Raw genomic sequence first — 72,089 nt, forward strand, 5'->3', positions numbered from 1 at the left:
GATGCCGCCTCCTGCAGAGCTGCAGCTGAAACATCCAACGTGTCCCGACTGTCCCTGAATAAAGAGTCAAAGTAAAAAACGTCTGAAGTGTCTCGTTTCTCTAAACCAGGTCCAGGCTGCAGGATTATCTGAATCCTCGTCTCTTTTTTTGCTATCATTTATGTTTTGCAAGAGATGCAAACAGCAGGGTTGTGTTTAATGTCAGATCTTTTACTGCATCACAACGTTTTACCAGAAACATTCCGATCATCCCAAATATTCACAATCCTTTCATTCAGTTAGATTAAATGTGTTTCTGTTGGGTCCGAAAGTCTCCAAAACATCCAGAATTCATCCGTTTTAAAGTTCGTTTAGTCCAGTCTTCGTGTTTTTACATCTAGATGCTCCTCTGCTGCGTTCGTTTGGAAACAGCATCCGACGAGTTCTCCAGCAGAGAAGCAGCTCCATGAAACAGAAAAACTGATGCTGTTCGTCTTAATGACGGGATCGCCGTGCATTCACGTTGTCTCGCAATTCCTATGGAGGAGAAACAATCTGCCAGCAGCTACAGATGTCGTACAAAAGAAACACCGTCGTCAGCAGCAGCCAGTTGACATGAACACGTACTGACACAAAGTTTTACTGACGCGCCGCAACAACCTCATCATCAATACGAAGTCCTGATGTTTATATGAGAACCAACGACAGGCTACAGGAGGCCCTGCAGTCAGTTTACATGTCGACTGCAAATTACAACTTCCCAGCTCAGAATTCTGAGTTCCGAGGAAAACTGGAACGCATGATCAGATAGCTAGCGGTGTTCTCTGTGGCGATCAGACTAGAAATCCCGAAACCTGCAGGCCAGATGCGGCCATGTTTGCAGCTTCGCGCGTTCAGTGGCGCCAGCTGCTCGTCGTAGAAAAAGCGGAATTCAATAAAACGTTTTTCCATAAACGGATTAATAAAAAGGTTTTGGAATTTCTGGGATCGTCTGAATGTTCATCACGCTGGTCTGGAGAGTCCAGCTGCGGTCATCGAAGGCCACAATCCTGCAGGTTTTCCACGTTTCCCTGTTCCAACACACCCGACTAATCAGTCGTTGTGCAGAACTTCAAAGGCTGTTGGATCCTTTAATGGAAGCCAGATGTGTTGGAGCAGGGATACATGGAAAACCTGTTGGACAGCGGCCCTCCAGGACCGACACCCCTGGACCAGAATTTCATTCATTTTGGTCTTAAAAGTTCTTAAATTTACCTTACTGAAACCTGCCGAACCCCAAGTTCTCCTCACAACGGGAACGTGGTTCCCGCTGGGGTTTCCTCCCCCAGCAGAACCCGCTGGTTCCCTCCCCCAGCAGAACCCCCCCCCATCAGAACTCTGCAAACAGCCGAAGTAAAACATGAATTCTTGTTCAGATCAGTTTAATAAAAGTTTTTCCTGAATTCATCAGGAAGTGGGAACGTTTTCCTAAACCTAAAGGAAGGAAAGATGCTGACGGCGACTTTCTGGGTTTAACAACAGAAAAACATCCTGAACAGAAACATCTGCAGAATCCAGAACTCCAAGCTGCTCCTTTTCCTTCATAAGGACCGAAGGGTTCCGGTTTCCTCCGTCCGGCTCTCCAGCAGGGAAATATCCAGGAAAGGTCTGAGGCAGGCGGTGGTGTGCGCGGCGGTGTGCACGGCGGCGTGCACAGCGGCCTACGCCAGACTCCGCTGCCGCGGCTTGATCCTCAGGTACAGCTGGGAGCAGAAGGAGGAAAGTTTCTCATTAAAATACTTTCACATCTCAGTAAAACCAGTTCAAACTGCAGCTGGAAGCCGCCGAATGTTTCACGGCAACACGACGCAGTAAAAACGTATAAAACGGATAAACCAGAAAACCTGGTCCGGTACCAGAAGACCCGGTCCGGAACCAGAGGGCCTGACAGGACCTTTAGAGGATGAAGTCGACCCTTTACGTCAAATTTGCATAAAACTGCTGTTTTTCTGTGATGTCATCAGGAATATTAATGATTCTGAGTTCTGGTTCCGTAAATCCAGAATAACTTTTAAAGAATGATGAACGTCTGTGATGAGAGCGTGGCGAGCTCACCCCGAGCAGGTTGCGGGGGATGTATCCCTCATGGTCGCCGCACCGCGCCCACCACCACTCGCTCTCCACCTCGTCCTCCCGTCGCAGCACTGTCATGCAGTCGCCCTCGCTGAAGCCGAGCTCGTCCTCGTTCTGAGGCGTGTAGTCCCACAGGGCGTACACCACGCCGCGGTTCATCACGCCCATCTTCTCCTGAACACCTGCAGAGGACACAAAGCTTCAACACCTGGATGCTTTGCTCAACAGCGCCTCAACCGCGGCTGAGAAACACTTTCAGTCTGGAGGACACGAGATCCTGCTTCACGGCACTTCGTCACACGTCGGCGACTGGATGTCAGCAAGCTGAGCGATGTGAAGGCGCACTGATAGTATTCATCAGACGGAGAGGCAAATGAAGATGCGAGGCAAGAAAAGACAGACTTTTACTAAATGTAGAGATCTCGGAGAAGAGACGGGAGGAAGATGATAATGGATTAAATCCCATTAAGAATCGGGGACAAACATCCTCACAGAACTCTGAATCTAGAAAGTGATTAATAAGGAAACCTCCCATTCTGTCTGATTCCGCCGACGGCCACATGGAATCCGGAGGGAGATCTGATCGGCTGTGGAAAGAAGGATAAGGTCGGACTGAAACTGTCTCACCATACAGGAACTGCGAGCACTGGGCGTAGCCGTCCTCCATCTCCTCACACTTGTCGGCAGCCGTCTGCATGTCGCTGTAGGTGGTGGCGAACACGGCCGCCCCCGACTCCACCAGGAACTTGCAGACCTGGACGTTGTTGCAGGACGCGGCGCAGTGAAGAGGCGTCCTGCGGACGGACACGGTGAGACTCTAACTCCAGGTTGACGGGGCTAAACTTTGGTTTGGACTCACCAGCCGTCACTGTCGGCAGCGTTGACGTTGACCCCAAACTGAACCAGAAACTTCACAATCTCAGTGTGTCCGGCACACACGGCGTTGTGCAGCGCCGTGATGCCCTCGTCATTCGGCATACTGGGGTCTTCTACCTGCAAGACAAACGTGACCCGACATACTTATTGGAAATCCAGAATTTCAGAGGATGGAGGGCGGAGCTTAAAGGATGGGACACTTGTTCCGCAGGTTTATTTGTTTTTACTGGTAACTGGACTAAGTTAGTAACTAGGTTTAGTTTTAATGTTTACTGGATGTTGGTTCAGCGGAGAAATATAACTTTAAGGTCATTTCTGCTCATTTACGTACGTAACTGTGGTTGTCTAATTCAAACGTTGTAATGTGTCTCTGTCCTCATACTTCCATGCGTCTTTGCGTTGGCATGGTTACATCCGTTCCTCCACTAGGGGGTGTGCCGACTTCAGAGCAGAACTTGCGCGTTCCGACACCGGTTGATAACGGTAACGCACTGCTGTAAAGTTGTTTACAACCGTTTAAAAACACCAGAAGAAAACCACATGAATGTTCTTCAGGTGTTTTTTTTTTTCTTTGGTTTCTCTTCTTCCCTTTTGGTTTGTTCTTTTCACTGGCTTTGTGTCAGCTATCCAACTCAACCCTGCCCCCGGTGGTTTCCCGTGGTATTGCTTCATTTTATGCAATAAGTGACAAAAAGCTGAGCTCCTTGAAAATGGACCATATTATGCATGTAACTCGTTCTACTTCGTCCAGTTCATAGACGTGTACAAAAAAAAATGGCCGGGGCCTCCGTTACGTCACCCGCAGGTTTTCTGAAGAGCTGAATTGAAGCTTGGTGGGCGGTTCCTACCATCACCATCTTGGCAGCTTCATGTGTGTCGTCTCGCCCAGAAAATACACAAATAGGCAAAGAGGTGGAGCTGAGAGGGGAGCTGAGGGGGTGGATGATTGACATCTAGCAAACTCCGACCTGCCTATAATTAGGCTAACAAAAGCTAACCAGCTAATAGAGGAAAGGGAGCTAAAGCTAAGTCAAACAAAAAACTCCTCCTTCTTAAAGCGGGAGATCGGGTACCTGTCAATCAAAAGGACACGCCCCTAAATATGCCGAACTTTGAGATTAAATTACTTTTAAACGGGCGAGTTAGTAAAAAATTCACTCCCCCCACAGTTGTCATGAAGATAAATCTGACTTATTAAACCTAAAATGGATTTTTGAACCAGGCTGTAAACATGTTTATTCCTGCTGTAAAGATGTTTATTCCTGCTGTAAAGATGTTTATTCCTGCTGTAAACATGTTTATTTCTGCTGTGAACATGTTTATTCCTGCTGTAAACATGTTTATTCCTGCTGTAAACATGTTTATTTCTGCTGTAAACATGTTTATTTCTGCTATAAACGTGTTTATTCCTGCTGTAAACATGTTTATTTCTGCTGTAAACATGTTTATTCCTGCTGTGAACATGTTTATTTCTGCTACAAACGTGTTTATTCCTGCTGTAAACATGTTTATTTCTGCTATAAATGTGTTTATTCCTGCTGTAAACATGTTTATTTCTGCTGTAAACGTGTTTATTCCTGCTGTGAACATGTTTATTCCTGCTATAAACGTGTTTATTCCTGCTGTAAACATGTTTATTCCTGCTGTGAACATGTTTATTTCTGCTATAAACGTGTTTATTCCTGCTGTAAACATGTTTATTTCTGCTATAAACGTGTTTATTCCTGCTGTAAACATGTTTATTTCTGCTGTAAACATGTTTATTCCTGCTGTGAACATGTTTATTTCTGCTACAAACTTGTTTATTTCTGCTGTAAACGTGTTTATTTATGCTGCAAACATGTTTATTCCTTTTTTTTTGTCTTGTCCAGCATTTAAGCAAGCAAACTGATGTTCTGAATGCTGTGTTCTGCTGAGCAAATTTATTTTGCCAAGAGGAGCTTTTATAGATGTAATGATCCCCTTGTATATCTTGATTCTTATTTTATTTTTCTATTTGCTTTGGGTAATAGCTTGTATTACAGAGATAATGCTGCTGGACCTGACCTGCTGTAAACATGTTTATTCCTGCTGTAAACATGTTTATTTCTGCTGTAAACATGTTTCTTTCTGCTGTAAACATGTTTATTTTTGCTGTAAACGTGTTTATTTCTGCTGTAAACATGTTTATTTCTGCTGTAAACATGTTTATTTCTGCTGTAAAGTTGGTCTCTAACCTGGGAGTCTATAAGGATCGGCTGTTTTGGCGCCCCTAGTGGAAGAAGGGCCAGAGGTTGCTGACTGGTCCAGCTTAAATGGACCTTTAGCATGACTGTTAACAGCAGAATCTAGTTTTACGTGACGCTGGTTTTTAACTGCGACAACATGAATTAAAACCAGAGAATTTAGCAGCAGGTTAGCAAGCTAACACACGTGACTCACGTCGTAGATGACTCTCTGGACGAGGTCGTACTCGCCCTCCAGAGACGAGTCGAGCAGCAGAGCCAGGGGGTTGAACTTGATTCGCAGGTTGTGGTCGGTTCGCTCTGAGCCGGCTATACGGAGGATGGATCGCTTTCCCTGAAGAGACACGAGACCAACGATGTCACAACGAAGAGACTTGCAGGAAAAAGGACATTTTTAGTTTGGTACTAACGGGGGGCAGCATGTCTTGTCCTGTGATTTCAGGAGGCTGCAGGTTGGCGGTGTCCTCCCCCTGCTCGGCCTCACAGCTGGGATAAGGTGGGGGGGGGTACGGCGGGAAGTCCTCTGGGAAGCTGTCTTGGCAATTGAAGGTGGATGAATATTCCTCCTCCTCCTCTTCCTTGTCCTCCTGTGGGGGGGGCAGTGAGCAGTCGGAGATGGGTACGTGGGGGGGTAAAGGGGGAGGGGCAACGGTGACCTCCAGAGTTTCAGGTGGGTGTTGGTTAAAGTCCGGAGCGCTATTGTCCTCATCTGCACCAGCAGTCCCGTCGTCAGGAACTGCGGACTGGACCTGTGTCCCTGCTGGACTGGTGGTCTCCATGGGGATGGTTTCCATGGCAGCAAGAGTGGTCCTCTGGTAGAGCAGCTTCTGGATGTTGGGGCCGGCTGGGCCCTCGGGTTCTGTGATAGAGCTGCGTTTTTTCAGGGGGCGGGGGGCATGTTGCAGCCGGCGGCGAAGGGCTTCCAGGTCGGCATCGCTGGGGTTCCTGTGGGGGTTGGACAGGAAGGGCAGGAGCTTGGTGGGGCTTAGTGGTCGAGGGGTGGAACGCTCAGTCGTGTCTCCTGAAGCTCCTTCACCCAAACTTTGAAGGTTGTCGCCCTCGGTCCCGTCGGGCCCAGAAGAACCCAAGTTCGAAGAGGTGTTTTCTGAGCTGAAACACTGCGGCCCCCCGCTGACTTGGATGATCGGTTTCCCATAAACTGGAAAGGAAGACGGGCGAGTTACCAGCAGTTTAAACGTAACTAACAATACAGACCTCTTCTGGACCAGAACCATGTACCGGGTCAGTGTGAGGCCTACAGTCAACACTTCCCAACTTGTTCCTAGGATTACTTTACAGTTTCTGAGAGAACCATGTCAGGAGCTGCATCTGTATCGGTGCATCACCTCGGGTATGGCTCCGGGGCAGCGTCCCCTGTCCTGGTTGGTAACCCTTCCCAGGCGCAGACTGCTGAGTGTACATGGAGTAGATTGATGAAGCGGCCAGAGTTTGAGGCTTTTGCAGCACAGGAGGCAGGCCGTCTGTGAGGTCGGGGGTGTAGGGTCGCACAGCAGCAGCTGGAGGACTTTCCTGTTTATTGGGCAGAGGTAAGGTGTTGCTGTGGCTGGAGAGAAGACCTGGACCTCGACGGTGACCTCCAACTGGCCGGACTTTGCCAGGGAATGTCCCAGTGCTGTAAAGGGGCTTCGAGAACGTTGGTGGGCCAAATGAGGTGAAAGGTTTAGTCTTGCTGGGAACTGGAGGTGGCACCAACATGTTGGACAGACCTTTAACCGAGGCCTGTGGACCATGGAGCAGACACAGTAAGGAAGATGATTAATCACCGGACTTCATAATCAGCTCCACCTACAAGCCCATCGTTCAGCAGCAACCAATCAGACAGACATTTAAAACCTGGTCATGAAGATGCTCTGAACACGCTTTGGGGACAAGACTGGTTTGTCTTTTCTGAACATAAAACACAAGGACAGAAAAAAAACTTTCAGGGATGGAACACAGGGACATATTAAAGACGAAGTGATGTCTCCACCTCTAATCTGTTCGTCTCCAGAGACCTCTTCTAACTCCACCTCTAACCTGTCTGTCTCCTGAGACCTCTTCTAACTCCACCTCTAACCTGTCTGTCTCCTGAGACCTCTTCTAACTCCACCTCTAACCTGTCTGTCTCCTGAGACCTCTTCTAACTCCACCTCTAGCCCGTCTGTCTCCAGAGACCTGTTCTAACTCCACCTCTAACCTGTCTGTCTCCAGAGACCTGTTCTAACTCCACCTCTAGCCCGTCTGTCTCCAGAGACCTCTTCTAACTCCACCTCTAGCCCGTCTGTCTCCAGAGACCTCTTCTAACTCCACCTCTAGCCCGTCTGTCTCCAGAGACCTCTTCTAACTCCACCTCTAGCCCGTCTGTCTCCTGAGACCTCTTCTAACTCCACCTCTAACCTGTCTGTCTCCTGAGACCTCTTCTAACTCCACCTCTAACCTGTCTGTCTCCTGAGACCTCTTCTAACTCCACCTCTAACCTGTCTGTCTCCTGAGACCTCTTCTAACTCCACCTCTAGCCCGTCTGTCTCCAGAGACCTCTTCTAACTCCACCTCTAGCCTGTCTGTCTCCAGAGACCTGTTCTAACTCCACCTCTAACCTGTCTCCAGAGACCTCTTCTAACTCCACCTCTAACCTGTCTGTCTCCAGACACCTCTTCTAACTCCACCTCTAGCCCGTCTGTCTCCAGAGACCTGTTCTAACTCCACCTCTAACCTGTCTCCTGAGACCTCTTCTAACTCCACCTCTAGCCTGTCTGTCTCCAGAGACCTGTTCTAACTCCACCTCTAACCTGTCTCCTGAGACCTCTTCTAACTCCACCTCTAGCCTGTCTGTCTCCAGAGACCTCTTCTAACTCCACCTCTAGCCTGTCTGTCTCCAGAGACCTGTTCTAACTCCACCTCTAGCCTGTCTGTCTCCAGAGACCTCTTCTAACTCCACCTCTAGCCCGTCTGTCTCCAGAGACCTGTTCTAACTCCACCTCTAGCCCGTCTGTCTCCAGAGACCTGTTCTAACTCCACCTCTAGCCTGTCTGTCTCCAGAGACCTCTTCTAACTCCACCTCTAGCCTGTCTGTCTCCAGAGACCTCTTCTAACTCCACCTCTAGCCCGTCTGTCTCCCAGAGACCTCTTCTAACTCCACCTCTAGCCCGTCTGTCTCCCAGAGACCTCTTCTAACTCCACCTCTAGCCCGTCTGTCTCCAGAGACCTGTTCTAACTCCACCTCTAGCCTGTCTGTCTCCAGAGACCTCTTCTAACTCCACCTCTAGCCCGTCTGTCTCCAGAGACCTCTTCTAACTCCACCTCTAGCCCGTCTGTCTCCAGAGACCTGTTCTAACTCCACCTCTAGCCCGTCTGTCTCCAGAGACCTCTTCTAACTCCACCTCTAGCCCGTCTGTCTCCTGAGACCTCTTCTAACTCCACCTCTAGCCCGTCTGTCTCCAGAGACCTGTTCTAACTCCACCTCTAGCCTGTCTGTCTCCAGAGACCTCTTCTAACTCCACCTCTAGCCCGTCTGTCTCCAGAGACCTCTTCTAACTCCACCTCTAGCCCGTCTGTCTCGAGAGACCTCTTCTAACTCCACCTCTAGCCCGTCTGTCTCCAGAGACCTCTTCTAACTCCACCTCTAGCCCGTCTGTCTCCAGAGACCTCTTCTAACTCCACCTCTAGCCCGTCTGTCTCCAGAGACCTCTTCTAACTCCACCTCTAGCCCGTCTGTCTCCAGAGACCTCTTCTAACGCCACCTCTAGCCCGTCTGTCTCCAGAGACCTCTTCTAACTCCACCTCTAGCCCGTCTGTCTCCAGAGACCTCTTCTAACTCCACCTCTAGCCCGTCTGTCTCCAGAGACCTCTTCTAACTCCACCTCTAGCCCGTCTGTCTCCAGAGACCTCTTCTAACTCCACCTCTAGCCCGTCTGTCTCCAGAGACCTCTTCTAACTCCACCTCTAGCCCGTCTGTCTCCAGAGACCTCTTCTAACTCCACCTCTAGCCCGTCTGTCTCCAGAGACCTCTTCTAACTCCACCTCTAGCCCGTCTGTCTCCAGAGACCTGTTCTAACTCCACTTCTAACCTGTCTGTCTCCTGAGACCTCTTCTAACTCCACCTCTAACCTGTCTGTCTCCTGAGACCTCTTCTAACTCCACCTCTAACCTGTCTGTCTCCTGAGACCTCTTCTAACTCCACCTCTAGCCTGTCTGTCTCCAGAGACCTCTTCTAACTCCACCTCTAGCCTGTCTGTCTCCAGAGACCTCTTCTAACTCCACCTCTAGCCCGTCTGTCTCCTGAGACCTCTTCTAACTCCACCTCTAGCCTGTCTGTCTCCAGAGACCTCTTCTAACTCCACCTCTAGCCCGTCTGTCTCCAGAGACCTGTTCTAACTCCACCTCTAGCCCGTCTGTCTCCAGAGACCTCTTCTAACTCCACCTCTAGCCCGTCTGTCTCCCAGAGACCTCTTCTAACTCCACCTCTAGCCCGTCTGTCTCCCAGAGACCTCTTCTAACTCCACCTCTAGCCCGTCTGTCTCTAGAGACCTGTTCTAACTCCACCTCTAGCCTGTCTGTCTCCAGAGACCTGTTCTAACTCCACCTCTAGCCCGTCTGTCTCCAGAGACCTCTTCTAACTCCACCTCTAGCCCGTCTGTCTCCAGAGACCTCTTCTAACTCCACCTCTAGCCCGTCTGTCTCCAGAGACCTCTTCTAACTCCACCTCTAGCCCGTCTGTCTCCAGAGACCTCTTCTAACTCCACCTCTAGCCCGTCGATCTCCAGAGACCTCTTCTAACTCCACCTCTAGCCCGTCTGTCTCCAGAGACCTCTTCTAACTCCACCTCTAGCCCATCTGTCTCCAGAGACCTGTTCTAACTCCACCTCTAGCCCGTCTGTCTCCAGAGACCTCTTCTAACTCCACCTCTAGCCCGTCTGTCTCCAGAGACCTCTTCTAACTCCACCTCTAGCCCGTCTGTCTCCAGAGACCTGTTCTAACTCCACCTCTAGCCCGTCTGTCTCCAGAGACCTCTTCTAACTCCACCTCTAGCCCGTCTGTCTCCAGAGACCTCTTCTAACTCCACCTCTAGCCCGTCTGTCTCCAGAGACCTGTTCTAACTCCACTTCTAACCTGTCTGTCTCCTGAGACCTCTTCTAACTCCACCTCTAACCTGTCTGTCTACTGAGACCTCTTCTAACTCCACCTCTAACCTGTCTGTCTCCTGAGACCTCTTCTAACTCCACCTCTAACCCGTCTGTCTCCTGAGACCTCTTCTAACTCCACCTCTAACCTGTCTGTCTCCTGAGACCTCTTCTAACTCCACCTCTAACCTGTCTGTCTCCAGAGACCTCTTCTAACTCCACCTCTAGCCCGTCTGTCTCCAGAGACCTCTTCTAACTCCACCTCTAACCTGTCTGTCTCCAGAGACCTCTTCTAACTCCACCTCTAACCTGTCTGTCTCCTGAGACCTCTTCTAACTCCACCTCTAGACCGTCTGTCTCCAGAGACCTCTTCTAACTCCACCTCTAACCTGTCTGTCTCCAGAGACCTCTTCTAACTCCACCTCTAGCCCGTCTGTCTCCAGAGACCTCTTCTAACTCCACCTCTAACCTGTCTGTCTCCTGAGACCTCTTCTAACTCCACCTCTAACCTGTCTGTCTCCAGAGACCTCTTCTATCTCCACCTCTAACCTGTCTGTCTCCTGAGACCTGCTACATCTCCATCTTTCGTCTGTCCAGAGGCTCCTTCTGGTCCAATCGAAGACCTCCAGAACAAATCTTCTAACATCACAGCATTTATTATTTTGGTTTTAACATCCGGAAGACAGTCAAAGTGTTTTTGTACCTGATTGTCTCTGAACAGGTTGTCTGTGGTGTGACTGGATCGTGAAGGGATGGGGGGCGGGATGTCAGACTCAGAGAGCCCCTTCTGGTCTGTAAAGGCCTCCCCACCTACAAGAACATAAACATTCATTCATCTGCAGGAGCTTTTCTTAACATCCACTGAGGGAAATTCTATCGACCAGCCTTCTCTTCTTCTTCTCTGTTTTTATGAGTAAACATGGCCGATAAGAGCAGGACTTTCCATCTGTCTGAACAGATCTTCAACGTACATATAGGCGATTATGTGATCGTGTTTAATTCTGGTCAGTCGCGATGATTTGCTCGGAGGTTATTTTCTCGATAGAACATGGCCAAAGTGTGCCATCAATCAAAATCGATGTTTTCCTGCCAAACCTTTTTTTTTTTTAAAGTTTCTGGACAAGTTAAAGTTAAGCAGCCACATGACCAAACGTGGACCTGAAGGCACCGTGATGTCAGACACAACATGGACAACATCTTCCGAAGATGACGCCATTATTTACCAGAAACGTTCCTCGATGTCGGATGCGTGGCATGATTTGGAAATATCCTAAGAGATGTGACGTAAACTACGCTGCTACCATTAGGGTAGCTGCTAGCAGTCAGCTGTGTCTTCTTCGCGCCACACAAGCAGCATTCAGAGGAGCAAAAGTTTCGCTTACGTTCAGATTACTCCGAGACTTTCACAGGAGGCTCCGCGGTTCACGTGCACACATATATTTCTGTGATGGCTGTCTACAGCCACACATGGGTGATATGAACATGCATCACACATACACTTAGATTTATTTTGTTTAACCAGAATTTACAGACCAATATTTTTGTTCGACATTAGTTTCATGTAGCGTCACAACTAATAGCGCGCATTTTAGTTTATGTTGTGATGGTATGATTTTTCATTTTCTTCTCCCTGTGAGTTCCAGCAGCTCCAGTTGCTTGGCTGTGAACCGGCAGGCGGCCACGGGGGGAGCCAGCTAAACTGGACCAGACCAGGGGCGAAATGGGAGGGGGAATTTAGGGTTTCCTTTGGTTCATTTAGTTCGGGTTTTGTGCGTCATCCCCTCTGTCTGGTTTTGTTTGGGCTGATCAGCCACTATTTAAGTTTCCCCTTGTGTGTCATTTGTTAGGTCAGTTGGTTTCATTGTGTTGCTTGAGTTACTTCTGTTACAAATTCTTCGATTATAGTTTTGTTAAGTTGACCTCTTTTATAGGCCTGATTTATTCATTTATGTTAAACGAACTTTCTTATTTTGGGTCATAATTTTTTAACTTCAAACCTGTGCTTCACTGCTCGGCCCATCACAATTATATATTATCATATGTATGCACTCAGCAGAACCAGGAAAATCTCACATAGTCACAGAAAAATTGTGCAAATAACATTTATAATTCCAGAAAAAACCCTTTATCCTTTTCATTTATAAAGCGTGACGCTGATCGTCGTACAGATTCATTAAATCTGACAGTTCTGGTAAATAATGACGACCTGAGCTGCGGCTGCTGAGGCTGAACATCCGAGGGAGGGTGGAGGCGTGGCCGCTTCCCACGCCAGACCCAGGAGACGGGCTGCTCCAGTCGGACATTTTGCTCCAACCTTCATAGATGAAAGAAACGGCCGTTATTCCTCGCAGAGACGTGACGGCAGGACACACAGGCAGCTTCTCGCTGCTTACCTGAGGCAGGTTTGGCAGGTCTTGGCGGGGGCTTCAGGGACGAGTCCGGCATGGGCAAGGTGGCGGTGCCATCGGGGTAGGCCGGCTTCACCTGCTTCTCCTGGCGAGGCGGCACCGGAGGCCCCGGCGAGCTTGATGAAGAGGATGAGAGGATGTACGGCCCCACCGCCGCCACCCTGGAGTTCACGCCGTGCTGGGGGGCCACGCCTTCCGAAGCCAGCTGGAAGAGAAAGGTTTTGTTTTCATGGAGCTGCTCAGAGCAAGACGAGTTGAAAGCGGCTTCTGCTCACTGGCAGGTTCTCCTTCAGCTGCAGGGCGGCCTTCTTCTTCCACAGCCGCTGCCGGAGCTCGGCTAGCCGCCGGTCCATGGTGGCCACCTCCAGGTTCCTCTTGTTCAGGCTGTCTCTCTGCTGCTGCAACCTGGCGCTCTGGTCCTGGTTCAGCTTGTTCCTCAGCTGAGGAGGAAGAGGAGGAGGAAGATGCACGTTAAAGCCGGAATCCTGAGGGGTTAAAGGTCGTTTCCCTGAAATCTGACGAGAAAAAAGATCTTTCTGCAGAAGGAAACCGTTCAGCAGCTTTCAGGGAACAAAGATGAAGATGGTTCAGGTGAAGACGGGAGGAACAAAGTCTCCTGATGAGCAGCCGCAGATGGTCCAGATGGATGCAGGTCTGGACGGTCCAGATGGATGCAGGTCTGGACGGTCCAGATGGATGCAGGTCTGGACGGTCCAGATGGATGCAGGTCTGGACGGTCCAGATGGATGCAGGTCTGGACGGTCCAGATGGATGCAGGTCTGGACGGTCCAGATGGATGCAGGTCTGGACGGTCCAGATGGATGCAGGTCTGGACGGTCCAGATGGATGCAGGTCTGGACGGTCCAGATGGATGCAGGTCTGGACGGTCCAGATGGATGCAGGTCTGGATGGTCCAGATGGATGCAGTGGTCTCCTGGTCTCTTCAACGAGATCCAGACCATAACTGTCGTCGAGGCTCAGCGATGAGAGAGATGGTCTCCATGTTAACATGATTTTTTTGCTTTTAGAAAATTCCTGTCCTGTAACGAATCCGGATGCTTCTAGCAGCAAACGTCTCACCTGCAGCTCTCTGTAGAGGCGGTCCAGCTCGGCTGCAGAGGAGGCGCTGTGGTGGTGAGGAGGAGGAGGAGGTGATTCCAGCCGGTTGCTCCTCAGCGTCTCCAGCTGGTCGCTCAGCTCCTCCACCCTGGCTGCTGCTACGGCCAGATCCCTCTGCTTCTGGTAGAACAGGCTGGTCATCTGCTCTATCTCCTCCACTGACACACAAACACCATTTCCCATCAGTCATCACATCTCACAGCTCTGAATAACTATTGCTACATGAGAAGCGACATGAGAAGCTAAACGAGAAGGTAGATGAGAAGCTACATGAGAAACTACGTGAGAAGCGACATGAGAAGCTATGTGAAAAGCTACGTGAGAAGCGACATGAGAAGCGACATGAGAAGCTATGTGAGAAGCGACATGAGAAGCTATGTGAAAAGCTACGTGAGAAGCGGCATGAGAAGCTATGTGAGAAGCGACATGAGAAGCGATGTGAGAAGCTACGTGAGAAGCGACATGAGAAGCTTTGTGACAAGCTACGTGAGAAGCGACATGAGAAGCTACGTGAGAAGCTATGTGAGAAGCGACATGAGAAGCTACGTGAGAAGCTAGGTGAGACGCGACATGAGAAACTACGTGAGAAGCTATGTGAGAAGCGACATGAGAAGCTACGTGAGAAGCTAGGTGAGACGCGACATGAGAAACTACGTGAGAAGCGACATCAGAAGCTACGTGAGAAGCGACATGGGAAACTACGTGAGAAGTGACGTGAGAAGCTTCGTGAGAGCTATGTGAGAAGCGACATGAGAATCTACGTGAGAAGTGACATGAGAAGCGATGTGAGAAGCGACGTGAGAAGCTACGTGAGAAGCTACGTGAGAAGCGACATGAGAAGCTATGTGAGAAGCGACATTAGAAGCTACGTGAGAAGCTACGTGAGACGCGACATGAGAAACTACGTGAGAAGCGACATCAGAAGCTACGTGAGAAGCGACATGGGAAACTACGTGAGAAGTGACGTGAGAAGCTTCGTGAGAAGCTATGTGAGAAGCGACATGAGAAGCTACGTGAGAAGTGACATGAGAAGCGATGTGAGAAGCTATGTGAGAAGCGACATGAGAAGCTATGTGAGAAGCGACATGAGAAGCTATGTGAGAAGCTACGTGAGAAGCTATGTGAGAAGCTACGTGAGAAGCTACGTGAGAAGTGACATGAGAAGCGATGTGAGAAGCTACGTGAGAAGCGACATGAGAAGCTATGTCAGAAGCGACATGAGAAGCTACGTGAGAAGCGACGTGAGAAGCTACGTGAGAAGCGACATGAGAAACTAAGTGAGAAGCGACATGAGAAGCTTTGTGACAAGCTACGTGAGAAGCTATGTGAAAAGCTACGTGAGAAGCGGCCTGAGAAGCTACGTGAGAAGCTACGTGAGAAGCTACGTGAGAAGCGACATGAGAAGCTATGTGAGAAGCTACGTGAGAAGTGACATGAGAAGCGATGTGAGAAGCTACGTGAGAAGCGACATGAGAAGCTATGTGAGAAGCGACATGAGAAGCTATGTGAGAAGCTACGTGAGAAGCTATGTGAGAAGCTACGTGAGTAGCGACATGAGAAGCTATGTCAAAAGCGACATGAGAAGCTACGTGAGAAGCGACGTCAGAAGCTGCGTGAGAAGCGACATGAGAAGCTACGTGAGAAACTAAGTGAGAAGCGACATGAGAAGCGACGTGAGAAGCGACATGAGAAGCTACGTGAGAAGCGACATCAGAAGCTACGTGAGAAGCGACATCAGAAGGTACGTGAGAAGCTATGTGAGAAGCGACATGAGAAACTATGTGATAAGTGACGTGACAAGCTACGTGAGAAGCTATGTGAGAAGCTACGTGAGAAGCTACGTGAGAAGCGACGTGAGAAGCGACATGAGAAGCGATGTGAGAAGCTACGTGAGAAGCTATGTGAGAAGTGACATGAGAAACTACGTGAGAAGCGACGTGAGAAGCGACGTGAGAAGCGACGTGAGAAGCGACGTGAGAAGCGACGTGAGAAGCGATGTGAGAAGCGACATGAGAAGCGACATGAGAAGCTTTGTGACAAGCTACGTGAGAAGCGATATGAGAAGCTACGTGAGAAGCGACATCAGAAGCTACGTGAGAAGCGACATCAGAAGCTACGTGAGAAGCGACATGGGAAACTACGTGAGAAGTGACGTGAGAAGCTTCGTGAGAGCTATGTGAGAAGCGACATGAGAAGCTACGTGAGAAGTGACATGAGAAGCGATGTGAGAAGCGATGTCAGAAGCTACGTGAGAAGCTATGTGAGATGCGACATTAGAAGCTACGTGAGAAGCTAGGTGAGACGCGACATGAGAAACTACGTGAGAAGCGACATCAGAAGCTACGTGAGAAGCGACATGGGAAACTACGTGAGAAGTGACGTGAGAAGCTACGTGAGAAGCTATGTGAGAAGCGACATGAGAAGCTACGTGAGAAGCTACGTGAGAAGCGACATGAGAAGCGACATGAGAAGCGACATGAGAAGCGATGTGAGAAGCTACGTGAGAAGCTACGTGAGAAGCGACATGAGAAGCTACGTGAGAAGCGACATGAGAAGCTACGTGAGAAGCTATGTGAGAAGCGACATTAGAAGCTACGTGAGAAGCTAGGTGAGACGCGACATAAGAAACTACGTGAGAAGCGACATCAGAAGCTACGTGAGAAGCGACATCAGAAGCTACGTGAGAAGCGACATCAGAAGCTACGTGAGAAGCGACATGGGAAACTACGTGAGAAGTGACGTGAGAAGCTTCGTGAGAGCTATGTGAGAAGCGACATGAGAAGCTACGTGAGAAGTGACATGAGAAGCGATGTGAGAAGCGATGTCAGAAGCTACGTGAGAAGCTATGTGAGATGCGACATTAGAAGCTACGTGAGAAGCTAGGTGAGACGCGACATGAGAAACTACGTGAGAAGCGACATCAGAAGCTACGTGAGAAGCGACATGGGAAACTACGTGAGAAGTGACGTGAGAAGCTACGTGAGAAGCTATGTGAGAAGCGACATGAGAAGCTACGTGAGAAGCTACGTGAAAAGCGACATGAGAAGCGACATGAGAAGCGACGTGAGAAGCGACATGAGAAGCTACGTGAGAAGCGACATGAGAAGCGACATGAGAAGCGATGTGAGAAGCTACGTGAGAAGCGACATGAGAAGCTACGTGAGAAGCTACGTGAGAAGCGACATGAGAGGCTACGTGAGAAACTAAGTGAGAAGCGACATGAGAAGCGATGTGAGAAGCTACGTGAGAAGCGACATGAGAAGCTATGTGAGAAGCGACGTGAGAAGCGACGTGAGAAGCGACATGAGAAGCGACTTGAGAAGCGATGTGAGAAGCGACATGAGAAGCTACGTGAGAAGCGACGTGAGAAGAGACATGAGAAGCTACGTGAGAAGCTACGTGAGAAGCGACATGAGAAGCGACATGAGAAGCGACGTGAGAAGCGACATGAGAAGCTACGTGAGAAGCGACATGAGAAGCGACATGAGAAGCGATGTGAGAAGCTACGTGAGAAGTGACATGAGAAGCTACGTGAGAAGCTACGTGAGAAGCGACATGAGAGGCTACGTGAGAAACTAAGTGAGAAGCGACATGAGAAGCGATGTGAGAAGCTACGTGAGAAGCGACATGAGAAGCTACGTGAGAAGCTACGTGAGAAGCTACGTGAGAAGCGACATGAGAAGCTACGTGAGAAGCTAAGTGACAAGCTATGTGAGAAGCTATGTGAGAAGCGACATGAGAAGCTACGTGAGAAGCGACATGAGAAGCGATGTGAGAAGCTATGTGAGAAGCGACATGAGAAGCTATGTGAGAAGCGACATGAGAAGCTATGTGAGAAGCTACGTGAGAAGCTATGTGAGAAGCTACGTGAGAAGTGACATGAGAAGCGATGTGAGAAGCTACGTGAGAAGCGACATGAGAAGCTATGTGAGAAGCGACATGAGAAGCTACGTGAGAAGCGACGTCAGAAGCTGCGTGAGAAGCGACATGAGAAGCTACGTGAGAAACTAAGTGAGAAGCGACATGAGAAGCGACGTGAGAAGCGACATGAGAAGCTACGTGAGAAGCGACATCAGAAGCTACGTGACAAGCTATGTGAAAAGCGACATTAGAAGCTACGTGAGAAGCTAGGTGAGACGCGACATGAGAAACTACGTGAGAAGCGACATCAGAAGCTACGTGAGAAGCGACATGGGAAACTACGTGAGAAGTGACGTGAGAAGCTTCGTGAGAAGCTATGTGAGAAGCGACATGAGAAGCTACGTGAGAAGCGACATGAGAAGCTACGTGAGAAGCGACATGAAAAGCTACGTGTGAAGCGACATGAGAAGCTATGTGAGAAGCGATTTGAGAAGCGACATGAGAAGCGATGTGAGAAGCGACATGAGAAGCTAGGTGAGAAGCTACGTGAGAAGCGACATGAGAGGCTACGTGAGAAACTAAGTGAGAAGCGACATGAGAAGCGATGTGAGAAGCTACGTGAGAAGCGACATGAGAAGCTACGTGAGAAGCGACGTGAGAAGCTACGTGAGAAGCGACATGAGAAGCTACGTGAGAAGCTAAGTGACAAGCTATGTGAGAAGCTACATGAGAAGCTACGTGAGAAGCTATGTGAGAAGCGATGTGAGAAGCTACGTGAGAAGCGATGTGAGAAGCGACATGAGAAGCTACGTGAGAAGCGACATGAGAAGCGATGTGAGAAGCTATGTGAGAAGCGACATGAGAAGCTATGTGAGAAGCTACGTGAGAAGCTACGTGAGAAGTGACATGAGAAGCTACGTGAGAAGCTATATGAGAAGCGATGTGAGAAGCTATGTGAGAAGCTATGTGAGAAGCGACATGAGAAGCTACGTGAGAAGCGACATGAGAAGCGATGTGAGAAGCTATGTGAGAAGCGACATGAGAAGCTATGTGAGAAGCGACATGAGAAGCTATGTGAGAAGCTACGTGAGAAGCTATGTGAGAAGCTACGTGAGAAGTGACATGAGAAGCGATGTGAGAAGCTACGTGAGAAGCGACATGAGAAGCTATGTGAGAAGCGACATGAGAAGCTATGTGAGAAGCTACGTGAGAAGCTATGTGAGAAGCTACGTGAGTAGCGACATGAGAAGCTATGTCAAAAGCGACATGAGAAGCTACGTGAGAAGCGACGTCAGAAGCTGCGTGAGAAGCGACATGAGAAGCTACGTGAGAAACTAAGTGAGAAGCGACATGAGAAGCGACGTGAGAAGCGACATGAGAAGCTACGTGAGAAGCGACATCAGAAGCTACGTGACAAGCTATGTGAAAAGCGACATTAGAAGCTACGTGAGAAGCTAGGTGAGACGCGACATGAGAAACTACGTGAGAAGCGACATCAGAAGCTACGTGAGAAGCGACATGGGAAACTACGTGAGAAGTGACGTGAGAAGCTTCGTGAGAAGCTATGTGAGAAGCGACATGAGAAGCTACGTGAGAAGCGACATGAGAAGCTACGTGAGAAGCGACATGAAAAGCTACGTGTGAAGCGACATGAGAAGCTATGTGAGAAGCGATTTGAGAAGCGACATGAGAAGCGATGTGAGAAGCGACATGAGAAGCTAGGTGAGAAGCTACGTCAGAAGCGACATGAGAAGCTACGTGAGAAGCGACGTGAGAAACTACGTGAGAAGCGACATGAGAAGCGACATCAGAAGCTACGTGAGAAGTGACGTGAGAAGCTACGTGAGAAGCTACGTGAGAAGCTATGTGAGAAGCGACATGAGAAGCTACGTAAGAAGCTACGTGAGAAGCGACGTGAGAAGCTACGTGAGAAGCGACATGAGAAGCGATGTGAGAAGCGACGTGAGAAGCTACGTGAGAAGTGACATGAGAAGCGATGTGAGAAGCTACGTGAGAAGCGACATGAGAAGCTATGTGAGAAGCGACATGAGAAGCTATTTGAGAAGCTACGTGAGAAGCTATGTGAGAAGCTACGTGAGTAGCGACATGAGAAGCTATGTCAAAAGCGACATGAGAAGCTACGTGAGAAGCGACGTCAGAAGCTGCGTGAGAAGCGACATGAAAAGCTACGTGAGAAACTAAGTGAGAAGCGACATGAGAAGCGACGTGAGAAGCGACATGAGAAGCTACGTGAGAAGCGACATTGGAAGCTACGTGAGAAGCTATGTGAGAAGCGACATTAGAAGCTACGTGAGAAGCTAGGTGAGACGCGACATGAGAAACTACGTGAGAAGCGACATCAGAAGCTACGTGAGAAGCGACATGGGAAACTACGTGAGAAGTGACGTGAGAAGCTTCGTGAGAAGCTATGTGAGAAGCGACATGAGAAGCTACGTGAGAAGTGACATGAGAAGCGATGTGAGAAGCTATGTGAGAAGCGACATGAGAAGCTATGTGAGAAGCGACATGAGAAGCTATGTGAGAAGCTACGTGAGAAGCTATGTGAGAAGCTACGTGAGAAGCTACGTGAGAAGTGACATGAGAAGCGATGTGAGAAGCTACGTGAGAAGCGACATGAGAAGCTATGTCAGAAGCGACATGAGAAGCTACGTGAGAAGCGACGTGAGAAGCTACGTGAGAAGCGACATGAGAAACTAAGTGAGAAGCGACATGAGAAGCTTTGTGACAAGCTACGTGAGAAGCTATGTGAAAAGCTACGTGAGAAGCGGCCTGAGAAGCTACGTGAGAAGCTACGTGAGAAGCTACGTGAGAAGCGACATGAGAAGCTATGTGAGAAGCTACGTGAGAAGTGACATGAGAAGCGATGTGAGAAGCTACGTGAGAAGCGACATGAGAAGCTATGTGAGAAGCGACATGAGAAGCTATGTGAGAAGCTACGTGAGAAGCTATGTGAGAAGCTACGTGAGTAGCGACATGAGAAGCTATGTCAAAAGCGACATGAGAAGCTACGTGAGAAGCGACGTCAGAAGCTGCGTGAGAAGCGACATGAGAAGCTACGTGAGAAACTAAGTGAGAAGCGACATGAGAAGCGACGTGAGAAGCTACGTGAGAAGCGACATCAGAAGCTACGTGAGAAGCGACATCAGAAGGTACGTGAGAAGCTATGTGAGAAGCGACATGAGAAACTATGTGATAAGTGACGTGACAAGCTACGTGAGAAGCTATGTGAGAAGCGACATGAGAAGCTACGTGAGAAGCGACGTGAGAAGCGACATGAGAAGCGATGTGAGAAGCTACGTGAGAAGCTATGTGAGAAGTGACATGAGAAACTACGTGAGAAGCGACGTGAGAAGCGACGTGAGAAGCGACGTGAGAAGCGATGTGAGAAGCGACATGAGAAGCTTTGTGACAAGCTACGTGAGAAGCGATATGAGAAGCTACGTGAGAAGCTACGTGAGAAGCGACATCAGAAGCTACGTGAGAAGCGACATCAGAAGCTACGTGAGAAGCGACATGGGAAACTACGTGAGAAGTGACGTGAGAAGCTTCGTGAGAGCTATGTGAGAAGCGACATGAGAAGCTACGTGAGAAGTGACATGAGAAGCGATGTGAGAAGCGATGTCAGAAGCTACGTGAGAAGCTATGTGAGATGCGACATTAGAAGCTACGTGAGAAGCTAGGTGAGACGCGACATGAGAAACTACGTGAGAAGCGACATCAGAAGCTACGTGAGAAGCGACATGGGAAACTACGTGAGAAGTGACGTGAGAAGCTACGTGAGAAGCTATGTGAGAAGCGACATGAGAAGCTACGTGAGAAGCTACGTGAGAAGCGACATGAGAAGCGACATGAGAAGCGACATGAGAAGCGATGTGAGAAGCTACGTGAGAAGCTACGTGAGAAGCGACATGAGAAGCTACGTGAGAAGCGACATGAGAAGCTACGTGAGAAGCTATGTGAGAAGCGACATTAGAAGCTACGTGAGAAGCTAGGTGAGACGCGACATAAGAAACTACGTGAGAAGCGACATCAGAAGCTACGTGAGAAGCGACATCAGAAGCTACGTGAGAAGCGACATGGGAAACTACGTGAGAAGTGACGTGAGAAGCTTCGTGAGAGCTATGTGAGAAGCGACATGAGAAGCTACGTGAGAAGTGACATGAGAAGCGATGTGAGAAGCGATGTCAGAAGCTACGTGAGAAGCTATGTGAGATGCGACATTAGAAGCTACGTGAGAAGCTAGGTGAGACGCGACATGAGAAACTACGTGAGAAGCGACATCAGAAGCTACGTGAGAAGCGACATGGGAAACTACGTGAGAAGTGACGTGAGAAGCTACGTGAGAAGCTATGTGAGAAGCGACATGAGAAGCTACGTGAGAAGCTACGTGAGAAGCGACATGAGAAGCGACATGAGAAGCGACGTGAGAAGCGACATGAGAAGCTACGTGAGAAGCGACATGAGAAGCGACATGAGAAGCGATGTGAGAAGCTACGTGAGAAGCGACATGAGAAGCTACGTGAGAAGCTACGTGAGAAGCGACATGAGAGGCTACGTGAGAAACTAAGTGAGAAGCGACATGAGAAGCGATGTGAGAAGCTACGTGAGAAGCGACATGAGAAGCTATGTGAGAAGCGACGTGAGAAGCGACGTGAGAAGCGACATGAGAAGCGACTTGAGAAGCGATGTGAGAAGCGACATGAGAAGCTACGTGAGAAGCGACGTGAGAAGAGACATGAGAAGCTACGTGAGAAGCTACGTGAGAAGCGACATGAGAAGCGACATGAGAAGCGACGTGAGAAGCGACGTGAGAAGCGACATGAGAAGCTACGTGAGAAGCGACATGAGAAGCGACATGAGAAGCGATGTGAGAAGCTACGTGAGAAGTGACATGAGAAGCTACGTGAGAAGCTACGTGAGAAGCGACATGAGAGGCTACGTGAGAAACTAAGGGAGAAGCGACATGAGAAGCGATGTGAGAAGCTACGTGAGAAGCGACATGAGAAGCTACGTGAGAAGCTACGTGAGAAGCGACGTCAGAAGCTGCGTGAGAAGCGACATGAGAAGCTACGTGAGAAACTAAGTGAGAAGCGACATGAGAAGCGACGTGAGAAGCGACATGAGAAGCTACGTGAGAAGCGACATCAGAAGCTACGTGAGAAGCGACATCAGAAGGTACGTGAGAAGCTATGTGAGAAGCGACATGAGAAACTATGTGATAAGTGACGTGACAAGCTACGTGAGAAGCTATGTGAGAAGCGACATGAGAAGCTACGTGAGAAGCGACGTGAGAAGCGACATGAGAAGCGATGTGAGAAGCTATGTGAGAAGTGACATGAGAAACTACGTGAGAAGCGACGTGAGAAGCGACGTGAGAAGCGACGTGAGAAGCGATGTGAGAAGCGACATGAGAAGCTTTGTGACAAGCTACGTGAGAAGCGATATGAGAAGCTACGTGAGAAGCTATGTGAAAAGCTACGTGAGAAGCGGCCTGAGAAGCTACGTGAGAAGCTACGTGAGAAGCGACATGAGAAGCTATGTGAGAAGCTACGTGAGAGCTATGTGAGAAGCGACATGAGAAGCTACGTGAGAAGTGACATGAGAAGCGATGTGAGAAGCGATGTCAGAAGCTACGTGAGAAGCTATGTGAGATGCGACATTAGAAGCTACGTGAGAAGCTAGGTGAGACGCGACATGAGAAACTACGTGAGAAGCGACATCAGAAGCTACGTGAGAAGCGACATGGGAAACTACGTGAGAAGTGACGTGAGAAGCTACGTGAGAAGCTATGTGAGAAGCGACATGAGAAGCTACGTGAGAAGCTACGTGAGAAGCGACATGAGAAGCGACATGAGAAGCGACATGAGAAGCGATGTGAGAAGCTACGTGAGAAGCTACGTGAGAAGCGACATGAGAAGCTACGTGAGAAGCGACATGAGAAGCTACGTGAGAAGCTATGTGAGAAGCGACATTAGAAGCTACGTGAGAAGCTAGGTGAGACGCGACATAAGAAACTACGTGAGAAGCGACATCAGAAGCTACGTGAGAAGCGACATCAGAAGCTACGTGAGAAGCGACATGGGAAACTACGTGAGAAGTGACGTGAGAAGCTTCGTGAGAGCTATGTGAGAAGCGACATGAGAAGCTACGTGAGAAGTGACATGAGAAGCGATGTGAGAAGCGATGTCAGAAGCTACGTGAGAAGCTATGTGAGATGCGACATTAGAAGCTACGTGAGAAGCTAGGTGAGACGCGACATGAGAAACTACGTGAGAAGCGACATCAGAAGCTACGTGAGAAGCGACATGGGAAACTACGTGAGAAGTGACGTGAGAAGCTACGTGAGAAGCTATGTGAGAAGCGACATGAGAAGCTACGTGAGAAGCTACGTGAGAAGCGACATGAGAAGCGACATGAGAAGCGACGTGAGAAGCGACATGAGAAGCTACGTGAGAAGCGACATGAGAAGCGACATGAGAAGCGATGTGAGAAGCTACGTGAGAAGCGACATGAGAAGCTACGTGAGAAGCTACGTGAGAAGCGACATGAGAGGCTACGTGAGAAACTAAGTGAGAAGCGACATGAGAAGCGATGTGAGAAGCTACGTGAGAAGCGACATGAGAAGCTATGTGAGAAGCGACGTGAGAAGCGACGTGAGAAGCGACATGAGAAGCGACTTGAGAAGCGATGTGAGAAGCGACATGAGAAGCTACGTGAGAAGCGACGTGAGAAGAGACATGAGAAGCTACGTGAGAAGCTACGTGAGAAGCGACATGAGAAGCGACATGAGAAGCGACGTGAGAAGCGACATGAGAAGCTACGTGAGAAGCGACATGAGAAGCGACATGAGAAGCGATGTGAGAAGCTACGTGAGAAGTGACATGAGAAGCTACGTGAGAAGCTACGTGAGAAGCGACATGAGAGGCTACGTGAGAAACTAAGTGAGAAGCGACATGAGAAGCGATGTGAGAAGCTACGTGAGAAGTGACATGAGAAGCTACGTGAGAAGCTACGTGAGAAGCTACGTGAGAAGCTACGTGAGAAGCGACATGAGAAGCTACGTGAGAAGCTAAGTGACAAGCTATGTGAGAAGCTACATGAGAAGCTACGTGAGAAGCTATGTGAGAAGCGATGTGAGAAGCTACGTGAGAAGCGATGTGAGAAGCGACACGAGAAGCTACGTGAGAAGCGACATGAGAAGCGATGTGAGAAGCTATGTGAGAAGCGACATGAGAAGCTATGTGAGAAGCTACGTGAGAAGCTACGTGAGAAGTGACATGAGAAGCTACGTGAGAAGCTATATGAGAAGCGATGTGAGAAGCTATGTGAGAAGCTATGTGAGAAGCGACATGAGAAGCTACGTGAGAAGCGACATGAGAAGCGATGTGAGAAGCTATGTGAGAAGCGACATGAGAAGCTATGTGAGAAGCGACATGAGAAGTGACATGAGAAGCGATGTGAGAAGCTACGTGAGAAGCGACATGAGAAGCTATGTGAGAAGCGACATGAGAAGCTATGTGAGAAGCTACGTGAGAAGCTATGTGAGAAGCTACGTGAGTAGCGACATGAGAAGCTATGTCAAAAGCGACATGAGAAGCTACGTGAGAAGCGACGTCAGAAGCTGCGTGAGAAGCGACATGAGAAGCTACGTGAGAAACTAAGTGAGAAGCGACATGAGAAGCGACGTGAGAAGCGACATGAGAAGCTACGTGAGAAGCGACATCAGAAGCTACGTGAGAAGCGACATCAGAAGCTACGTGAGAAGCTATGTGAGAAGCGACATGAGAAACTATGTGATAAGTGACGTGACAAGCTACGTGAGAAGCTATGTGAGAAGCGACATGAGAAGCTACGTGAGAAGCGACGTGAGAAGCGACATGAGAAGCGATGTGAGAAGCTACGTGAGAAGCTATGTGAGAAGTGACATGAGAAACTACGTGAGAAGTGACATGAGAAGCGATGTGAGAAGCGATGTCAGAAGCTACGTGAGAAGCTATGTGAGATGCGACATTAGAAGCTACGTGAGAAGCTAGGTGAGACGCGACATGAGAAACTACGTGAGAAGCGACATCAGAAGCTACGTGAGAAGCGACATGGGAAACTACGTGAGAAGTGACGTGAGAAGCTACGTGAGAAGCTATGTGAGAAGCGACATGAGAAGCTACGTGAGAAGCTACGTGAGAAGCGACATGAGAAGCGACATGAGAAGCGACATGAGAAGCGATGTGAGAAGCTACGTGAGAAGCGACATGAGAAGCTACGTGAGAAGCGACATGAGAAGCTACGTGAGAAGCTATGTGAGAAGCGACATTAGAAGCTACGTGAGAAGCTAGGTGAGACGCGACATAAGAAACTACGTGAGAAGCGACATCAGAAGCTACGTGAGAAGCGACATCAGAAGCTACGTGAGAAGCGACATGGGAAACTACGTGAGAAGTGACGTGAGAAGCTTCGTGAGAGCTATGTGAGAAGCGACATGAGAAGCTACGTGAGAAGTGACATGAGAAGCGATGTGAGAAGCGATGTCAGAAGCTACGTGAGAAGCTATGTGAGATGCGACATTAGAAGCTACGTGAGAAGCTAGGTGAGACGCGACATGAGAAACTACGTGAGAAGCGACATCAGAAGCTACGTGAGAAGCGACATGGGAAACTACGTGAGAAGTGACGTGAGAAGCTACGTGAGAAGCTATGTGAGAAGCGACATGAGAAGCTACGTGAGAAGCTACGTGAGAAGCGACATGAGAAGCGACATGAGAAGCGACGTGAGAAGCGACATGAGAAGCTACGTGAGAAGCGACATGAGAAGCGACATGAGAAGCGATGTGAGAAGCTACGTGAGAAGCGACATGAGAAGCTACGTGAGAAGCTACGTGAGAAGCGACATGAGAGGCTACGTGAGAAACTAAGTGAGAAGCGACATGAGAAGCGATGTGAGAAGCTACGTGAGAAGCGACATGAGAAGCTATGTGAGAAGCGACGTGAGAAGCGACGTGAGAAGCGACATGAGAAGCGACTTGAGAAGCGATGTGAGAAGCGACATGAGAAGCTACGTGAGAAGCGACGTGAGAAGAGACATGAGAAGCTACGTGAGAAGCTACGTGAGAAGCGACATGAGAAGCGACATGAGAAGCGACGTGAGAAGCGACATGAGAAGCTACGTGAGAAGCGACATGAGAAGCGACATGAGAAGCGATGTGAGAAGCTACGTGAGAAGTGACATGAGAAGCTACGTAAGAAGCTACGTGAGAAGCGACATGAGAGGCTACGTGAGAAACTAAGTGAGAAGCGACATGAGAAGCGATGTGAGAAGCTACGTGAGAAGCGACATGAGAAGCTATGTGAGAAGCGACGTGAGAAGCGACGTGAGAAGCGACATGAGAAGCGACATGAGAAGCGACTTGAGAAGCGATGTGAGAAGCGACATGAGAAGCTACGTGAGAAGCGACGTGAGAAGCGACATGAGAAGCTACGTGAGAAGCTACGTGAGAAGCGACATGAGAAGCTACGTGAGAAGCTACGTGACAAGCTATGTGAGAAGCTACATGAGAAGCTACGTGAGAAGCTATGTGAGAAGCGATGTGAGAAGCTACGTGAGAAGCGATGTGAGAAGCGACATGAGAAGCTACGTGAGAAGCGACATGAGAAGCGATGTGAGAAGCTATGTGAGAAGCGACATGAGAAGCTATGTGAGAAGCTACGTGAGAAGCTACGTGAGAAGTGACATGAGAAGCTACGTGAGAAGCTATGTGAGAAGCGATGTGAGAAGCTATATGAGAAGCGATGTGAGAAGCTATGTGAGAAGCTATGTGAGAAGCGACATGAGAAGCTACGTGAGAAGCGACATGAGAAGCGATGTGAGAAGCTATGTGAGAAGCGACATGAGAAGCTATGTGAGAAGCGACATGAGAAGCTATGTGAGAAGCTACGTGAGAAGCTATGTGAGAAGCTACGTGAGAAGCTACGTGAGAAGTGACATGAGAAGCGATGTGAGAAGCTACGTGAGAAGCGACATGAGAAGCTATGTCAGAAGCGACATGAGAAGCTACGTGAGAAGCGACGTGAGAAGCTACGTGAGAAGCGACATGAGAAACTAAGTGAGAAGCGACATGAGAAGCTTTGTGAAAAGCTACGTGAGAAGCGGCCTGAGAAGCTACGTGAGAAGCTACGTGAGAAGCTACGTGAGAAGCGACATGAGAAGCTATGTGAGAAGCTACGTGAGAAGCTACGTGAGAAGTGACATGAGAAGCGATGTGAGAAGCTACGTGAGAAGCGACATGAGAAGCTATGTGAGAAGCGAAATGAGAAGCTATGTGAGAAGCTACGTGAGAAGCTATGTGAGAAGCTACGTGAGTAGCGACATGAGAAGCTATGTCAAAAGCGACATGAGAAGCTACGTGAGAAGCGACGTCAGAAGCTGCGTGAGAAGCGACATGAGAAGCTACGTGAGAAACTAAGTGAGAAGCGACATGAGAAGCGACGTGAGAAGCGACATGAGAAGCTACGTGAGAAGCGACATCAGAAGCTACGTGAGAAGCGACACCAGAAGCTACGTGAGAAGCTATGTGAGAAGCGACATGAGAAACTATGTGATAAGTGACGTGACAAGCTACGTGAGAAGCTATGTGAGAAGCGACATGAGAAGCTACGTGAGAAGCGACGTGAGAAGCGACATGAGAAGCGATGTGAGAAGCTACGTGAGAAGCTATGTGAGAAGTGACATGAGAAACTACGTGAGAAGCGACGTGAGAAGCGACGTGAGAAGCGATGTGAGAAGCGACATGAGAAGCGACATGAGAAGCTTTGTGACAAGCTACGTGAGAAGCGACATGAGAAGCTACGTGAGAAGCTATGTGAGAAGCGACATTAGAAGCTACGTGAGAAGCTAGGTGAGACGCGACATGAGAAACTACGTGAGAAGCGACATCAGAAGCTACGTGAGAAGCGACATCAGAAGCTACGTGAGAAGCGACATCAGAAGCTACGTGAGAAGCGACATGGGAAACTACGTGAGAAGTGACGTGAGAAGCTTCGTGAGAGCTATGTGAGAAGCGACATGAGAAGCTACGTGAGAAGTGACATGAGAAGCGACGTGAGAAGCGATGTCAGAAGCTACGTGAGAAGCTATGTGAGATGCGACATTAGAAGCTACGTGAGAAGCTAGGTGAGACGCGACATGAGAAACTACGTGAGAAGCGACATCAGAAGCTACGTGAGAAGCGACATGGGAAACTACGTGAGAAGTGACGTGAGAAGCTACGTGAGAAGCTATGTGAGAAGCGACATGAGAAGCTACGTGAGAAGCTACGTGAGAAGCGACATGAGAAGCGACATGAGAAGCGACATGAGAAGCGATGTGAGAAGCTACGTGAGAAGCGACATGAGAAGCTACGTGAGAAGCTACGTGAGAAGCGACATGAGAAGCTACGTGAGAAGCTATGTGAGAAGTGACATTAGAAGCTACGTGAGAAGCTAGGTGAGACGCGACATAAGAAACTACGTGAGAAGCGACATCAGAAGCTACGTGAGAAGCGACATCAGAAGCTACGTGAGAAGCGACATGGGAAACTACGTGAGAAGTGACGTGAGAAGCTTCGTGAGAGCTACGTGAGAAGTGACATGAGAAGCGATGTGAGAAGCGATGTCAGAAGCTACGTGAGAAGCTATGTGAGATGCGACATTAGAAGCTACGTGAGAAGCTAGGTGAGACGCGACATGAGAAACTACGTGAGAAGCGACATCAGAAGCTACGTGAGAAGCGACATGGGAAACTACGTGAGAAGTGACGTGAGAAGCTACGTGAGAAGCTATGTGAGAAGCGACATGAGAAGCTACGTGAGAAGCTACGTGAGAAGCGACATGAGAAGCGACATGAGAAGCGACATGAGAAGCGACGTGAGAAGCGACATGAGAAGCTACGTGAGAAGCGACATGAGAAGCGACATGAGAAGCGATGTGAGAAGCTACGTGAGAAGCGACATGAGAAGCTACGTGAGAAGCGACATGAGAGGCTACGTGAGAAACTAAGTGAGAAGCGACATGAGAAGCGATGTGAGAAGCTACGTGAGAAGCGACATGAGAACCTATGTGAGAAGCGACGTGAGAAGCGACGTGAGAAGCGACATGAGAAGCGACTTGAGAAGCGATGTGAGAAGCGACATGAGAAGCTACGTGAGAAGCGACGTGAGAAGCGACATGAGAAGCTACGTGAGAAGCTACGGGAGAAGTGACATGAGAAGCGATGTGAGAAGCTACGTGAGAAGCGACATGAGAAGCTACGTGAGAAGCTACGTGAGGAGCGACATGAGAAGCTACGTGAGAAGCTACTTGACAAGCTATGTGAGAAGCTACATGAGAAGCTACGTGAGAAGCTATGTGAGAAGCGATGTGAGAAGCTACGTGAGAAGCGATGTGAGAAGCGACATGAGAAGCGATGTGAGAAGCTACGTGAGAAGCGACATGAGAAGCGATGTGAGAAGCTATGTGAGAAGCGACATGAGAAGCTATGTGAGAAGCTACGTGAGAAGTGACATGAGAAGCTACGTGAGAAGCTATGTGAGAAGCGATGTGAGAAGCTATATGAGAAGCGATGTGAGAAGCTATGTGAGAAGCGACATGAGAAGCGATGTGAGAAGCTATGTGAGAAGCTACGTGAGAAGCTACGTGAGAGGCGACATGAGAAGCGACGTGAGAAGCGATGTGAGAAGCGACATGAGAAGCTATGTGAGAAGCGACATGAGAAGCTATGTGAGAAGCGACATGAGAAGCTATGTGAGAAGCGAGATGAGAAGCTATGTGAGAAGCGACATGAGAAGCTACGTGAGAAGCGACATGAGAAGCTACGTGAGAAGCGACATGAGAAGCTACGTGAGAAGCTACGTGAGAAGCGACATGAGAAGCTACGTGAGAAGCGACGTGAGAAACTACGTGAGAAGCGACATGAGAAGCGACATCAGAAGCTACGTGAGAAGTGACGTGAGAAGCTACGTGAGAAGCTACGTGAGAAGCTATGTGAGAAGCGACATGAGAAGCTATGTGAGAAGCTACGTGAGAAGCTATGTGAGAAGCTACGTGAGTAGCGACATGAGAAGCTATGTCAAAAGCGACATGAGAAGCTACGTGAGAAGCGACGTCAGAAGCTGCGTGAGAAGCGACGTCAGAAGCTGCGTGAGAAGCGACATGAGAAGCTACGTGAGAAACTAAGTGAGAAGCGACATGAGAAGCTATGTGAGAAGCTACATGAGAAGCTACGTGAGAAGCGGCCTGAGAAGCTACGTGAGAAGCTACGTGAGAAGCGACATGAGAAGCTATGTGAGAAGCTACGTGAGAAGCTACGTGAGAAGTGACATGAGAAGCGATGTGAGAAGCTACGTGAGAAGCGACATGAGAAGCTATGTGAGAAGCGACATGAGAAGCTATGTGAGAAGCTACGTGAGAAGCTATGTGAGAAGCTACGTGAGTAGCGACATGAGAAGGTATGTCAAAAGCGACATGAGAAGCTACGTGAGAAGCGACGTCAGAAGCTGCGTGAGAAGCGACATGAGAAGCTACGTGAGAAACTAAGTGAGAAGCGACATGAGAAGCGACGTGAGAAGCGACATGAGAAGCTACGTGAGAAGCGACATCAGAAGCTACGTGAGAAGCGACATCAGAAGCTACGTGAGAAGCTATGTGAGAAGCGACATGAGAAACTATGTGATAAGTGACGTGACAAGCTACGTGAGAAGCTATGTGAGAAGCGACATGAGAAGCTACGTGAGAAGCGACGTGAGAAGCGACATGAGAAGCGATGTGAGAAGCTACGTGAGAAGCGGCCTGAGAAGCTACGTGAGAAGCTACGTGAGAAGCGACATGAGAAGCTATGTGAGAAGCTACGTGAGAAGCTACGTGAGAAGTGACATGAGAAGCGATGTGAGAAGCTACGTGAGAAGCGACATGAGAAGCTATGTGAGAAGCGACATGAGAAGCTATGTGAGAAGCTACGTGAGAAGCTATGTGAGAAGCTACGTGAGTAGCGACATGAGAAGGTATGTCAAAAGCGACATGAGAAGCTACGTGAGAAGCGACGTCAGAAGCTGCGTGAGAAGCGACATGAGAAGCTACGTGAGAAACTAAGTGAGAAGCGACATGAGAAGCGACGTGAGAAGCGACATGAGAAGCTACGTGAGAAGCGACATCAGAAGCTACGTGAGAAGCGACATCAGAAGCTACGTGAGAAGCTATGTGAGAAGCGACATGAGAAACTATGTGATAAGTGACGTGACAAGCTACGTGAGAAGCTATGTGAGAAGCGACATGAGAAGCTACGTGAGAAGCGACGTGAGAAGCGACATGAGAAGCGATGTGAGAAGCTACGTGAGAAGCTATGTGAGAAGTGACATGAGAAACTACGTGAGAAGCGACGTGAGAAGCGACGTGAGAAGCGACGTGAGAAGCGATGTGAGAAGCGACATGAGAAGCGACATGAGAAGCTTTGTGACAAGCTACGTGAGAAGCGACATGAGAAGCTACGTGAGAAGCTATGTGAGAAGCGACATTAGAAGCTACGTGAGAAGCTAGGTGAGACGCGACATGAGAAACTACGTGAGAAGCGACATCAGAAGCTACGTGAGAAGCGACATCAGAAGCTACGTGAGAAGCGACATGGGAAACTACGTGAGAAGTGACGTGAGAAGCTTCGTGAGAGCTATGTGAGAAGCGACATGAGAAGCTACGTGAGAAGTGACATGAGAAGCGATGTGAGAAGCGATGTCAGAAGCTACGTGAGAAGCTATGTGAGATGCGACATTAGAAGCTACGTGAGAAGCTAGGTGAGACGCGACATGAGAAACTACGTGAGAAGCGACATCAGAAGCTACGTGAGAAGCGACATGGGAAACTACGTGAGAAGTGACGTGAGAAGCTACGTGAGAAGCTATGTGAGAAGCGACATGAGAAGCTACGTGAGAAGCTACGTGAGAAGCGACATGAGAAGCGACATGAGAAGCGACATGAGAAGCGATGTGAGAAGCTACGTGAGAAGCGACATGAGAAGCTACGTGAGAAGCTACGTGAGAAGCGACATGAGAAGCTACGTGAGAAGCTATGTGAGAAGCGACATTAGAAGCTACGTGAGAAGCTAGGTGAGACGCGACATAAGAAACTACGTGAGAAGCGACATCAGAAGCTACGTGAGAAGCGACATCAGAAGCTACGTGAGAAGCGACATGGGAAACTACGTGAGAAGTGACGTGAGAAGCTTCGTGAGAGCTACGTGAGAAGTGACATGAGAAGCGATGTGAGAAGCGATGTCAGAAGCTACGTGAGAAGCTATGTGAGATGCGACATTAGAAGCTACGTGAGAAGCTAGGTGAGACGCGACATGAGAAACTACGTGAGAAGCGACATCAGAAGCTACGTGAGAAGCGACATGGGAAACTACGTGAGAAGTGACGTGAGAAGCTACGTGAGAAGCTATGTGAGAAGCGACGTGAGAAGCTACGTGAGAAGCGACATGAGAAGCGACATGAGAAGCGACATGAGAAGCGACGTGAGAAGCGACATGAGAAGCTACGTGAGAAGCGACATGAGAAGCGACATGAGAAGCGATGTGAGAAGCTACGTGAGAAGCGACATGAGAAGCTACGTGAGAAGCGACATGAGAGGCTACGTGAGAAACTAAGTGAGAAGCGACATGAGAAGCGATGTGAGAAGCTACGTGAGAAGCGACATGAGAAGCTATGTGAGAAGCGACGTGAGAAGCGACGTGAGAAGCGACTTGAGAAGCGATGTGAGAAGCGACACGAGAAGCTACGTGAGAAGCGACGTGAGAAGCGACATGAGAAGCTACGTGAGAAGCTACGTGAGAAGCTACGGGAGAAGTGACATGAGAAGCGATGTGAGAAGCTACGTGAGAAGCGACATGAGAAGCTACGTGAGAAGCTACGTGAGGAGCGACATGAGAAGCTACGTGAGAAGCTACTTGACAAGCTATGTGAGAAGCTACATGAGAAGCTACGTGAGAAGCTATGTGAGAAGCGATGTGAGAAGCTACGTGAGAAGCGATGTGAGAAGCGACATGAGAAGCGATGTGAGAAGCTACGTGAGAAGCGACATGAGAAGCGATGTGAGAAGCTATGTGAGAAGCTACGTGAGAAGTGACATGAGAAGCTACGTGAGAAGCTATGTGAGAAGCGATGTGAGAAGCTATATGAGAAGCGATGTGAGAAGCTATGTGAGAAGCGACATGAGAAGCGATGTGAGAAGCTATGTGAGAAGCTACGTGAGAAGCTACGTGAGAGGCGACATGAGAAGCGACATGAGAAGCGATGTGAGAAGCGACATGAGAAGCTATGTGAGAAGCGACATGAGAAGCTATGTGAGAAGCGACATGAGAAGCTATGTGAGAAGCGAGATGAGAAGCTATGTGAGAAGCGACATGAGAAGCTACGTGAGAAGCGACATGAGAAGCTACGTGAGAAGCTACGTGAGAAGCGACATGAGAAGCTACGTGAGAAGCGACGTGAGAAACTACGTGAGAAGCGACATGAGAAGCGACATCAGAAGCTAAGTGAGAAGTGACGTGAGAAGCTACGTGAGAAGCTACGTGAGAAGCTATGTGAGAAGCGACATGAGAAGCTATGTGAGAAGCTACGTGAGAAGCTATGTGAGAAGCTACGTGAGTAGCGACATGAGAAGCTATGTCAAAAGCGACATGAGAAGCTACGTGAGAAGCGACGTCAGAAGCTGCGTGAGAAGCGACGTCAGAAGCTGCGTGAGAAGCGACATGAGAAGCTACGTGAGAAACTAAGTGAGAAGCGACATGAGAAGCTATGTGAGAAGCTACATGAGAAGCTATGTGAGAAGCTACGTGAGAAGCTACGTGAGAAGTGACATGAGAAGCGATGTGAGAAGCTACGTGAGAAGCGACATGAGAAGCTATGTGAGAAGCGACATGAGAAGCTATGTGAGAAGCTACGTGAGAAGCTACGTGAGAAGCTATGTGAGAAGCGACATGAGAAGCTATGTGAGAAGCTACGTGAGAAGCTATGTGAGAAGCTACGTGAGTAGCGACATGAGAAGCTATGTCAAAAGCGACATGAGAAGCTACGTGAGAAGCGACGTCAGAAGCTGCGTGAGAAGCGACGTCAGAAGCTGCGTGAGAAGCGACATGAGAAGCTACGTGAGAAACTAAGTGAGAAGCGACATGAGAAGCTATGTGAGAAGCTACATGAGAAGCTATGTGAGAAGCTACGTGAGAAGCTACGTGAGAAGTGACATGAGAAGCGATGTGAGAAGCTACGTGAGAAGCGACATGAGAAGCTATGTGAGAAGCGACATGAGAAGCTATGTGAGAAGCTACGTGAGAAGCTATGTGAGAAGCTACGTGAGTAGCGACATGAGAAGCTATGTCAAAAGCGACATGAGAAGCTACGTGAGAAGCGACGTCAGAAGCTGCGTGAGAAGCGACATGAGAAGCTACGTGAGAAGCTACGTGAGAAGCGACATGAGAAGCGACATGAGAAGCGACATGAGAAGCGATGTGAGAAGCTACGTGAGAAGCGACATGAGAAGCTACGTGAGAAGCGACATGAGAGGCTACGTGAGAAACTAAGTGAGAAGCGACATGAGAAGCGATGTGAGAAGCTACGTGAGAAGCGACATGAGAAGCTATGTGAGAAGCGACGTGAGAAGCGACGTGAGAAGCGACTTGAGAAGCGATGTGAGAAGCGACACGAGAAGCTACGTGAGAAGCGACGTGAGAAGCGACATGAGAAGCTACGTGAGAAGCTACGTGAGAAGCTACGGGAGAAGTGACATGAGAAGCGATGTGAGAAGCTACGTGAGAAGCGACATGAGAAGCTACGTGAGAAGCTACGTGAGGAGCGACATGAGAAGCTACGTGAGAAGCTACTTGACAAGCTATGTGAGAAGCTACATGAGAAGCTACGTGAGAAGCTATGTGAGAAGCGATGTGAGAAGCTACGTGAGAAGCGATGTGAGAAGCGACATGAGAAGCGATGTGAGAAGCTACGTGAGAAGCGACATGAGAAGCGATGTGAGAAGCTATGTGAGAAGCTACGTGAGAAGTGACATGAGAAGCTACGTGAGAAGCTATGTGAGAAGCGATGTGAGAAGCTATATGAGAAGCGATGTGAGAAGCTATGTGAGAAGCGACATGAGAAGCGATGTGAGAAGCTATGTGAGAAGCTACGTGAGAAGCTACGTGAGAGGCGACATGAGAAGCGACATGAGAAGCGATGTGAGAAGCGACATGAGAAGCTATGTGAGAAGCGACATGAGAAGCTATGTGAGAAGCGACATGAGAAGCTATGTGAGAAGCGAGATGAGAAGCTATGTGAGAAGCGACATGAGAAGCTACGTGAGAAGCGACATGAGAAGCTACGTGAGAAGCTACGTGAGAAGCGACATGAGAAGCTACGTGAGAAGCGACGTGAGAAACTACGTGAGAAGCGACATGAGAAGCGACATCAGAAGCTAAGTGAGAAGTGACGTGAGAAGCTACGTGAGAAGCTACGTGAGAAGCTATGTGAGAAGCGACATGAGAAGCTATGTGAGAAGCTACGTGAGAAGCTATGTGAGAAGCTACGTGAGTAGCGACATGAGAAGCTATGTCAAAAGCGACATGAGAAGCTACGTGAGAAGCGACGTCAGAAGCTGCGTGAGAAGCGACGTCAGAAGCTGCGTGAGAAGCGACATGAGAAGCTACGTGAGAAACTAAGTGAGAAGCGACATGAGAAGCTATGTGAGAAGCTACATGAGAAGCTATGTGAGAAGCTACGTGAGAAGCTACGTGAGAAGTGACATGAGAAGCGATGTGAGAAGCTACGTGAGAAGCGACATGAGAAGCTATGTGAGAAGCGACATGAGAAGCTATGTGAGAAGCTACGTGAGAAGCTACGTGAGAAGCTATGTGAGAAGCGACATGAGAAGCTATGTGAGAAGCTACGTGAGAAGCTATGTGAGAAGCTACGTGAGTAGCGACATGAGAAGCTATGTCAAAAGCGACATGAGAAGCTACGTGAGAAGCGACGTCAGAAGCTGCGTGAGAAGCGACGTCAGAAGCTGCGTGAGAAGCGACATGAGAAGCTACGTGAGAAACTAAGTGAGAAGCGACATGAGAAGCTATGTGAGAAGCTACATGAGAAGCTATGTGAGAAGCTACGTGAGAAACTACGTGAGAAGCGACATCAGAAGCTACGTGAGAAGCGACATGGGAAACTACGTGAGAAGTGACGTGAGAAGCTACGTGAGAAGCTATGTGAGAAGCGACATGAGAAGCTACGTGAGAAGCTACGTGAGAAGCGACATGAGAAGCGACATGAGAAGCGACATGAGAAGCGATGTGAGAAGCTACGTGAGAAGCGACATGAGAAGCTACGTGAGAAGCTACGTGAGAAGCGACATGAGAAGCTACGTGAGAAGCTATGTGAGAAGCGACATTAGAAGCTACGTGAGAAGCTAGGTGAGACGCGACATAAGAAACTACGTGAGAAGCGACATCAGAAGCTACGTGAGAAGCGACATCAGAAGCTACGTGAGAAGCGACATGGGAAACTACGTGAGAAGTGACGTGAGAAGCTTCGTGAGAGCTACGTGAGAAGTGACATGAGAAGCGATGTGAGAAGCGATGTCAGAAGCTACGTGAGAAGCTATGTGAGATGCGACATTAGAAGCTACGTGAGAAGCTAGGTGAGACGCGACATGAGAAACTACGTGAGAAGCGACATCAGAAGCTACGTGAGAAGCGACATGGGAAACTACGTGAGAAGTGACGTGAGAAGCTACGTGAGAAGCTATGTGAGAAGCGACGTGAGAAGCTACGTGAGAAGCGACATGAGAAGCGACATGAGAAGCGACATGAGAAGCGACGTGAGAAGCGACATGAGAAGCTACGTGAGAAGCGACATGAGAAGCGACATGAGAAGCGATGTGAGAAGCTACGTGAGAAGCGACATGAGAAGCTACGTGAGAAGCGACATGAGAGGCTACGTGAGAAACTAAGTGAGAAGCGACATGAGAAGCGATGTGAGAAGCTACGTGAGAAGCGACATGAGAAGATATGTGAGAAGCGACGTGAGAAGCGACGTGAGAAGCGACTTGAGAAGCGATGTGAGAAGCGACACGAGAAGCTACGTGAGAAGCGACGTGAGAAGCGACATGAGAAGCTACGTGAGAAGCTACGTGAGAAGCTACGGGAGAAGTGACATGAGAAGCGATGTGAGAAGCTACGTGAGAAGCGACATGAGAAGCTACGTGAGAAGCTACGTGAGGAGCGACATGAGAAGCTACGTGAGAAGCTACTTGACAAGCTATGTGAGAAGCTACATGAGAAGCTACGTGAGAAGCTATGTGAGAAGCGATGTGAGAAGCTACGTGAGAAGCGATGTGAGAAGCGACATGAGAAGCGATGTGAGAAGCTACGTGAGAAGCGACATGAGAAGCGATGTGAGAAGCTATGTGAGAAGCTACGTGAGAAGTGACATGAGAAGCTACGTGAGAAGCTATGTGAGAAGCGATGTGAGAAGCTATATGAGAAGCGATGTGAGAAGCTATGTGAGAAGCGACATGAGAAGCGATGTGAGAAGCTATGTGAGAAGCTACGTGAGAAGCTACGTGAGAGGCGACATGAGAAGCGACATGAGAAGCGATGTGAGAAGCGACATGAGAAGCTATGTGAGAAGCGACATGAGAAGCTATGTGAGAAGCGACATGAGAAGCTATGTGAGAAGCGAGATGAGAAGCTATGTGAGAAGCGACATGAGAAGCTACGTGAGAAGCGACATGAGAAGCTACGTGAGAAGCTACGTGAGAAGCGACATGAGAAGCTACGTGAGAAGCGACGTGAGAAACTACGTGAGAAGCGACATGAGAAGCGACATCAGAAGCTAAGTGAGAAGTGACGTGAGAAGCTACGTGAGAAGCTACGTGAGAAGCTATGTGAGAAGCGACATGAGAAGCTATGTGAGAAGCTACGTGAGAAGCTATGTGAGAAGCTACGTGAGTAGCGACATGAGAAGCTATGTCAAAAGCGACATGAGAAGCTACGTGAGAAGCGACGTCAGAAGCTGCGTGAGAAGCGACGTCAGAAGCTGCGTGAGAAGCGACATGAGAAGCTACGTGAGAAACTAAGTGAGAAGCGACATGAGAAGCTATGTGAGAAGCTACATGAGAAGCTATGTGAGAAGCTACGTGAGAAGCTACGTGAGAAGTGACATGAGAAGCGATGTGAGAAGCTACGTGAGAAGCGACATGAGAAGCTATGTGAGAAGCGACATGAGAAGCTATGTGAGAAGCTACGTGAGAAGCTACGTGAGAAGCTATGTGAGAAGCGACATGAGAAGCTATGTGAGAAGCTACGTGAGAAGCTATGTGAGAAGCTACGTGAGTAGCGACATGAGAAGCTATGTCAAAAGCGACATGAGAAGCTACGTGAGAAGCGACGTCAGAAGCTGCGTGAGAAGCGACGTCAGAAGCTGCGTGAGAAGCGACATGAGAAGCTACGTGAGAAACTAAGTGAGAAGCGACATGAGAAGCTATGTGAGAAGCTACATGAGAAGCTATGTGAGAAGCTACGTGAGAAGCTACGTGAGAAGTGACATGAGAAGCGATGTGAGAAGCTACGTGAGAAGCGACATGAGAAGCTATGTGAGAAGCGACATGAGAAGCTATGTGAGAAGCTACGTGAGAAGCTATGTGAGAAGCTACGTGAGTAGCGACATGAGAAGCTATGTCAAAAGCGACATGAGAAGCTACGTGAGAAGCGACGTCAGAAGCTGCGTGAGAAGCGACATGAGAAGCTACGTGAGAAGCTACGTGAGAAGCGACATGAGAAGCGACATGAGAAGCGACATGAGAAGCGATGTGAGAAGCTACGTGAGAAGCGACATGAGAAGCTACGTGAGAAGCGACATGAGAGGCTACGTGAGAAACTAAGTGAGAAGCGACATGAGAAGCGATGTGAGAAGCTACGTGAGAAGCGACATGAGAAGCTATGTGAGAAGCGACGTGAGAAGCGACGTGAGAAGCGACTTGAGAAGCGATGTGAGAAGCGACACGAGAAGCTACGTGAGAAGCGACGTGAGAAGCGACATGAGAAGCTACGTGAGAAGCTACGTGAGAAGCTACGGGAGAAGTGACATGAGAAGCGATGTGAGAAGCTACGTGAGAAGCGACATGAGAAGCTACGTGAGAAGCTACGTGAGGAGCGACATGAGAAGCTACGTGAGAAGCTACTTGACAAGCTATGTGAGAAGCTACATGAGAAGCTACGTGAGAAGCTATGTGAGAAGCGATGTGAGAAGCTACGTGAGAAGCGATGTGAGAAGCGACATGAGAAGCGATGTGAGAAGCTACGTGAGAAGCGACATGAGAAGCGATGTGAGAAGCTATGTGAGAAGCTACGTGAGAAGTGACATGAGAAGCTACGTGAGAAGCTATGTGAGAAGCGATGTGAGAAGCTATATGAGAAGCGATGTGAGAAGCTATGTGAGAAGCGACATGAGAAGCGATGTGAGAAGCTATGTGAGAAGCTACGTGAGAAGCTACGTGAGAGGCGACATGAGAAGCGACATGAGAAGCGATGTGAGAAGCGACATGAGAAGCTATGTGAGAAGCGACATGAGAAGCTATGTGAGAAGCGACATGAGAAGCTATGTGAGAAGCGAGATGAGAAGCTATGTGAGAAGCGACATGAGAAGCTACGTGAGAAGCGACATGAGAAGCTACGTGAGAAGCTACGTGAGAAGCGACATGAGAAGCTACGTGAGAAGCGACGTGAGAAACTACGTGAGAAGCGACATGAGAAGCGACATCAGAAGCTAAGTGAGAAGTGACGTGAGAAGCTACGTGAGAAGCTACGTGAGAAGCTATGTGAGAAGCGACATGAGAAGCTATGTGAGAAGCTACGTGAGAAGCTATGTGAGAAGCTACGTGAGTAGCGACATGAGAAGCTATGTCAAAAGCGACATGAGAAGCTACGTGAGAAGCGACGTCAGAAGCTGCGTGAGAAGCGACGTCAGAAGCTGCGTGAGAAGCGACATGAGAAGCTACGTGAGAAACTAAGTGAGAAGCGACATGAGAAGCTATGTGAGAAGCTACATGAGAAGCTATGTGAGAAGCTACGTGAGAAGCTACGTGAGAAGTGACATGAGAAGCGATGTGAGAAGCTACGTGAGAAGCGACATGAGAAGCTATGTGAGAAGCGACATGAGAAGCTATGTGAGAAGCTACGTGAGAAGCTACGTGAGAAGCTATGTGAGAAGCGACATGAGAAGCTATGTGAGAAGCTACGTGAGAAGCTATGTGAGAAGCTACGTGAGTAGCGACATGAGAAGCTATGTCAAAAGCGACATGAGAAGCTACGTGAGAAGCGACGTCAGAAGCTGCGTGAGAAGCGACGTCAGAAGCTGCGTGAGAAGCGACATGAGAAGCTACGTGAGAAACTAAGTGAGAAGCGACATGAGAAGCTATGTGAGAAGCTACATGAGAAGCTATGTGAGAAGCTACGTGAGAAGCTACGTGAGAAGTGACATGAGAAGCGATGTGAGAAGCTACGTGAGAAGCGACATGAGAAGCTATGTGAGAAGCGACATGAGAAGCTATGTGAGAAGCTACGTGAGAAGCTATGTGAGAAGCTACGTGAGTAGCGACATGAGAAGCTATGTCAAAAGCGACATGAGAAGCTACGTGAGAAGCGACGTCAGAAGCTGCGTGAGAAGCGACATGAGAAGCTACGTGAGAAACTAAGTGAGAAGCGACATGAGAAGCGACGTGAGAAGCGACATGAGAAGCTACGTGAGAAGCGACATCAGAAGCTACGTGAGAAGCGACATCAGAAGCTACGTGAGAAGCTATGTGAGAAGCGACATGAGAAACTATGTGATAAGTGACGTGACAAGCTACGTGAGAAGCTATGTGAGAAGCGACATGAGAAGCTACGTGAGAAGCGACGTGAGAAGCGACATGAGAAGCGATGTGAGAAGCTACGTGAGAAGCTATGTGAGAAGTGACATGAGAAACTACGTGAGAAGCGACGTGAGAAGCGACGTGAGAAGCGATGTGAGAAGCGACATGAGAAGCGACATGAGAAGCTTTGTGACAAGCTACGTGAGAAGCGACATGAGAAGCTACGTGAGAAGCTATGTGAGAAGCGACATTAGAAGCTACGTGAGAAGCTAGGTGAGACGCGACATGAGAAACTACGTGAGAAGCGACATCAGAAGCTACGTGAGAAGCGACATCAGAAGCTACGTGAGAAGCGACATGGGAAACTACGTGAGAAGTGACGTGAGAAGCTTCGTGAGAGCTATGTGAGAAGCGACATGAGAAGCTACGTGAGAAGTGACATGAGAAGCGATGTGAGAAGCGATGTCAGAAGCTACGTGAGAAGCTATGTGAGATGCGACATTAGAAGCTACGTGAGAAGCTAGGTGAGACGCGACATGAGAAACTACGTGAGAAGCGACATCAGAAGCTACGTGAGAAGCGACATGGGAAACTACGTGAGAAGTGACGTGAGAAGCTACGTGAGAAGCTATGTGAGAAGCGACATGAGAAGCTACGTGAGAAGCTACGTGAGAAGCGACATGAGAAGCGACATGAGAAGCGATGTGAGAAGCTACGTGAGAAGCGACATGAGAAGCTACGTGAGAAGCTATGTGAGAAGCGACATTAGAAGCTACGTGAGAAGCTAGGTGAGACGCGACATAAGAAACTACGTGAGAAGCGACATCAGAAGCTACGTGAGAAGCGACATCAGAAGCTACGTGAGAAGCGACATGGGAAACTACGTGAGAAGTGACGTGAGAAGCTTCGTGAGAGCTATGTGAGAAGCGACATGAGAAGCTACGTGAGAAGCTAGGTGAGACGCGACATGAGAAACTACGTGAGAAGCGACATCAGAAGCTACGTGAGAAGCGACATGGGAAACTACGTGAGAAGTGACGTGAGAAGCTACGTGAGAAGCTATGTGAGAAGCGACATGAGAAGCTACGTGAGAAGCTACGTGAGAAGCGACATGAGAAGCGACATGAGAAGCGACATGAGAAGCGATGTGAGAAGCTACGTGAGAAGCGACATGAGAAGCTACGTGAGAAGCTACGTGAGAAGCGACATGAGAAGCTACGTGAGAAGCTATGTGAGAAGCGACATTAGAAGCTACGTGAGAAGCTAGGTGAGACGCGACATAAGAAACTACGTGAGAAGCGACATCAGAAGCTACGTGAGAAGCGACATCAGAAGCTACGTGAGAAGCGACATGGGAAACTACGTGAGAAGTGACGTGAGAAGCTTCGTGAGAGCTATGTGAGAAGCGACATGAGAAGCTAAGTGAGAAGCTAGGTGAGACGCGACATGAGAAACTACGTGAGAAGCGACATCAGAAGCTACGTGAGAAGCGACATGGGAAACTACGTGAGAAGCGACATCAGAAGCTACGTGAGAAGCTATGTGAGAAGCGACATGAGAAGCTACGTGAGAAGCTACGTGAGAAGCGACATGAGAAGCGACATGAGAAGCGACGTGAGAAGCGACATGAGAAGCTACGTGAGAAGCGACATGAGAAGCGACGTGAGAAGCGACGTGAGAAGCTACGTGAGAAGCTACGTGAGAAGCTACGTGAGAAGCTATGTGAGAAGCTACGTGAGAAGCTACGTGAGAAGCGACATGAGAAGCTACGTGAGAAGCTACGTGAGAAGCGACATGAGAAGCTACGTGAGAAGCTATGTGAGAAGCGACATTAGAAGCTACGTGAGAAGCTAGGTGAGACGCGACATAAGAAACTACGTGAGAAGCGACATCAGAAGCTACGTGAGAAGCGACATCAGAAGCTACGTGAGAAGCGACATGGGAAACTACGTGAGAAGTGACGTGAGAAGCTTCGTGAGAGCTATGTGAGAAGCGACATGAGAAGCTACGTGAGAAGCTAGGTGAGACGCGACATGAGAAACTACGTGAGAAGCTACGTGACAAGCTAGGTGAGACACGACATGAGAAACTACGTGAGAAGCGACATCAGAAGCTACGTGAGAAGCGACATGGGAAACTACGTGAGAAGTGACGTGAGAAGCTACGTGAGAAGCTATGTGAGAAGCGACATGAGAAGCTACGTGAGAAGCTACGTGAGAAGCGACATGAGAAGCGACATGAGAAGCGACGTGAGAAGCGATGTGAGAAGCTACGTGAGAAGCGACATGAGAAGCTACGTGAGAAGCTACGTGAGAAGCGACATGAGAAGCTACGTGAGAAGCTATGTGAGAAGCAACATTAGAAGCTACGTGAGAAGCTAGGTGAGACGCGACATAAGAAACTACGTGAGAAGCGACATCAGAAGCTACGTGAGAAGCGACATCAGAAGCTACGTGAGAAGCGACATGGGAAACTACGTGAGAAGTGACGTGAGAAGCTTCGTGAGAGCTATGTGAGAAGCGACATGAGAAGCTACGTGAGAAGCTAGCTGAGACGCGACATGAGAAACTACGTGAGAAGTGACGTGAGAAGCTACGTGAGAAGCTATGTGAGAAGCGACATGAGAAGCTACGTGAGAAGCTACGTGAGAAGCGACATGAGAAGCGACGTGAGAAGCGACATGAGAAGCTACGTGAGAAGCGACATGAGAAGCGACGTGAGAAGCGACGTGAGAAGCTACGTGAGAAGCGACGTGAGAAGCTACGTGAGAAGCTACGTGAGAAGCTATGTGAGAAGCTACGTGAGAAGCTACGTGAGAAGCGACATGAGAGGCTACGTGAGAAACTAAGTGAGAAGCGACATGAGAAGCGATGTGAGAAGCTACGTGAGAAGCGACATGAGAAGCTATGTGAGAAGCGACGTGAGAAGCGACATGAGAAGCGACTTGAGAAGCGATGTGAGAAGCGACATGAGAAGCTACGTGAGAAGCGAAGTGAGAAGCGACATGAGAAGCTACGTGAGAAGCTACGTGAGAAGCTACGGGAGAAGTGACATGAGAAGCGATGTGAGAAGCTACGTGAGAAGCGACATGAGAAGCTACGTGAGAAGCTACGTGAGAAGCGACATGAGAAGCTACGTGAGAAGCTACGTGACAAGCTATGTGAGAAGCTACATGAGAAGCTACGTGAGAAGCTATGTGAGAAGCGATGTGAGAAGCTACGTGAGAAGCGATGTGAGAAGCGACATGAGAAGCGATGTGAGAAGCTACGTGAGAAGCGACATGAGAAGCTATGTGAGAAGCTATGTGAGAAGCGACATGAGAAGCTATGTGAGAAGCTACGTGAGAAGCTACGTGAGAAGTGACATGAGAAGCTACGTGAGAAGCTATGTGAGAAGCGATGTGAGAAGCTATATGAGAAGCGATGTGAGAAGCTATGTGAGAAGCGACATGAGAAGCGATGTGATAAGCTATGTGAGAAGCTACGTGAGAAGCTATGTGAGAAGCGATGTGAGAAGCGACATGAGAAGCGATGTGAGAAGCGACGTGAGAAGGTACGTGAGAAGCGACATGAGAAGCGACGTGAGAAGGTACGTGAGAAGCGACGTGAGAAGCGACATGAGAAGCGATGTGAGAAGCTACGTGAGAAGCGACATGAGAAGCTACGTGAGAAGCTACGTGAGAAGCGACATGAGAGGCTACGTGAGAAACTAAGTGAGAAGCGACATGAGAAGCGATGTGAGAAGCGACGTGAGAAGCTACGTGAGAAGCGACATGAGAAGCTACGTGAGAAGCTACGTGAGAAGCGACATGAGAGGCTACGTGAGAAGCGACGTGAGAAGGTACGTGAGAAGCGACATGAGAAGCTACGTGAGAAGCGACATGAGAAGCTACGTGAGAAGCGACATGAGAAGCTAAGTGAGAAACTAAGTGAGAAGAGATGTGAGAAGCTACGTGAGAAGCGACATGAGAAGCTATGTGAGAAGCTATGTGAGAAGCGACGTGAGAAGCGACATGAGAAGCGACTTGAGAAGCGATGTGAGAAGCGACATGAGAAGCTACGTGAGAAGCGACGTGAGAAGCGACGTGAGAAGCTACGTGAGAAGCTACGGGAGAAGTGACATGAGAAGCGATGTGAGAAGCTACGTGAGAAGCGACATGAGAAGCTACGTGAGAAGCTACGTGAGGAGCGACATGAGAAGCTACGTGAGAAGCTACTTGACAAGCTATGTGAGAAGCTACATGAGAAGCTACGTGAGAAGCTATGTGAGAAGCGATGTGAGAAGCTACGTGAGAAGCGATGTGAGAAGCGACATGAGAAGAGATGTGAGAAGCTACGTGAGAAGCGACATGAGAAGCGATGTGAGAAGCTATGTGAGAAGCGACATGAGAAGCTATGTGAGAAGCTACGTGAGAAGTGACATGAGAAGCTACGTGAGAAGCTATGTGAGAAGCGATGTGAGAAGCTATATGAGAAGCGATGTGAGAAGCTATGTGAGAAGCGACATGAGAAGCGATGTGAGAAGCTATGTGAGAAGCTACGTGAGAAGCTACGTGAGAGGCGACATGAGAAGCGACATGAGAAGCGATGTGAGAAGCGACATGAGAAGCTATGTGAGAAGCGACATGAGAAGCTATGTGAGAAGCGACATGAGAAGCTATGTGAGAAGCGAGATGAGAAGCTATGTGAGAAGCGACATGAGAAGCTACGTGAGAAGCGACATGAGAAGCTACGTGAGAAGCTACGTGAGAAGCGACATGAGAAGCTACGTGAGAAGCGACGTGAGAAACTACGTGAGAAGCGACATGAGAAGCGACATCAGAAGCTAAGTGAGAAGTGACGTGAGAAGCTACGTGAGAAGCTACGTGAGAAGCTATGTGAGAAGCGACATGAGAAGCTATGTGAGAAGCTACGTGAGAAGCTATGTGAGAAGCTACGTGAGTAGCGACATGAGAAGCTATGTCAAAAGCGACATGAGAAGCTACGTGAGAAGCGACGTCAGAAGCTGCGTGAGAAGCGACGTCAGAAGCTGCGTGAGAAGCGACATGAGAAGCTACGTGAGAAACTAAGTGAGAAGCGACATGAGAAGCTATGTGAGAAGCTACATGAGAAGCTACGTGAGAAGCGGCCTGAGAAGCTACGTGAGAAGCTACGTGAGAAGCGACATGAGAAGCTATGTGAGAAGCTACGTGAGAAGCTACGTGAGAAGTGACATGAGAAGCGATGTGAGAAGCTACGTGAGAAGCGACATGAGAAGCTATGTGAGAAGCGACATGAGAAGCTATGTGAGAAGCTACGTGAGAAGCTATGTGAGAAGCTACGTGAGTAGCGACATGAGAAGCTATGTCAAAAGCGACATGAGAAGCTACGTGAGAAGCGACGTCAGAAGCTGCGTGAGAAGCGACATGAGAAGCTACGTGAGAAACTAAGTGAGAAGCGACATGAGAAGCGACGTGAGAAGCGACATGAGAAGCTACGTGAGAAGCGACATCAGAAGCTACGTGAGAAGCGACATCAGAAGCTACGTGAGAAGCTATGTGAGAAGCGACATGAGAAACTATGTGATAAGTGACGTGACAAGCTACGTGAGAAGCTATGTGAGAAGCGACATGAGAAGCTACGTGAGAAGCGACGTGAGAAGCGACATGAGAAGCGATGTGAGAAGCTACGTGAGAAGCTATGTGAGAAGTGACATGAGAAACTACGTGAGAAGCGACGTGAGAAGCGACGTGAGAAGCGACGTGAGAAGCGATGTGAGAAGCGACATGAGAAGCGACATGAGAAGCTTTGTGACAAGCTACGTGAGAAGCGACATGAGAAGCTACGTGAGAAGCTATGTGAGAAGCGACATTAGAAGCTACGTGAGAAGCTAGGTGAGACGCGACATGAGAAACTACGTGAGAAGCGACATCAGAAGCTACGTGAGAAGCGACATCAGAAGCTACGTGAGAAGCGACATGGGAAACTACGTGAGAAGTGACGTGAGAAGCTTCGTGAGAGCTATGTGAGAAGCGACATGAGAAGCTACGTGAGAAGTGACATGAGAAGCGATGTGAGAAGCGATGTCAGAAGCTACGTGAGAAGCTATGTGAGATGCGACATTAGAAGCTACGTGAGAAGCTAGGTGAGACGCGACATGAGAAACTACGTGAGAAGCGACATCAGAAGCTACGTGAGAAGCGACATGGGAAACTACGTGAGAAGTGACGTGAGAAGCTACGTGAGAAGCTATGTGAGAAGCGACATGAGAAGCTACGTGAGAAGCTACGTGAGAAGCGACATGAGAAGCGACATGAGAAGCGACATGAGAAGCGATGTGAGAAGCTACGTGAGAAGCGACATGAGAAGCTACGTGAGAAGCTACGTGAGAAGCGACATGAGAAGCTACGTGAGAAGCTATGTGAGAAGCGACATTAGAAGCTACGTGAGAAGCTAGGTGAGACGCGACATAAGAAACTACGTGAGAAGCGACATCAGAAGCTACGTGAGAAGCGACATCAGAAGCTACGTGAGAAGCGACATGGGAAACTACGTGAGAAGTGACGTGAGAAGCTTCGTGAGAGCTATGTGAGAAGCGACATGAGAAGCTACGTGAGAAGCTAGGTGAGACGCGACATGAGAAACTACGTGAGAAGCGACATCAGAAGCTACGTGAGAAGCGACATGGGAAACTACGTGAGAAGTGACGTGAGAAGCTACGTGAGAAGCTATGTGAGAAGCGACATGAGAAGCTACGTGAGAAGCTACGTGAGAAGCGACATGAGAAGCGACATGAGAAGCGACATGAGAAGCGATGTGAGAAGCTACGTGAGAAGCGACGTGAGAAGCTACGTGAGAAGCTACGTGAGAAGCGACATGAGAAGCTACGTGAGAAGCTATGTGAGAAGCGACATTAGAAGCTACGTGAGAAGCTAGGTGAGACGCGACATAAGAAACTACGTGAGAAGCGACATCAGAAGCTACGTGAGAAGCGACATCAGAAGCTACGTGAGAAGCGACATGGGAAACTACGTGAGAAGTGACGTGAGAAGCTTCGTGAGAGCTATGTGAGAAGCGACATGAGAAGCTACGTGAGAAGCTAGGTGAGACGCGACATGAGAAACTACGTGAGAAGCGACATCAGAAGCTACGTGAGAAGCGACATGGGAAACTACGTGAGAAGTGACGTGAGAAGCTACGTGAGAAGCTATGTGAGAAGCGACATGAGAAGCTACGTGAGAAGCTACGTGAGAAGCGACATGAGAAGCGACATGAGAAGCGACATGAGAAGCGATGTGAGAAGCTACGTGAGAAGCGACGTGAGAAGCTACGTGAGAAGCTACGTGAGAAGCGACATGAGAAGCTACGTGAGAAGCTATGTGAGAAGCGACATTAGAAGCTACGTGAGAAGCTAGGTGAGACGCGACATAAGAAACTACGTGAGAAGCGACATCAGAAGCTACGTGAGAAGCGACATCAGAAGCTACGTGAGAAGCGACATGGGAAACTACGTGAGAAGTGACGTGAGAAGCTTCGTGAGAGCTATGTGAGAAGCGACATGAGAAGCTACGTGAGAAGCTAGGTGAGACGCGACATGAGAAACTACGTGAGAAGCGACATCAGAAGCTACGTGAGAAGCGACATGGGAAACTACGTGAGAAGTGACGTGAGAAGCTACGTGAGAAGCTATGTGAGAAGCGACATGAGAAGCTACGTGAGAAGCGACGTGAGAAGCGACATGAGAAGCTACGTGAGAAGCTACGTGAGAAGCTACGGGAGAAGTGACATGAGAAGCGATGTGAGAAGCTACGTGAGAAGCGACATGAGAAGCTACGTGAGAAGCTACGTGAGAAGCGACATGAGAAGCTACGTGAGAAGCTACGTGACAAGCTATGTGAGAAGCTACGTGAGAAGCTACGTGAGAAGCTATGTGAGAAGCGATGTGAGAAGCTACGTGAGAAGCGATGTGAGAAGCGACATGAGAAGCGATGTGAGAAGCTACGTGAGAAGCGACATGAGAAGCGATGTGAGAAGCTATGTGAGAAGCGACATGAGAAGCTATGTGAGAAGCTACGTGAGAAGCTACGTGAGAAGTGACATGAGAAGCTACGTGAGAAGCTATGTGAGAAGCGATGTGAGAAGCTATATGAGAAGCGATGTGAGAAGCTATGTGAAAAGCGACATGAGAAGCGATGTGATAAGCTATGTGAGAAGCTACGTGAGAAGCTATGTGAGAAGCAATGTGAGAAGCGACATGAGAAGCGATGTGAGAAGCGACGTGAGAAGGTACGTGAGAAGCGACATGAGAAGCGACGTGAGAAGGTACGTGAGAAGCGACGTGAGAAGCGACATGAGAAGCGATGTGAGAAGCTACGTGAGAAGCGACATGAGAAGCTACGTGAGAAGCTACGTGAGAAGCGACATGAGAGGCTACGTGAGAAACTAAGTGAGAAGCGACATGAGAAGCGATGTGAGAAGCGATGTGAGAAGCGACGTGAGAAGCTACGTGAGAAGCGACATGAGAAGCTACGTGAGAAGCTACGTGAGAAGCGACATGAGAGGCTACGTGAGAAGCGACGTGAGAAGGTACGTGAGAAGCGACATGAGAAGCTACGTGAGAAGCGACATGAGAAGCTACGTGAGAAGCGACATGAGAAGCTAAGTGAGAAACTAAGTGAGAAGCTATGTGAGAAGCTACGTGAGAAGCTACGTGAGAAGCGACGTGAGAAGCGACATGAGAAGCGATGTGAGAAGCGACATGAGAAGCTATGTGAGAAGCGACATGAGAAGCGATGTGAGAAGCGACATGAGAAGCTATGTGAGAAGCTACGTGAGAAGCGATATGAGAAGCGATGTGAGAAGCTACGTGAGAAGCGACATGAGAAGCTATGTGAGAAGCGACATGAGAAGCTATGTGAGAAGCTACGTGAGAAGCGACATGAGAAGCTATGTGAGAAGCTACGTGAGAAGCTACGTGAGAAGCGACATGAGAAGCGATGTGAGAAGCTACGTGAGAAGCGACATGAGAAGCTACGTGAGAAGCTACGTGAGAAGCGACATGAGAAGCGATGTGAGAAGCTACGTGAGAAGCGACATGAGAAGCTACGTGAGAAGCTACGTGAGAAGCTACGTGAGAAGCGACATGAGAAGCGATGTGAGAAGCTACGTGAGAAGCGACATGAGAAGCTACGTGAGAAGCTACGTGAGAAGCGACATGAGAAGCTACGTGAGAAGCTATGTGAGAAGCGACATGAGAAGCTACGTGAGAAACTACGTGAGAAGCGACATGAGAAGCGACATCAGAAGCGACATGAGAAGCGACGTGAGAAGCGACATGAGAAGCTACGTGAGAAGCGACATGAGAAGCGATGTGAGAAGCTACGTGAGAAGCGACATGAGAAGCGATGTGAGAAGCTACGTGAGAAGCGACATGAGAGGCTACGTGAGAAACTAAGTGAGAAGCGACATGAGAAGCGATGTGAGAAGCTACGTGAGAAGCGACATGAGAAGCGATGTGAGAAGCTACGTGAGAAGCGACATGAGAGGCTACGTGAGAAACTAAGTGAGAAGCGACATGAGAAGCGATGTGAGAAGCTACGTGAGAAGCGACATGAGAAGCTACGTGAGAAGCTACGTGAGAAGCGACATGAGAGGCTACGTGAGAAACTAAGTGAGAAGCGACATGAGAAGCGATGTGAGAAGCTACGTGAGAAGCGAATTGAGAAGCTACGTGAGAAGCGACGTGAGAAGCGACGTGAGAAGCGACATGAGAAGCAATTTGAGAAGCGACGTGAGAAGCGACGTGAGAAGCGACATGAAAAGATACGTGAGAAGCGACATGAGAAGCTACGTGAGAAGCGACATGAGAAGCTACGTGAGAAGCGACATGAGAAGCTACGTGAGAAGCGACATGAAAAGCTACGTGAGAAGCGACATGAGAAGCTATGTGAGAAGCGATTTGAGAAGCGACATGAGAAGCTATGTGAGAAGCGACATGAGAAGCGACATGAGAAGCTATGTGAGAAGCTACGTGAGAAGCTACGTGAGAAGCGACATGAGAAGCTACGTGAGAAGCGACATGAGAAGCTATGTGAAAAGCTACGTGAGAAGCGACATGACAAGCTATGTGAGAAGCGACATGAGAAGCTATGTGAGAAGCTACGTGAGAAGCGACATGAGAAGCTATGTGAGAAGCGACGTGAGAAGCTACGTGAGAAGCGACATGAGAAGCGATGTGAGAAGCTACGTGAGAAGCGACATGAGAAGCTACGTGAGAAGCTATGTGAGAAGCGACATGAGAAGCGATGTGAGAAGCTACGTGAGAAGCGACATGAGAAGCTACGTGAGAAGCTACGTGAGAAGCTACGTGAGAAGCGACATGAGAAGCGATGTGAGAAGCTACGTGAGAAGCGACATGAGAAGCTACGTGAGAAGCTACGTGAGAAGCGACATGAGAAGCTACGTGAGAAGCTATGTGAGAAGCGACATGAGAAGCTACGTGAGAAACTACGTGAGAAGCGACATGAGTAGCGACATGAGAAGCGACGTGAGAAGCGACATGAGAAGCTACGTGAGAAGCGACATGAGAAGCGACATGAGAAGCGATGTGAGAAGCTACGTGAGAAGCGACATGAGAAGCTACGTGAGAAGCTACGTGAGAAGCGACATGAGAGGCTACGTGAGAAACTAAGTGAGAAGCGACATGAGAAGCGATGTGAGAAGCTACGTGAGAAGCTACGTGAGAAGCTACGTGAGAAGCGACATGAGAAGCTACGTGAGAAGCGACATGAGAAGCAATTTGAGAAGCGACGTGAGAAGCGACATGAAAAGATACGTGAGAAGCGACATGAGAAGCTACGTGAGAAGCGACATGAGAAGCTACGTGAGAAGCGACATGAGAAGCTACGTGAGAAGCGACATGAAAAGCTACGTGAGAAGCGACATGAGAAGCTATGTGAGAAGCGATTTGAGAAGCGACATGAGAAGCTATGTGAGAAGCGACATGAGAAGCGACATGAGAAGCGACATGAGAAGCTATGTGAGAAGCTACGTGAGAAGCTACGTGAGAAGCGACATGAGAAGCTACGTGAGAAGTGACATGAGAAGCTATGTGAGAAGCGACATGAGAAGCTATGTGAAAAGCTACGTGAGAAGCGACATGAGAAGCGACATGAGAAGCTATGTGAGAAGCTACGTGAGAAGCGATATGAGAAGCGACATGAGAAGCTACGTGAGAAGCGACATGAGAAGCTATGTGAGAAGCGACATGAGAAGCGATGTGAAAAGCTACGTGAGAAGCGACATGAGAAGCTATGTGAGAAGTGACATGAGAAGCGATTTGAGAAGCGACATGAGAAGCGATGTGAGAAGCTACGTGAGAAGCGACATGAGAAGCGACGTGAGGAGCGACATGAGAAGCTACGTGAGAAGCGATATGAGAAGCGATGTGAGAAGCTACGTGAGAAGCGACATGAGAAGCTATGTGAGAAGCGACATGAGAAGCTATGTTAGAAGCTACGTGAGAAGCGATATGAGAAGCGATGTGAGAAGCGACATGAGAAGCTATGTGAGAAGCTACGTGAGAAGCGATATGAGAAGCGATGTGAGAAGCTACGTGAGAAGCGACGTGAGAAGCAATGTGAGAAGCTACGTGAGAAGCGACATGAGAAGCGATGTGAGAGGCTACGTGAGAAGCGACGTGAGAAGCTACGTGAGAAGCGACGTGAGAAGCTACGTGAGAAGCGACATGAGAAGCTACGTGAGAAGCGACATGAGAAGCTATGTGAAAAGCTACGTAAGAAGCGACATGAGAAGCTATGTGAGAAGCGACATGAGAAGCTATGTGAGAAGCTACGTGAGAAGCGACATGAGAAGCGATGTGAGAAGCTACGTGAGAAGCGACATGAGAAGCGATGTGAGAAGCTACGTGAGAAGCTACGTGAGAAGCGACATGAGTAGCTACGTGAGAAGCGACATGAGAAGCGATGTGAGAAGCTACGTGAGAAGCGACATGAGAAGCGATGTGAGAAGCTACGTGAGAAGCTACGTGAGAAGCGACATGAGAAGCTACGTGAGAAGCGACATGAAAAGCTACGTGAGAAGCGACATGAGAAGCTATGTGAGGAGCGATTTGAGAAGCGACATGAGAAGCTATGTGAGAAGCGACGTGAGAAGCGACATGAGAAGCTATGTGAGAAGCGATTTGAGAAGCGACATGAGAAGCTACGTGAGAAGCGACATGAGAAGCTACGTGAGAAGCTACGTGAGAAGCGACATGAGAAGCTACGTGAGAAGCGACATGAGAAGCTATGTGAGAAGCGACATGAGAAGCTATGTGAAAAGCTACGTGAGAAGCGACGTGAGAAGCTATGTGAGAAGCGACATGAGAAGCTATGTGAGAAGCTACGTGAGAAGCGACATGAGAAGCTATGTGAGAAGCTACGTGAGAAGGGACATGAGAAGCTACGTGAGAAGCTACGTGAGAAGCGACATGAGAAGCGATGTGAGAAGCTACGTGAGAAGCGACATGAGAAGCTACGTGAGAAGCTACGTGAGAAGCGACATGAGAAGCGATGTGAGAAGCTACGTGAGAAGCGACATGAGAAGCTACGTGAGAAGCTACGTGAGAAGCGACATGAGAAGCGATGTGAGAAGCTACGTGAGAAGCGACATGAGAAGCTACGTGAGAAGCTACGTGAGAAGCTACGTGAGAAGCTACGTGAGAAGCGACATGAGAAGCTACGTGAGAAGCGACATGAGAAGCTACGTGAGAAGCTACGTGAGAAGCGACATGAGAAGCGATGTGAGAAGCTACGTGAGAAGCGACATGAGAAGCTACGTGAGAAGCTACGTGAGAAGCTACGTGAGAAGCGACATGAGAAGCTACGTGAGAAGCGACATGAGAAGCTACGTGAGAAGCTACGTGAGAAGCTATGTGAGAAGCGACGTGAGAAGCTACGTGAGAAGCGACGTGAGAAGCGACATGAGAAGCGACGTGAGAAGCGACATGAGAAGCTACGTGAGAAGCGACATGAGAAGCGACATGAGAAGCGATGTGAGAAGCTACGTGAGAAGCGACATGAGAAGCTACGTGAGAAGCTACGTGAGAAGCGACATGAGAGGCTACGTGAGAAACTAAGTGAGAAGCGACATGAGAAGCGATGTGAGAAGCTACGTGAGAAGCAACATGAGAAGCGACATGAGAAGCGATGTGAGAAGCGACATGAGAAGCTACGTGAGAAGCTACGTGAGAAGCGACGTGAGAAGCTACGTGAGAAGCGACATGAGAAGCTACGTGAGAAGCGACATGAGAAGCTAAGTGAGAAGCGACGTGAGAAGCGACGTGAGAAGCGACATGAGAAGCGATGTGAGAAGCGACGAGAAGCTATGTGAGAAGCTACGTGAGAAGCGACGAGAAGCTACGTGAGAAGCTACGTGAGAAGCGACGTGAGAAGCGACGTGAGAAGCGACATGAGAAGCGATGTGAGAAGCGACGAGAAGCGACGTGAGAAGCGACATGAGAAGCTATGTGAGAAGCGACATGAGAAGCTATGTGAGAAGCTACGTGAGAAGCTACATGAGAAGTGACATGAGAAGCTACGTGAGAAGCTACGTGAGAAGCTATGTGAGAAGCGATGTGAGAAGCTATGTGAGAAGCGACATGAGAAGCGACATGAGAAGCTACGTGAGAAGCTACGTGAGAAGCTATGTGAGAAGCTACGTGAGAAGCTATGTGAGAAGCGACATGAGAAGCTATGTGAGAAGCGACATGAGAAGCTATGTGAGAAGCGACATGAGAAGCTATGTGAGAAACGACATGAGAAGCTATGTGAGAAGCGACATGAGAAGCTACGTGAGAAGCGACATGAGAAGCTATGTGAGAAACGACATGAGAAGCTATGTGAGAAGCGACATGAGAAGCTACGTGAGAAGCGACATGAGAAGCTATGTGAGAAGCTACGTGAGAAGCGACATGAGAAGCGACATGAGAAGCTACGTGAGAAGCTACGTGAGAAGTGACATGAGAAGCGACATGAGAAGCTACGTGAGAAGCTACGTGAGAAGCGACATGAGAAGCGACATGAGAAGCTACGTGAGAAGCTACGTGAGAAGCTACGTGAGAAGCTACGTGAGAAGCTATGTGAGAAGCTATGTGAGAAGCGACATGAGAAGCGACATGAGAAGCTACGTGAGAAGCTACGTGAGAAGCTATGTGAGAAGCTACGTGAGAAGCTATGTGAGAAGAGACATGAGAAGCTATGTGAGAAGCGACATGAGAAGCTATGTGAGAAGCGACATGAGAAGCTATGTGAGAAGCGACATGAGAAGCTATGTGAGAAGCGACATGAGAAGCTATGTGAGAAGCGACATGAGAAGCTACGTGAGAATCTACATGCACTATGTTACATGAGATGCAACCTTCGTGAACGGTGCGAGAAAAGTCCTGAATTCTGGCGTGAAAAATCCCAGCTGACTCTGAAAGAAGCAGCAGCTCAGCGTGGATTCAGGGTCAGATCTCCCGTCTGCTTTAGATTAATCCCACTTTATATTCTTAGACCATCTGTTCGCCTCGCGTACGGCTGTGCAAGGATTACTTTCCATACATCCAGCTGATGCTGACGGCGTTTGCTAACACACACTGACCGGATACTCGCTGGTCAACGACACGTCCAGCTGGACCAGATGCTGAAATGAAACCAGCAGAACTGCAGCTGCTGTGAATGTGTTCACCTAGCTTGCTGTTGCTGAGGCGTTTTTGCTCCACCTGGCCCCTCAGGGCCCGGACCCGCCGCAGCTTCGCCTCCTGGTTGTGAGCGTTTTCTCTGAGCTGCTGCAGTCTGTCCTGGTCGGACGTTTCCTGATGCTGCTGATCCTGCATCTTCAGGTACCGCAGCTGCTGCTCCTGCAACACAAACACGCCGTCACACACAGATCGCCTCCAGAACCAGGAGGTCCGACAGGCTGCCGCTTGGGGGGTGGGGGGTGGGGGGGCACCTGAGCCACTGTCGCCCATGTGACCCGACTACTGAGTCCAACTCTGACCGAGTAGCTGAAGTCCGAACGTTTCCAGCTGTTCCTCCACCTGTCATCGGTTTCCAAAACTAACCTAACTAAGTCATTTATTTACCTGCAGGATCATTTCTGCAGAAGCGCCTTAACCCCCTTCCTGTTGCAGACGCATTCCTAACCCCCCTTCCTGCTACAGAGGCGCCCTAACCCTTCATCCAGACGCGCAGCTTTTCACACGACTTCTCAGGTGTTCCACCTCACCTGTCCATCCATCTGCTGCACAGCACTTGTTGTTGTACCTTGGCCGCCAGCAGCTGCTGCTGGGCGCTGATCTGCTGCTGCTGCCGGGTTGCCAGATTCTGCAGGTCGCTCAACGTCACGTCCAGGCAAGACGGCGGCAGCTGCAACACAAGGCAGAGTTCAGCTCCACACGCAGCCGTTAGGCTGCAGCGCGACAACTTCAGGAGAACGTCTCTCACCCCGTTCTCCAGACATCGCTCCATAGACGCCTTCACCTGACTCCTCTTCATCACCTGATCTGCAGATCTGGGTCCGTCTGGAGGACAAACAGTCGGGATGGAAGGAGGACTGGATGTGGACTTTTGCTCCAGAATCACATGAAACATAAAAGCTAAAAAAAAACCTGAAAACAGCGTTTTTAACCATTTCCAGCCACATGAATCTCACACATTTGTTTAGGTCTTTTTAAAGCTAAATCATGACGAGGGGTTCCATCTAAAACCTTCTCAGCATGAAGCCCCGCCTCCTCCTGCATCAGTGGGAGGAGTTTCCTACCTGCCTCTCGTCCAGGAGCTCTCTGGTGGCGCAGGATGTAGCGCACCTCCCCCCTCTGGTGCCCCCACCGCTGCAACACGTCCAACATCCGCTCCCCGTCTCCGACCACTCGTTCTAGCCAATCAGAAGCCAGGACATGAAGGGATGAGTCCGTGTTATTAGATGTTAACCTCGTAGAATTAAGCTTTAAACATATTTTAAACTGCAGATAAGTTTCCACATCTGAAGGTCCATTTCTGCTGGACGCAGTTTCGTCCTTCTCCATTCCGTTACGTTCGTAATTTGGTACATTTCCAAGGAGCTTAGCGATCCATCCAAAAATGGAACGATACCACCGGACACCACAGGGGGCAGTGTGGAGTTGTGGAGTTGGTCGACACACAACCAGAGAAGAAGACGACAGGAAGAGGAAACCGCCAAATGAATAAATCCTGAAGAAGTTTTCTTCTTCTGGTGTTCTATGGCAACGTGAAAGACGCATGGGCCCGGCGACGCATGAGCCCTGGCGACGCATGAGCCCGGCGACACATGAGCCCTGGCGACGCATGAGCCCGGCGACGCATGAGCCCGGCGACGCATGAGCCCTGGCGACGCATGAGCCCGGCGACACATGAGCCCTGGCGACGCATGAGCCCTGGCGACGCATGAGCCCGGCGACACATGAGCCCTGGCGACGCATGAGCCCGGCGACACATGAGCCCGGCGACGCATGAGCCCTGGCGACGCATGAGCCCGGCGACACATGAGCCCTGGCGACGCATGAGCCCGGCGACACATGAGCCCTGGCGACGCATGGGCCCGGCGACGCATGGGCCCTGGCAACGCATGGGCCCTGGCAACGCATGAGCCCTGGCGACGCATGGGCCCGGCGACGCATGGGCCCTGGCGACGCATGGGCCCGGCGACGCATGGGCCCTGGCAACGCATGGGCCCTGGCGACACATGAGCCCTGGCGACGCATGAGCCCGGCGACACATGAGCCCTGGCGACGCATGGGCCCGGCGACGCATGGGCCCTGGCAACGCATGGGCCCTGGCAACGCATGAGCCCTGGCGACACATGAGCCCTGGCGACACATGAGCCCCGGCGACGCATTGGCCCGGCGACACATGAGCCCCGGCGACGCATTGGCCCGGCGACGCATGAGCCCTGGCGACGCATGGGCCCGGCGACGCATGAGCCCGGCGACACATGAGCCCTGGCAACGCATGAGCCCTGGCGACGCATGGGCCCTGGCGACGCATGAGCCCTGGCGACGCATGAGCCCTGGCGACGCATGGGCCCGGCGACGCATGGGCCCTGACAACGCATGGGCCCTGGCAACGCATGAGCCCTGGCGACGCATGAGCCCTGGCGACGCATGAGCCCTGGCGACGCATGGGCCCGGCGACGCATGGGCCCTGACAACGCATGGGCCCTGGCAACGCATGAGCCCTGGCGACGCATGGGCCCGGCGACACATGAGCCCTGGCGACGCATGAGCCCGGCGACGCATGAGCCCGGCGACGCATGAGCCCGGCGACGCATGAGCCCTGGCGACGCATGAGCCCTGGCGACGCATGAGCCCAGCGACGCATGAGCCCGGCAACGCATGAGCCCTGGCGACGCATGAGCCCGGCGACGCATGAGCCCTGGCGACGCATGAGCCCGGCGACGCATGAGCCCTGGCGACGCATGAGCCCTGGTGACGCATGAGCCCGGCGACGCATGAGCCCTGGCGACGCATGAGCCCGGCGACGCATGAGCCCTGGCGACGCATGAGCCCTGGTGACGCATGAGCCCGGCGACGCATGAGCCCTGGCGACGCATGAGCCCGGCGACGCATGAGCTAATATGTCTATTAGCTGGATATGTCTATTAGCTGGATATGTCTATTAGCTGGATATGTCTACCTGCTGGATATGTCTATTAGCTGGATATGTCTACCTGCTGGATATGTCTACCTGCTGGACATGTCTACCTGCTGGATATGTCTACCTGCTGGATATGTCTACCTGCTGGATATGTCTACCTGCTGGACATGTCTACCTGCTGGATATGTCTATTAGCTGGATATGTCTACCTGCTGGATATGTCTATTAGCTGGATATGTCTACCTGCTGGATATGTCTATTAGCTGGATATGTCTACCTGCTGGACATGTCTACCTGCTGGATATGTCTACCTGCTGGACATGTCTACCTGCTGGACATGTCTACCTGCTGGATATGTCTACCTGCTGGATATGTCTATTAGCTGGATATGTCTACCTGCTGGATATGTCTATTAGCTGGATATGTCTACCTGCTGGATATGTCTACCTGCTGGACATGTCTACCTGCTGGATATGTCTACCTGCTGGATATGTCTACCTGCTGGACATGTCTACCTGCTGGACATGTCTACCTGCTGGATATGTCTACCTGCTGGACATGTCTACCTGCTGGATATGTCTACCTGCTGGATATGTCTATTAGCTGGATATGTCTACCTGCTGGATATGTCTACCTGCTGGATATGTCTATTAGCTGGATATGTCTATTAGCTGGATATGTCTACCTGCTGGATATGTCTATTAGCTGGATATGTCTACCTGCTGGACATGTCTACCTGCTGGACATGTCTACCTGCTGGATATGTCTACCTGCTGGATATGTCTACCTGCTGGATATGTCTACCTGCTGGATATGTCTATTAGCTGGATATGTCTACCTGCTGGACATGTCTACCTGCTGTCTATAATAATATAATAATCCACCTTTACATTTCAGAGACCCTTCAGAGTCCATGTTTAAAATCCATTTTTATATTTTTGGCTCTCAGTCCCTGTGATACGTAGTTTTTGTTTTGATTGGCTGTTATTGATTATTACATTTTGATTCGTCTTTTGTTTTAATTCATACACAGACTTTCCTTGCGCGCAGCACTGCGGTTGTTTCAAAGTGCTTCATGAATAAAGTTTGCATGGTGCAGATCTGGCCGGCGGCCTTTCTGTCCTCACCTGAAGCTCTCCACATCTCAGCCAGGTAGCAGTCGGCCTCGCCGGGCTCCTTGCAGAGCTCCATCACGTCTCTGCACAGAGTGTCGGGCATGATGGGAACCTCGGTGACGTGCTGCTCGTTGCTGCTGAGGTACACGGTGAGAAACATCTGCAAACACGGAGGGCAGGATATAGTCAGGTCTCAGCAGGGAAGGTTCTGACATGCAGGAAGGACTCCAGCAGTGTCCTGCTTCACTAGAAGCTGTTGGAAAAGCTCTAACTGACGGCTGATAGGTGAAAAGCCTGTTTTCTTCACCTTCATGGCAGCTTCGCTTGCTATTTCTGACTTTAACAGATATTTGTGGAGTGAACTCCCATGATGCACTGGGCCATCTGCTCCTCCAGCAGGGTGCTGATAGGCCCAGAGCCAGGTTTCCTCCCACACCTCGCCAGCCTGGAAGGAGGCTGCGTTCAGCGTTTTCCTGGCTTTATAAATAGACTCGGACTTCGTCTAACTTCCTTCTATCCGAGGAGCTCACCCTGATTCTGCTCATCTCCAGCCTTCATCTCCTCCTCCTCATCATCACTCGGCCCGGTCGGAGAAAGCAGCTTTCTGACTCCAACATGCCGTTTAAGACGTTACTCCATCTGATACCTGAAGAGGCCAACTACCTGTCCTTTAGGGTAGGGTTAGTGGTTTAAGCTAGATGCTAGTCGCCCTGCTTCCCGTCAGGGATCACATGGGAACATTCATCATGTCAGACGGCTGAAGCTTGGTTCTCCGGTTCTCCTCACCGATCACACGTCAATCCAAACCTTTTTTTTTATCATACTTTATTTTATTCTTTATTTTGTTGCATATTTATTCAACAAATAAGGATATAAATGATTCATGCCACTCCCAAGCACAGGATCCAGCCGCCCCACTCCAGAGCCAGCTATGGACCCAGCCAGGAGGCGGCGGAGGGGAGCCCCAGCCGGCTCCCCCGCGGTCAGGCGGAACAGACCCCAACGCTGGGCGTTGGCCACCCAGGGCGGACAGAGCGCGGGCCCCAGGGCCCCAAGAGCCCAAAGGCAACCCCCCACCCCCGAGGGCAGAGGGCCCAGCCCACACCAATGGAAAACCAGGATCCCCGGACCGCCGCCGAGTGACAGTCAGGCCGCACCCCAGTGCACCAGCCGTGCTCCCCGGGTACAGGACACCTCCCCCTCCCAACACACACACACACACACACACACACGCACCAATTCCCTACCAACACACACCCACATGCTCCATGTCACACCCCCCAAAGCGACGCATCATAGCTGGCGAGCGTCAACACGCCTTCTCTGATTGGTCTGTTTTGTGGCTAGCTGAGTATCTTCAGCTCGTTGCAGCTAACTGATCCATTAGCGCCACCAAGTGGTGGGAGGCTGCACTGCATTGGAGTTCATGATGATGGGAATATTTCTTGTGGTTGATGAGGGACGCTGTCCTGCAGGTGTTAAGCTAAAGGTTTTTTGGGGCCCTGTAGGTGGAGCTTGAGGCCCAAAGATGGTCCCATGGTGAAGAATCCCTGCCAATCAGGCCTAGCATGATTTCAGCTGGAGCAACTGTAACACCAGATAGCAGATGGATCATCTAATTATAAGTGGATTTTTGTTTTGGTTTGTTCTCATGCAGCTGTTTTTCAGCGCGAATCTGTCAGACTTTGTCTCATGGGACGTACAGCAGCAGCTTGTTAACCTGTGAAACGGCTCCGTAAAATCAGCGTCTAAGAGCTGAAACGCCGTTTAGATGCCCAGGAGACACCGGAGATGAGCTGTGCAGCAGGTTCAGATCTCTTTTTTAGTCCTAATTAGACTGGAAGTATTTTCAGAAGATGCTCACGTTGTCAGCTCAGTGAAAGTAAAAGGTTAGCAGGCGCCACGGAGGATTTGGCGTCATTTCAGAAATAGCTTCATTAAGCGCTTCGGCTCCTGGGAGATCTTTCCGCCGCTGTCAGCAGAGAATCCCAACAATGTCTGACATGAAACTGTTTAACTGGACGCAGGCTGGAGGGAAACGAGTCCCACATGCAGCGGTGGGAAAGTGGAGCAGCGCCGTCCTCCTACAGGTTCAGATGAAGTGGGTCACCGCCATCACTCACAGCATCAAGGTCAAGCAGGAAGCGCCTCGGCCAATCACAGAGGAGGGTGTCATCAGGGACGACGCCACAAGCTACCGGCGAGGAAGCCTCAGAACAGCGTTTATACTGAACAGATAAAGAGTTAGAGTGAAACAGAACGATGAAGATGCATCCAGACCAACAGAAGTCTCCAGTTTCAGTCGGGATCAAACCGGACCGGATCGGTCTGGTTTTACGTTCCCGAGCCGAGAGAACACACAGAGGTCGTATCAGGAGCAGGTTTTACCTTTTCTGTCCTCTGTATGCAAAGATGCTCAAAATGTCCGCCTACGTTCTCACGCCGCCGTCGGCGGGAAGCTTTTCAGGTCTCCAACGGCAACAAGCTAGCATTCATCAGTATGTCCATCTGACCGGATCTATCTGAACTGGTCTGGAACGGGATCTATCTGAACTGGTCTGGAACGGGATCTATCTGAACTGGTCTGGAACGGGATCTATCTGAACTGGTCTGGAACGGGATCTATCTGAACTGGTCTGGAACGGGATCTATCTGAACTGGTCTGGAACGGGATCTATCTGAACTGGTCTGGAACGGGATCTATCTGAACTGGTCTGGAACGGGATCTATCTGAACTGGTCTGGAACGGGATCTATCTGAACTGGTCTGGAACGGGATCTATCTGAACTGGTCTGGAACGGGATCTATCTGAACTGGTCTGGAACGGGATCTATCTGAACTGGTCTGGAACGGGATCTATCTGAACTGGTCTGGAACGGGATCTATCTGAACTGGTCTGGAACGGGATCTATCTGAACTGGTCTGGAACGGGATCTATCTGAACTGGTCTGGAACGGGATCTATCTGAACTGGTCTGGAACGGGATCTATCTGAACTGGTCTGGAACGGGATCTATCTGAACAAAGCGGTGCGGAACCAGATCGGTCTGAGCCGTTAGCATGTAGCGCTAGCCAGTTGCAGCGACTTGCGGCAGGTTGATGCGGCTGCAGGAAGTTTTGTTGCTACGATGGGAGATCGGAGTCAGGCTCCAGAGGAGGATCAGCAGGTTAAGAATAAAGTCCACTTTTACTTTGAAATCCGTCCAGATTTTCTCTGCAAAAGTCTGAAACTGGAGGATCTACGTCAGAAAACACGTCCGTACGTATGAGAAATGGGCGGGACTGGTGGGTGGGGCTGTGGAGACGTAGAGGACAACACCTGGTTTTTACCTGCAGGGGGGGGCTTTGAGTCGTTGTTTAACCCACAAATCCCAAATAAAGAATTTAAACAACACAAATCTGAAAAAAAACTATAGTATATATAACTTTTAGAATTATCTAGTGACCCACGTTGGGGTCGTGACCCCCAGTTGGAGAACCACTGCTCTCTCTGGACTGGCCTGGGAACGCCTCGGGATCCTTCCGGAGAAGAAGAAGGAAGCAAAGCTTCCCTGCTGCCCCTGTAACCCAACCAGACCCAACCCAATACGACCTGATCTGACCAGAACTGACCAGACTGGACCCGACTAGACCCAACTCAACACGACTCAATCTGACCCGATACGAAAGAAGTTTGTTTGTGAACATCCACACTGATGCTGGAAAACCAATGACTGTATATAAAAGATGGGCGGAGCCTCCGCGACGTCACCCGTAGGTTTCTGAAGAGCTGAACTGAAGCTCGGTGGGCGGTTCCTACCATCACCATCTTGGCAGGGACATGTGTGTCGTCTGGCCCGGAAAATACAAATATGGGCAAAGAGGTGGAGCTGAGAGGGGGGCTGTGAGCGTCATGGTGGATGATTGACATCGAGTGAACTCCGAGCTGCCTGTAGCTAAGCGTTAACTGAGCTAATCCAGAGCTAACAGAAGCTAACCAGCTAACGGAGGTAAGCGGGCTAAAGCTAAGTCACGTTGTTAACCGGCTAAAAACCGCGGTTGTTCTACGTTCTTTTGACTTAAAGTGGGAGATCGGGTACCTGTCAATCAAAAGGACACGCCCCTAAATAAGCTGAACTTCCAGATTAAATTACTTTTAAACGGGCGAGTTAGAAAAAAATTCACTCCCCCCACAGTTGTCATGAAGGTAAACCTGACCTATTAAACCTAAAATGGATTTTTGAACCAGGCTGTAAACATGTTTATTTCTGCTGTAAACATGTTTATTTCTGCTGTAAACATGTTTATTCCTGCTGTAAACATGTTTATTTCTGCTGTAAACATGTTTATTCCTGCTGTAAACATGTTTATTTCTGCTGTAAACGTGTTTATTCCTGCTGTAAACGTGTTTATTTCTGCTGTAAAGATGTTTATTTCTGCTGTAAAGATGTTTATTTCAGCTGTAAACGTGTTTATTCCTGCTGTAAACATGTTTATTCCTGCTGTAAACATGTTTATTTCTGCTGTAAGCATGTTTATTTCAGCTGTAAACGTGTTTATTTCTGCTGTAAGCATGTTTATTTCAGCTGTAAAGATGTTTATTCCTGCTGTAAACATGTTTATTCCTGCTGTAAACATGTTTATTTCTGCTGTAAACATGTTTATTCCTGCTGTAAACATGTTTATTCCTGCTGTAAACATGTTTATTTCTGCTGTAAACATGTTTATTCCTGCTGTAAACATGTTTATTCCTGCTGTAAACGTGTTTATTTCTGCTGTGAAGTTGGTCTTTTTAACATGGGAGTCTATGGGGATTTGCTCTGTTTTGCAGCCCCTAGTGGATGAAGGGGGAACTGCAGGTTTTGGCTTCACTTTTAACCGCCTGAGGCTCCGTCCATCTTTCATATACAATTTATGTGGAAAACGTGCATATGCTGACACAATGCATGAAAGGGAAACTGAGGTGGTTGTAATCATGATCGATCGGTTTGATCATCGTTATTTGTATTGTTTATTTGTAAACATCAGGAGGGAGAAATGACGGTGAAACGATGACAGACTGATGAAGACTGAAGCACCTGTCTGTCAAGCTGAGGTAGCAGATAATCCAGCCAGGAATTAGCTTCACAGCTTAAATCCCCCCCCCCCACTGAAACGACTGATCCATCAACTGTCTGAGACTCCTGCAGCTCCAGGTCAGAAGAACCCAGAGGGCCGACATACAGAGATTCCTTCAGAACTTTCTGATGATATGCAGCAGCTAGTCCAGAGATCCTCAGTCTGGTGCCGACCCAAAGGTCAGAACCGGAACCGTCCAGAGATCCTCGGTCTGGTGCCGACCCAAAGGTCAGAGCCGGAACCGTCCAGAGATCCTCGGTCTGGTGCCGACCCAAAGGTCAGAGCCGGAACCGTCCAGAGATCCTCGGTCTGGTGCCGACCCAAAGGTCAGAGCCGGAACCGTCCAGAGATCCTCGGTCTGGTGCCGACCCAAAGGTCAGAGCCGGAACCGTCCAGAGATCCTCGGTCTGGTGCCGACCCAAAGGTCAGAGCCGGAACCGTCCAGAGATCCTCGGTCTGGTGCCGACCCAAAGGTCAGCGCCGGAACCGTCCAGAGATCCTCGGTCTGGTGCCGACCCAAAGGTCAGCGCCGGAACCGTCCAGAGATCCTCGGTCTGGTGCCGACCCAAAGGTCAGCGCCGGAACCGTCCAGAGATCCTCGGTCTGGTGCCGACCCAAAGGTCAGCGCCGGAACCGTCCAGAGATCCTCGGTCTGGTGCCGACCCAAAGGTCAGCGCCGGAACCGTCCAGAGATCCTCGGTCTGGTGCCGACCCAAAGGTCAGCGCCGGAACCGTCCAGAGATCCTCGGTCTGGTGCCGACCCAAAGGTCAGCGCCGGAACCGTCCAGAGATCCTCGGTCTGGTGCCGACCCAAAGGTCAGCGCCGGAACCGTCCAGAGATCCTCGGTCTGGTGCCGACCCAAAGGTCAGCGCCGGAACCGTCCAGAGATCCTCGGTCTGGTGCCGACCCAAAGGTCAGCGCCGGAACCGTCCAGAGATCCTCGGTCTGGTGCCGACCCAAAGGTCAGCGCCGGAACCGTCCAGAGATCCTCGGTCTGGTGCCGACCCAAAGGTCAGCGCCGGAACCGTCCAGAGATCCTCGGTCTGGTGCCGACCCAAAGGTCAGCGCCGGAACCGTCCAGAGATCCTCGGTCTGGTGCCGACCCAAAGGTCAGCGCCGGAACCGTCCAGAGATCCTCGGTCTGGTGCCGACCCAAAGGTCAGAGCCGGAACCGTCCAGAGATCCTCGGTCTGGTGCCGACCCAAAGGTCAGCGCCGGAACCGTCCAGAGATCCTCGGTCTGGTGCCGACCCAAAGGTCAGCGCCGGAACCGTCCAGAGATCCTCGGTCTGGTGCCGACCCAAAGGTCAGCGCCGGAACCGTCCAGAGATCCTCGGTCTGGTGCCGACCCAAAGGTCAGAGCCGGAACCGTCCAGAGATCCTCGGTCTGGTGCCGACCCAAAGGTCAGAGCCGGAACCGTCCAGAGATCCTCGGTCTGGTGCCGACCCAAAGGTCAGCGCCGGAACCGTCCAGAGATCCTCAGTCTGGTGCCGACCCAAAGGTCAGCGCCGGAACCGTCCAGAGATCCTCAGTCTGGTGCCGACCCAAAGGTCAGAGCCGGAACCGTCCAGAGATCCTCAGTCTGGTGCCGACCCAAAGGTCAGAGCCGGAACCGTCCAGAGATCCTCAGTCTGGTGCCGACCCAAAGGTCAGCGCCGGAACCGTCCAGAGATCCTCAGTCTGGTGCCGACCCAAAGGTCAGAACCGGAACCGTCCAGAGATCCTCAGTCTGGTGCCGACCCAAAGGTCAGAGCCGGAACCGTCCAGAGATCCTCAGTCTGGTGCCGACCCAAAGGTCAGAGCCGGAACCGTCCAGAGATCCTCAGTCTGGTGCCGACCCAAAGGTCAGCGCCGGAACCGTCCAGAGATCCTCAGTCTGGTGCCGACCCAAAGGTCAGCGCCGGAACCGTCCAGAGATCCTCAGTCTGGTGCCGACCCAAAGGTCAGAGCCGGAACCGTCCAGAGATCCTCAGTCTGGTGCCGACCCAAAGGTCAGCGCCGGAACCGTCCAGAGATCCTCAGTCTGGTGCCGACCCAAAGGTCAGCGCCGGAACCGTCCAGAGATCCTCAGTCTGGTGCCGACCCAAAGGTCAGCGCCGGAACCGTCCAGAGATCCTCAGTCTGGTGCCGACCCAAAGGTCAGCACCAGAACCGTCCAGAGCTGAAAGCTGATCCAGAACCTTGAATATCAGCCTCCACACCGGGAACCAGACCAGAACCAGAACCAGAACCCTGACCATTTATCGCTTCAGAATCTTGATAGAACCCGGTACTTCACCAGTAGCCAGCCTTGTTCCTTGCATACAGAGATTCCTTCAGAATCTCGATGTAAAACGCGTTGGGGCGTAAAACAGCATTTTACCGAAGCGAGCATCACGTCTGCTTTAATGCAGAACCTGCATCCAGCCTGGTCCCCGGCGTACAGAGATTCTTCCTAAAGAAGAGGAACCACCTGAAATGACCCGGTTCCGATTCCGACTGACTCCTCCCGCTCCGGTAAACATGGTGGCAGCTGGCGCGCAGCAGGTCACATCCCCACGTTCAGTAGGCGGTGTGGACGACTGCAGCCATATGGCGCACGGCGCCACGTGATGCTCCAGCCTGGATTAACCCCCCCTCCCCCTCCCCCGACACAAACAGCTCTAAGGAGCGCCTGCTGCTCAGTCTACAACGCCGCGCTGACGGCGGCTCTGATTGGTCCTCAGGCGCCGCGGCTCAGTGGGGATGAGAAGATCCATCATCCGTTACTGGTTCCATTCTCAGACACATGATGGTCACACCATCAGTTCTGGTTCTGGTCCTCCTGGTCCTGGTCCTGGTGTCCTGGTCCTCCTGGTTCTGGTCCTCCTGGTCCTGGTCCTCCTGGTCCTGGTCCTGGTGTCCTGGTCCTCCTGGTCCTGGTCCTCCTGGTCCTGGTCCTGGTCCTGGTGTCCTGGTCCTGGTCCTCCTGGTCCTGGTCCTCCTGGTCCTGGTCCTGGTCCTGGTGTCCTGGTCCTGGTCCTGGTGTCCTGGTGTCCTGGTCCTGGTGTCCTGGGTCCTGGTCCTGGTGTCCTGGTGTCCTGGTCCTGGTGTCCTGGTCCTGGTCCTGGTGTCCTGGTCCTGGTGTCCTGGTCCTGGTGTCCTGGTGTCCTGGTCCTGGTCCTGGTGTCCTGGTCCTGGTCCTGGTCCTGGTGTCCTGGTCCTGGTCCTGGTGTCCTGGTGTCCTGGTCCTGGTGTCCTGGTCCTGGTGTCCTGGTCCTGGTCCTGGTGTCCTGGTCCTGGTGTCCTGGTCCTGGTGTCCTGGTCCTGGTCCTGGTCCTGGTGTCCTGGTCCTGGTCCTGGTGTCCTGGTGTCCTGGTCCTGGTCCTGGTGTCCTGGTCCTGGTCCTGGTCCTGGTGTCCTGGTCCTGGTGTCCTGGTCCTGCAGGGGGACGCTCCTTTTCTGCACCATCAGGCAGTTTTTCCAGAATCTTCTTACATCAACGATGCATTTCTTTTATTGCTGAAATAAAATCCGTCTCTTTGTTCTTTTTGTTCAGCGCCCCACAGCGTTCCCCCGCCCTTCGACCCGCAGCGTTCCGCCCCCCGCCCTTCGACCCGCAGCGTTCCGCCCCCCGCCCTTCGACCCGCAGCGTTCCGCCCCCCGCCCTTCGACCCGCAGCGTTCCCCCGCCCTTCGACCCGCAGCGTTCCGCCCCCCGCCCTTCGACCCGCAGCGTTCCGCCCCCCGCCCTTCGACCCGCAGCGTTCCGCCCCCCGCCCTTCGACCCGCAGCGTTCCGCCCCCCGCCCTTCGACCCGCAGCGTTCCGCCCCCCGCCCTTCGACCCGCAGCGTTCCCCCGCCCTTCGACCCGCAGCGTTCCGCCCCTCTCGACCTGCCCCCCCCCCCCCCCCAGCTTTGGTCCAGATCCCGGATCAACCTGCAGGTCTGGGTTTCAGGCTGAGAATCATGTCAGGACCGGGCATACAGGGATTCCTCCTAAATCTGCTGAGGACGGTGGAGATCTTCAGTGTGACGATGGTTCTTCCAGAACCTTTAGATCCAGTTAGTCTCAGAGCGGTTCAGGTCCACGTCTCGTTGCGGCAACGCAGCAGGACCTCGGTCCAAACGGAGCAGGACCACGATGCAGAGCGAGGAGGCCGGCTGTCGCTACGGTAACACGAGGGATGCTAAAATAACGGTCTTCCTGTCTGACCTTGAGCCGTGTGTGTGTGTGTGTTGCTTCTGGTCACTATAGCAACAGTTTCCAAGCAGCACAGGAGCTGCCAGGAGGAAGAGGAGGATGATGATGGTGTAACGCAGCAGGTGTGGACGCAGTCGTCATGACAACACGCCGTTCCCGTGTGCCGTTAGAGGAACCATGAAGGCAGGTTCCTCATCAGGTTCCTCTCCTGCAAAAACCAGTTCAGTTCCACGTGGAAGTGATGCTCACACACCTGCAGGTCCTGCAGACCACTACAGTCCACTACAGACCACTACAGTCCACTACAGTCCACTACAGACCACTACAGTCCACTACAGACCACTACAGACCACTACAGTCCACTACAGACCACTACAGACCACTACAGACCACTACAGTCCACTACAGACCACTACAGACCACTACAGTCCACTACAGACCACTACAGACCACTACAGTCCACTACAGACCACTACAGTCCACTACAGACCACTACAGTCCACTACAGACCACTACAGACCACTACAGACCACTACAGTCCACTACAGACCACTACAGACCACTACAGTCCACTACAGACCACTACAGACCACTACAGTCCACTACAGACCACTACAGTCCACTACAGTCCACTACAGACCACTACAGACCACTACAGTCCACTACAGACCACTACAGACCACTACAGTCCACTACAGACCACTACAGACCACTACAGTCCACTACAGACCACTACAGTCCACTACAGACCACTACAGTCCACTACAGTCCACTACAGACCACTACAGTCCACTACAGTCCACTACAGTCCACTACAGACCACTACAGACCACTACAGTCCACTACAGACCACTACAGACCACTACAGTCCACTACAGACCACTACAGACCACTACAGTCCACTACAGACCACTACAGTCCACTACAGTCCACTACAGACCACTACAGTCCACTACAGTCCACTACAGACCACTACAGTCCACTATAGTCCACTACAGTCCACTACAGTCCACTATAGTCCACTACAGTCCACTACAGACCACTACAGTCCACTACAGACCACTACAGACCACTACAGTCCACTACAGACCACTACAGTCCACTACAGACCACTACAGTCCACTACAGTCCACTACAGACCACTACAGTCCACTACAGACCAGTACAGACCACTACAGTCCACTATAGTCCACTACAGTCCACTACAGTCCACTACAGACCACTACAGTCCACTACAGACCACTACAGTCCACTACAGTCCACTACAGACCACTACAGTCCACTACAGTCCACTATAGTCCACTACAGACCACTACAGTCCACTACAGACCACTACAGTCCAATATAGACCACTACAGACCACTACAGTCCACTACAGTCCACTACAGTCCACTACAGACCACTACAGTCCACTACAGACCACTACAGTCCACTACAGTCCACTACAGACCACTACAGACCACTACAGTCCACTACAGACCACTACAGTCCACTACAGTCCACTACAGACCACTACAGTCCACTACAGACCACTACAGTCCAGTACAGACCAGTACAGACCACTACAGTCCACTACAGACCACTACAGTCCACTACAGTCCACTACAGACCACTACAGTCCACTACAGTCCACTACAGACCACTACAGTCCACCACAGACCACTACAGACCACTATAGACCACTACAGTCCACTACAGACCACTACAGTCCACTACAGACCACTACAGACCACCACAGTCCACTACAGACCACTACAGACCACTACAGACCACTACAGACCACTACAGTCCACTATAGACCACTACAGTCCACTACAGTCCACTACAGACCACTACAGTCCACCACAGTCCACCACAGACCACTACAGTCCACTATAGACCACTACAGACCACTACAGACCACTACAGTCCACTACAGACCACTACAGTCCACCACAGTCCACTACAGACCACTACAGACCACCACAGTCCACTACAGACCACTACAGACCACTACAGTCCACTACAGTCCACTATAGACCACTACAGTCCACTACAGTCCACTACAGACCACTACAGTCCACTACAGACCACTACAGTCCACTACAGTCCACTACAGTCCACTACAGACCACTACAGACCACTACAGACCACTACAGTCCACTACAGACCACTACAGACCACTACAGTCCACTACAGACCACTACAGACCACTACAGTCCACTACAGACCACTACAGTCCACTACAGTCCACTATAGACCACTACAGTCCACCACAGTCCACTACAGACCACTACAGTCCACTACAGTCCACTACAGACCACTACAGTCCACTATAGACCACTACAGTCCACCACAGACCACTACAGTCCACTACAGTCCAATATAGACCACTACAGACCACTACAGTCCACTACAGTCCACCACAGTCCACTACAGACCACTACAGTCCAATATAGACCACTACAGACCACT

The 72,089-nt window shown here is 50.1% G+C and overlaps 1 protein-coding gene across 1 annotated transcript; it reads right to left on the reverse strand.

The window, feature by feature from the left end:
• Positions 1 to 1,679: 1,679 nt before the first annotated feature.
• LOC306774972 (apoptosis-stimulating of p53 protein 2-like) lies at positions 1,680 to 60,537 on the reverse strand (the record flags this gene model as incomplete). Its single annotated transcript, XM_079265172.1, has 17 exons — positions 1,680 to 1,721; positions 2,074 to 2,273; positions 2,719 to 2,885; positions 2,951 to 3,084; positions 5,389 to 5,526; positions 5,603 to 6,351; positions 6,539 to 6,932; positions 11,016 to 11,122; positions 12,519 to 12,626; positions 12,706 to 12,925; positions 12,996 to 13,160; positions 13,801 to 13,997; positions 56,336 to 56,507; positions 56,914 to 57,015; positions 57,094 to 57,170; positions 57,410 to 57,523; positions 60,390 to 60,537. The coding sequence occupies 17 exons, from the start codon at positions 60,535 to 60,537 to the stop codon at positions 1,680 to 1,682; spliced, it is 3,234 nt and encodes a 1,077-aa protein (XP_079121298.1).
• Between the last annotated feature and the right edge of the window lie 11,552 nt (positions 60,538 to 72,089).

The sequence above is a fragment of the Telmatherina bonti genome (assembly GCF_933228915.1).
Source record: "Telmatherina bonti genome assembly, chromosome: 3".
NCBI classification, from domain to species: Eukaryota; Metazoa; Chordata; class Actinopteri; order Atheriniformes; family Telmatherinidae; genus Telmatherina; species Telmatherina bonti.